The sequence below is a fragment of the Miniopterus natalensis genome, chromosome 4 (assembly GCF_054644295.1).
Source record: "Miniopterus natalensis isolate mMinNat1 chromosome 4, mMinNat1.hap1, whole genome shotgun sequence".
In the NCBI taxonomy this organism is placed as follows: Eukaryota; Metazoa; Chordata; class Mammalia; order Chiroptera; family Miniopteridae; genus Miniopterus; species Miniopterus natalensis.
This window is the reverse complement of record NC_142084.1, coordinates 71,558,135-71,626,677: the sequence shown is the minus strand read 5'-3', so window position 1 is coordinate 71,626,677 and position 68,543 is coordinate 71,558,135. Positions and strand designations below refer to the sequence as shown.

At 51.9% G+C, this 68,543-nt stretch overlaps 4 protein-coding genes and 1 pseudogene across 7 annotated transcripts in view; 3 read left to right on the top strand and 2 right to left on the bottom strand.

Moving 5' to 3' along the window:
- Positions 1–3,702: 3,702 nt before the first annotated feature.
- LOC107535394 (dolichyl-diphosphooligosaccharide--protein glycosyltransferase subunit TMEM258 pseudogene) lies at positions 3,703–3,923 on the top strand (annotated as a pseudogene).
- A 7,536-nt stretch (positions 3,924–11,459) lies between these two features.
- JAK3 (Janus kinase 3) lies at positions 11,460–23,969 on the top strand. The gene is made up of 23 exons (XM_016210814.2): positions 11,460–11,646; positions 12,041–12,164; positions 12,493–12,604; positions 12,771–12,916; positions 13,162–13,456; positions 14,052–14,174; positions 14,253–14,410; positions 14,824–14,935; positions 15,180–15,366; positions 15,930–16,057; positions 16,288–16,419; positions 16,989–17,073; positions 17,782–17,909; positions 18,550–18,682; positions 18,760–18,911; positions 19,031–19,181; positions 19,808–19,947; positions 20,029–20,218; positions 20,599–20,723; positions 20,986–21,158; positions 21,679–21,796; positions 22,040–22,150; positions 23,360–23,969. Exons 1-23 carry the CDS (start codon positions 11,463–11,465, stop codon positions 23,465–23,467), a joined length of 3,315 nt encoding a protein of 1,104 aa, XP_016066300.1. The 5' UTR covers positions 11,460–11,462; the 3' UTR covers positions 23,468–23,969.
- Positions 23,970–26,452: 2,483 nt separating this feature from the next.
- INSL3 (insulin like 3) lies at positions 26,453–27,716 on the top strand. Its single transcript, XM_016210827.2, has 2 exons — positions 26,453–26,642; positions 27,508–27,716. Exons 1-2 carry the CDS (start codon positions 26,453–26,455, stop codon positions 27,714–27,716), a joined length of 399 nt encoding a protein of 132 aa, XP_016066313.1.
- A 1,725-nt stretch (positions 27,717–29,441) lies between these two features.
- B3GNT3 (UDP-GlcNAc:betaGal beta-1,3-N-acetylglucosaminyltransferase 3) lies at positions 29,442–35,146 on the bottom strand. The gene is made up of 3 exons (XM_087816049.1): positions 34,979–35,146; positions 32,574–33,185; positions 29,442–30,688 (listed from the first exon to the last, which is right to left on the bottom strand). The coding sequence occupies exons 1-3, from the start codon at positions 35,003–35,005 to the stop codon at positions 30,137–30,139; spliced, it is 1,191 nt and encodes a 396-aa protein (XP_087672175.1). The 5' UTR covers positions 35,006–35,146; the 3' UTR covers positions 29,442–30,136.
- A 21,649-nt stretch (positions 35,147–56,795) lies between these two features.
- FCHO1 (FCH and mu domain containing endocytic adaptor 1) overlaps positions 56,796–68,543 on the bottom strand; it is a 21,741-nt gene continuing 9,993 nt past the window's right edge. The window contains exons 7-27 of one of the 4 annotated variants that reach the window (XM_087816046.1): positions 68,270–68,368; positions 68,080–68,176; positions 67,217–67,255; positions 67,052–67,117; positions 66,861–66,939; positions 66,073–66,097; positions 65,910–65,967; positions 65,244–65,422; positions 65,127–65,151; positions 64,470–64,521; positions 63,521–63,612; positions 62,852–63,127; positions 61,214–61,326; positions 61,017–61,104; positions 60,763–60,871; positions 59,909–60,064; positions 59,461–59,593; positions 58,887–59,086; positions 58,008–58,063; positions 57,483–57,647; positions 56,796–57,026 (exon numbers count right to left, since the gene is read on the bottom strand). In XM_087816046.1, coding sequence (XP_087672172.1) covers positions 57,004–57,026; positions 57,483–57,647; positions 58,008–58,063; positions 58,887–59,086; positions 59,461–59,593; positions 59,909–60,064; positions 60,763–60,871; positions 61,017–61,104; positions 61,214–61,326; positions 62,852–63,127; positions 63,521–63,612; positions 64,470–64,521; positions 65,127–65,151; positions 65,244–65,422; positions 65,910–65,967; positions 66,073–66,097; positions 66,861–66,939; positions 67,052–67,117; positions 67,217–67,255; positions 68,080–68,176; positions 68,270–68,368 — 2,130 coding nt within the window. In that variant the 3' untranslated portion in view covers positions 56,796–57,003. The remainder of the gene's footprint in view (positions 57,027–57,482; positions 57,648–58,007; positions 58,064–58,886; positions 59,087–59,460; positions 59,594–59,908; positions 60,065–60,762; positions 60,872–61,016; positions 61,105–61,213; positions 61,327–62,851; positions 63,128–63,520; positions 63,613–64,469; positions 64,522–65,126; positions 65,152–65,243; positions 65,423–65,909; positions 65,968–66,072; positions 66,098–66,860; positions 66,940–67,051; positions 67,118–67,216; positions 67,256–68,079; positions 68,177–68,269; positions 68,369–68,543) is intronic. The other 3 variants (XM_016210813.2, XM_087816047.1, XM_087816048.1) reach the window with 3 other exon arrangements.

The window sequence follows — 68,543 nt, the reverse complement described above, 5'->3', positions numbered from 1 at the left end:
CAGTTTTGTACCGTAAACTTTATCTCTTTATCTCCCCACAAAAAAAATCTAGTGGATAAATTTTCTTTGTTCAGAGCTTAGTCTGGCTTCACCCATTATTTCAAATCAGTTAAACCTGAAAAAGAGTGAAAATTAAGTGAGTTATCAGCTGTTAAAGTGTGCATACACTTTGGGGGGACACTTTGAATAATGATAAAGGCAGTGTTTGTACTTCAACTGCGTTTTCAAACTTCCAGCATTTTAGGATGAATTTCCTTTGTTCCAAGCTTAGTTTGGCTGAAAAGAAAGAACCATCAATTGAGCTATCAGCTGTTGACGTGTGTATACATGTCTTTGGGACACCCTGTATTTTTATACAACTGCTTGTTGAATAAGTTAAGAGACAGAAGGAGAAGCAATGAATTTATGCTCTCTTTTATACTTACGGAATTACCTTTATCTGTACTTGCTCTGGTCCCCTCCCTGTGCAGGCGGCCAGGCTACGGAGGATGCCATCAGGGTGACATTGCTGCCAGGATTCACTAGGTAGCAGCAGAGCCCTGTTCTGTCTCTGCCTGGCCTGCCCCGGAGGGCCCTTGGCTGCTATGGGGCAGACACAAGTTAGAATCCCACTGATAGTTCGTGGTGCAAGGAGACTTGGGCCCTCAATCCCCTCACCCCTAAGATGAAGCTAATAATAGTTCCCAGCTGGTAGGGTTGTTGTGAGATTTAAATGGCATAATTGTTAGGACTGGGAGGCAGGAGTCCTGCCGTTGCTGGTTGTGCCCCTCCCTTTGCGTGTGAACTCAGGGCTCTGGGCCTCAGTTTCCCCAGACTATGTGGAGTAAATGGTGGGTGGAAAGAGGTCCTGAAAAACTCAGGGCTGGGCCTGGGGTACAAATTAAGTGCCCCAGGGAAAGCAGGAGAGGAGCCAAAGGAGGGTAAGTAGTGAGGACAGAGAAGTTGAAGGGAGCGGGGAGGAGGAGGGAGGAGGGAGGAGGGCGGGCCCCAGCCTTGGTTCCTGGCACTTCTTTCTCCAAGGCCTTGGTCAGGGTGACTTACCCTGCATTGGAGAGGACTTTTGTGTTCTGCCTACTGTTTGTCTAAAAGCTTTTTTAACTTTTAACTTTTTGGCTCCCTGCTGTGCCCCCTGACTCATGGTCTTGCCCCAGTGCACACCCCTCCCTTCTGACCCACCCAGCCTCCAGCCAGCAAGAATACAAGCCACAGGAATACAAGCTGGTCCTGGACCTCAGCCCACAGTCCAAGCCCTCCCATTCTGCTCACCCACTTTTCCATCTTGGCTTACTGGCACCTCCATCCTTCCAGGGCTCACCTGGCTGGAGTTCTGCTCCAGTCCCTTTGTCCTCAAAACACCCCCAAGCCACCCACTCCCCTGTACCCTGGTTGCCAACCCACCCAGACTCTGGCCTCCTGTCCCCAGTTGTCCCTGCTCCCAACCCTGGGGAATTCATTCATTCATTCATTCATTCATTCATTCATTCATTCACTCACACTGGGGACACAGCCCTGATCAGGACAACCAAAAACTCCAGCCCTCGGGGGAACTGACATACGAATGGGGTAAATGAACAAAAACAAGATAACTAAAAAATATATGTACCTGGGCAGAGTGATACGTGCTAGGGAGAAAAATAAAGTGAAGAAGGGGTTCCTGTGAGCTCCAAGCAGCGTCTTCCCCACCCCAGCTGGGGCCCAGACCGCTTTCTTCTTTGCTCAGCTTGATGCGGGGGGTCTTAGGGCATTGTCAAAAGGGGCAGCAAAGCAAGCTGGAACCTCTCCCTTCCTGTCGCTTTAGCTTCCAGCCTCAATTCCCCCTTTGTAAATGGGGGTCACAGCACACTCCTCTGAGACTGTTTCAGGATTCAACGAGCTGCACGTGCTCAGCTGTGGCGGCTGCCTGGCGGCGCCCCGCCCTGCACTTGATCGGTGTTTGCTGTTGTCATTAACACGGTTGTTTTGGTTCATGGTCAACCCCTGAACAACAGCTCCACCAGTTCCATTTTCTCTCCCATCCCATGTGGTTACATATATTTTCTTTTTTAATGAAACCCCTTTTAAACACTATTAACAAATACAAAATTCGGCAGGCACAAAAGGTAAAAGCTGTAAACTAAGCCTCCCTCTTTGGCTGATCGTGGCTCTCTGGGACCCTCCCGCGAAGCCACCAGGGGAACGAGTTACCCGTGTTTCTATGCAGAGTCTACACGCAGGAGTCTACACCAGCTCCCCTCTTTCTGTACAGACCAACCCTGCCTTCCTTCACGAAGCCTCCCCACGGGTCAGCGCTGCGCCCCCCATTCCTTTGCCCAGCTGCCCACCGTTTCACGCTGAGAATGGCCGCAGTTAGCCGGCAGCTCCTCTGTAGCTGGGCGTTTAGGCCTTTCCAGCTGGTTGCTGGCACAGAGTGCTTAAGGTGAGTAAAAAACCCTGTATAGGTATCTTTGCTGGAAGGCTCACTTGCTTAAAGGAGACTTGCTGGGTCCCAGGGCAACTTCTTCCACTCCTGACAGCAGCAGACGAAAATGTGTTTCTGTGCACCCTTGAGAATACATTGAATTGTCACACTTTTTTCTCTGACAGGTGGATTTCTTCCTCTCCTTCCTACCCATCTTTTCAACTTCATTGAAGTGTAATTGGAATACACTAAATTGCACATTAAAATTTCTTTAAATTTATTTTTCAATTACAGTTGACATACAATATTATATTAGTTTCAGATGTACAACATAGCGATTAGATATTTATATAACTTACGAATTGATCCCCCAGACACCATACAATAGTTATTACGATATTATTGACTATAGTCCCTGTGCTGTGTTTTGCATCTCTGTGACTTCTTAGCCCCTTCACCTTTTTCACCAAGCCTCCAACCCCTCCCATTTGGCGACCATCAATTAGTTCTCTGTATCTGTGAGTTTGTTTCCATTTTGTTTGTTCATTTATTGCTATTTAGAGTCTACATATAATATATTGCACATATTTTAAATCCACACTTTACACCATTTTGACACAGGTATAAATCTAGAAAACCATGACTATAATCGAGATTAATTTTCATGTTAAAAAAAGATTAATTTGCATGTTCCAGAATTTTATATGTAAGCTTTGTGCTCGCTTCATTCGCTCTGCATGGTGGTTCCAAGAATGCTCCATGTTGGCACATGTATCAATAGTTTGTTCCCTTTTATTATTGAGTCTCCGCCAATGTATGGCTGGACCACGGGTTTTTCGTCTATTTACCTGCTGAATATTTGGGTTGTTCTCAGTTTAGAACTATTACAAATGAAACTACTACAAATGTTTATTAGTCATAGGGACAACTGCTGTAATCTCTCTGAATACATATGAGTGGAATGGCTGGGTCATGGGGTAATTCTATGTTTAACTTTAAGAAACTGCCAAACTGGCTCTGACTGGTGTGGCTCAGTTGGTTGGGTGTGGTCCCGTGCACCAAAAGTTTCCTGGTTCCATTCTGGTCAGGGCATGTGCCTGGCTTTGAGGCTCAATCCCCAGTAGGGGTGTGCAGGAGGCAGCTCTCATATCGATGTTTCTCTCTCTTTCCCTCTCCCTCTCTCTCTAAAAATCAATAAAAAATCTTAAAAGCTCTTGTGCCTGAACAGCGCACTGGCTCCTTCTGTGTTTTTCTGGTGGTGGAGCGGCAGATTACCCCGTGCCCAGCAAAATGGAGCGCCAGGCATGAGCAGATACTCCAGCCCAGTGAAGCCAGCCGACTTCCCCCATCTGACTGCGGTGCTGTTGGCGACTGGCACGTTCTTCACCACCTCGATCTTCGTTTCTGTGGTCACTTCCACCAAGTACATGCAGGACATCTCAAAGAGCTCCTCATCTTGGTGGCCTCACTCTTCATGGGCTTTGGGGTCCTCTTCCTGCTGCTTTGAGTTGGCATCCATGTGTGAGCTCCCAAGGGTTCCAACCAGGCAGCTTCACTGAATCCTTGTTTTTGTAAATTAATTTTTTTACTATTGCTGGAAGTGTCCTGACTGCTGCTCACAATAAAGGCAGACGTGTGACAAAAAAAAACACAAAAACAAAAGAAGGAAAGAAAAGAAAGAAGAAAGAAAGAAAGAAAGAAAGAAAGAAAGAAAGAAAGGAAGGAAGGAAGGAAGGAAGGAAGGAAGGAAGGAAGGAAGGAAGGAAGGAAGGAAGGAAGGAAGAAAGAAAGAAAGAAAGAAAGAAAGAAAGGAAAGAAAGAAAGAAAGAAAGAAAGAAAGAAAGAAAGAAAGAAAGAAAGAAAGAAAGAAAGAAAGGAAAGAAAGAAAAGAAAGAAAGAAAAGAAAGAAAAGAAAGAAAGAAAGAGAGATAAGCTGTTTTCCACAATGGCTGCACCATTTTGCATTCCCACCAGCAATACAAACACCAACACATGTTATTGCCTGTCTTTCTCATTTTGTGGGAAAGTATTCTAGTGTGTGTGAGCTAGTATCTCATGGTGGTTTGGATTTGCATTTCCCTGATGGCTAATGATGTTGAGCATCTTTTCATATACTTGTTGGCCATTCATATATCCTCTTTGATGAAGTGTCTGTTCAAATCTTTTGCCCATTTTCTTATTGAGTTTCTTGTCTTTTATCATGGATTTGTAAGAGTTGTTTATATATTCTGGATATAGGTATTTTGCTTATTTAATGTATGCTTTGCAAATATTTTCTCCTGAACTATGTTTTGTCTTTCTGTTTTCTAAGTGGTGTATTTGGAAGAGCAAAATGATGAAGTCTAATTATCAACTTTTTCTTTCTTTTTTATTTATTTATTAACTTTTGGAAAGAGAGAAGAAGGGGAGGGAGAGAAACATCGATTTGTTGTTCCACTTATTTATGCACTCATTGGTTGATTCTTGTATGTGCCCTGACCGGGGATCTAACCTGAAACCTTGGCATATCGGGATGACACTAACCAACTGAGCTACCCAGCCCCGGCTTCAATTTTTCTAACTAAAAAAAAGTTGCCTACTCCAACTCTGTAAAGATTTGCTTTTTTTTTTTTTAATGCAACTGCATTTTTAAAAAAAATATGTGTTTCAAAGAGAGGAAAGGAGAGGTGGAGAGAGATATAGAAACATCAATGATGAGAGAGTCATTGATCGGGTGCCTCCTGAACGCCCCCTACTGGGGATCGAGCCTGAAACCCCAGCATGTGCCCTGACCAGGAATCAAACCATGATCTCCTGGATCCTAGGTTGATGCTCCACCACTGAGCCACACCGGCCAGGTGCTGCTCTTATTTTTTTTTCTAGAAGCTTACAGTTTTAGGTTTTACATTCAGGTCTGTGATCCACTTTGAGTTAATTTTGTGTATGGTGTTAGGTAAGGATAAAAATTAGTTGTTTTCTGTATGATGGCCAGTTGTTCCAAAACCATTGGCTTAAAAGACTTTCCTTTCCTCCATTTAATTGCCTTAGTATCTGTGTCACAAATCAACTGGTTATATTTATATGGGTCTATATCTATTGTTTTTCTGATCTATGTGTCTAAATTTTCACCAATACTAAATTGTCTTAGTTACAATAAACCCTCAATTTTGCAGACCCCAATTTAATGGACAAAATTTCTGGTCCATATGTCATATGTGAAAATTAACACTCTATTAATTTTAAAATGCTTTTAACCAAGATTTCCTTATAATTAAATTAATAGGTTATTTTTTGTTATTAATTCATTGTTATTTTTAACAAATTTTAGCAAACAGGCCATATGTTGGGGAAAAAAACACTGTAGTAATTTTGCCGACATAAATAAATATTACCTATCTACAATTATAGTCTACATATTTATTTTATTTTTGTGTTAACCCTCACCTGAGGATATTTTTCCATTGATATTTATTTATTTATTTATTTATTTATTTATTTATTTATTTATTTATTTATTTATTTATAGAGAGAGTGGAAGAGTGGAAGGGGTGAGACAGAGAGAGAAACATCGATGTGAGAGAGACATTGATTGGTTACCTCCTGCAATCGCCCTGACTGGGCAGGGATCTAGCCTGCAACTGAGCGAGGTCCGTGCCCTTGACTGGAATCGAACCCACCATTCTTCAGTCCGTGGGCCGATGCTCTAACCACTAAGCCAAACTGGCTAGGGCTGGTCTACATATTTAAATCCAAGAGTCACCACTCATAAACAATGTTCTGTGAATGATTAGCATCTGATCACACCGCATCACTGTGCTAATTGGTTCTGTTGTCATATGGCGTGTGTGACCACAAGCGTGACTTTCTGCAGCAGTTTTTTTAATATGTTTTTTATTGATTTCAGAGAGAGGAAGGGAGAGGGAGATAGAAACATCAATGATGAGAGAGAGTCATTGATCGGCAGCCTCCCGCACTCCCCCCACTGGAAACTGAGCCCGAAATCCAAACATGTGCCCTGAAGGGAATCAAACCATGGTCTCCTGGATCATAAGTCGACGCTCAACCACTGAACCACACCTGCCGGGCTCTGCAGCAGTTTTAACACATGCTGGTGGATGTTCAGACTTGAGCTAAGCCACTCCCCAGCCATGTGCATTTGTTTACTCATGGTGACCGGTGAATGCACACATTTACTGGACCTATTCAGTATAAATTTAAAATTACTGTAATACATATAGAAAACTTTTCTGTGAAATAAACTTTTCATACATACTTAATTTTAATTATACAAATGTGTCTACATAAGTAAAAACAGGTAAACTAACTAATTTGTCAATTTTTTAACATACACACTTGGTTGTGCGTTTGATTCCCAGTTGGGGAGCTTTTTACCAATTTCTTTTGTTACTCTTTGACATATTTATGGGCTTTTTTACCAGCAGAAAAATTGGGATGTTTGTATCACTGAAGTTTTTAATTTGCTCTTGGGCAAGTCCTGGGCTTTGCCTCCTCGGAAAGTCCTCATGGAGCCTTCATGAGTCCTTCTCTGGGGCTGAGGGTGCCACCTTTGTCTTGACCCTGTTTCCCTCCTGCTCATTTTAAAATACCACAGTGACCATAATACCAGAGTTGCAGGGGCCTAGAGACTCCCTGTCCTTCCCTGAGGCAGGAGCCTCCATCTCAGGGCAAGGGACGGGAGTGTGTATATGTTTGCATTTCTCTCTGCTGAAGGCACTCAGGAAGTGAAAGAAAAATACTAAGCCCCCACATAGCACTTCCTGCCACAAGCCTGCTGTGGCTCCCACTGTGCTCTGTCTTTCTTCCACCCACGAGGCCCCACTGGTGCTGCTAAACAAGTCTTGGCACATTGTGTCTCTGCCACCCTGCCCTTCTCAGGAGCACTCTGACCTTAGCCAGCCCCCCAGACTTTGCCTGGGCTGTCCCCTCTGCTGGAACTCCCCACACATCCACATCACTCTCTGGCTAAACTTACCTGTCCTTGGATTTTAGTATCAAAGTCGCTTCTTCTAGAAAGACTTCCCAGCCTTTCCTAGTAGCCTGGTCCTAAGGGCCACTGCAACAACTCATGGGTAGAATAGGCTTGTTTACTGTCATTTTCCTCATGAGACTGTCAGCTCACCACTCAGAGGGTGTGTCTGCTGTGTTCCCTGCAGTGTCCTCAGTACCCTGCCCAATAAGTATCTGTGGGTGATTGAATTAAAATCAACAAAATACATACCCAAGCCGTTTTGGGGCTAGAACTTGTAATAGGATTACAGAGATGAAAGAATCCTCTAAAATCTCTCCCCAAATTTCTTTCTGCGGTTCATATCCCATTAAAGACACTGGCCCGGGTCTCACCTGGATGCTGCCCTGGTCTCCAGCTCCCTTCACTCAAGATAGCCTCCTGGGGGGGGCGGGGGGACAGGGGTGTGTGTTAAACAATCAATCACACCCTGCCCTGCTGCCCACCCTTTGTCCCCCTCCCTCCTCACCTCCTCCTTCCTGATGGGCCTCCTCTGCTCCTTAAACTGCTTAACTCATCCCCACCTCAGGGCTTTTGTCCTTGTAGTGCCCTCTGCCAGGAGAGCTCTTTTGTCCTGCCTCAGATCCCACCCGGATGGGTCCTGGCCTTTGCACAGAGTCCCACTAAGCCCTCGCCTGTCCCTGTCCTGTCAGCTGGTTTTCTGTGTTCTCCATAATGATGAATTGCCTCCCTGCCAGAGAGATGATGAGGTGTGCCCTCGGGCAGGCCTAGCTGCCTGGTTTTCACTGTTGCTAGGGCTGGGCATTGGGCACTGTGCACAGAGGGGGGCCAGGAAGGAGAACTTGAGGGTCTCCTGAGAGAAATACATGGAAGGAGAACTTGACCTTTGCCTGGGACAACTTCCTGGCCTCCTTCTTGGGAAGATCCAGCCCAGTTCCCTTCCCTGGGTGTAAAATTAGTTCCTCTGGGTGCCAACCCACACATGCCACGGATGGGTAAACTGAGGCCTAGGGAGACAGGGTATTGCTAGGGCCCCACAGAAAGTGGGTCCAGTACCTGCTGAGATCCCTGTGTGACCTGAGCCCTCCTCTGTGCTGTCATCCCTTGGGTCTGGGGTCCCCAGTGGCCTGTTTGAGCAGGGCTGCTGCTGTGCAGGTTTCCGGTACTTTCTGCCCCTCCCCAGCTGGGCTCTCTCACCTCCCCGCCCCCGTCCCCCACAAGGCCATGACTTTCGGTAAATGACAACCGCTCAGGAAGCAGAGGGGCCCACACAGGAAAGAGCCCAGTGGGACTTTCCTTCCACTGCCACCCAGCCCTGCCCTCCCATCGCTGGCCCCGGGTCCCCACCTGCCAGGTAAGATCTCGTTGGTGCTACAGGGCTCTGGCCAGGCCCAGGGTGGGTGACGGTTGTGTCTGGGTATGTCAGGACAGATGGAGTGTGCTGTGACAGCAAAGGCAAATTTGCCTTCCAGGCCCCCAAGGAAAGCTGCTAGACTGATATGAGCTTGGATGGATGGCTGTGTGGCCTCTGGCAAAGCACTCTGGTCTGTGGGCCTCAGCTTTGTCTGGCATAAAATGAGGCTTCACGTTCTCAGCTTTGGGAACCTGAATGAATCACTGTGCACTTGCCTGCGGGGAGTTCAGCAGCCACCGGGAAACAGTTCCCAGCCCAGACCCACCCAGCCCCCAGGGCCAGAGCCCAGGGTGACTAGCCATTCTAGGATGTGGGAATTTTGGTGTTAAAACAGGGGCATTTTTCTGGGCCCTAAACCCTGGGTTTTCACCTCTGACTTTTCCTTTTTTTTTTTTTACTTTCGATATTTAAACAATCATGTTTTTTAAAGATTTACTTTAAAAAGAAGACATGCTGTGTGATTCCATTTTTATAAAAGTGCAAAGACAGGCAAGATCAGGTTGGCTGTTAGAAATAGGACAGTGGTCCCTCTGTGGGGAACGCAGGGATCCCAGGGCTCCTGAGGCTGTGAAAGTTCCGATTATTTGTCTGGGAGCTGGTGACACTGAGGTGCCCCTAGGGGAAAGTTCTCTTCCTACCACACTCTCCCTCCCTGGCAGTAACCACTAAATCACCTTGCCAGGGGACCTTCCTGTCTGGTTTAGCTGGCATTTGTCGAGTGCTCACTTGCTAAGGATTGGGTCAGTTACTGCATACTAAATGGGTTGATACTTCTGGGTGGGCTCAGGGGACCACTTCACTGAGGTGGGTGGGGAATCAGCCCATTTCACAACTGACAGAGCCCCAGCGGTGGGAGCCCTGCTAGGATCACATAGCCAGGACATGGTGGGGCTGGGATTTGAACCCAGAGCCTGGGGTCTTCACCTACCCCACCCCCAGGCTTATATTCTGGGTGCCTTAAAAATGCATTGATGCTGTCCCCTCACACCCCCATCCCCTACTATTATTTTGTAACAGTTTTTTACCCAACATTCTCTTTGGATCTCCTTCATTCTGGTCAGTTTAAGTGTATCTTGACCACCTCCCCCGCTTTTCCTCATTGGGTTCGAAGGCCAACCCCTCGCCCAGCCCAGGGGCCCTGAGCTCTGGGGTTCCCCAGGGGTGACCCTGAGAGAGAGAGCTGGAGGTTGGCATGTGTCAAACACTGCGAATAAAGGGGGTATTTTCCTCCTGGGCTTCCTGCTCTGGTGCCAGAGATGCTCTGGGGGTCTCAATGATGGGAGTGATAGAGACAGAGATGGTGGTGGTGGTGGGCAGTGGGGGAGACAGACACAGAGACCCCTGTGGGCAGAGTCATCAAACTGAGTCTGTTCTCCAGGGCACAAATCACATCAGATGCAGAAGCTTCCAGCCCAAAGTGCTTGAGTGTCACCTCCACCAAAAGAGAGCGCCCAACACCTTTACTCCTGTAAACCCTATGTGCAAAAGCCAGCAACCATCTGCTTCCTGGTTGGCAAATCTGTACATCGGTTATTAACTGCTCCTGCCTTCCTGAGGCAGGGGCTGGGCTGCGAGGTAAGTCTGGAGGCTGCAGGTTGACTGGAGATGTCTGTCTTGGGCACTAACAAGAGTGCTTGGTGTGAGTTCACACAGTCTGGGTACAGAGTATCTTCCAGCCCCTGCAGAGCCCTCACCTGGGGGCCTATGGCTCCTCACCCATCTTGCATACTCAGAACCCCCTCTCTCCCTCTCTCTGTCTCTTTCCATCTCTTCCTCGTTCTGTGTATCTCTGTCCCTCTCTTCTTTCTCTTTCTCGGGCTGAATCCCTACCTCACCTGGCAGTATCTCTGCCCCCCGTTCCCAATCCAGGAGGTTTGTACAGTAAGCCCGCAATTTTTCGGACCTCAGTTTAACGGATTTCGGATTTAGCAGACAAAATTTCTGGCCTGTATGTGAAAATTAACACCCTATTAATTTTAAAATGCTTTTAACCAAGATTTGCTCATAATTAAATTAACAGGTTATTTTTTTATTATTATTAATTCACTGTTATTTTTAACAAATTTTAACAAATAGGCCATATGTTGGAAATTTTGCCAACATATGTAGTAATTTTGCCAACATAAATAAATGTTATTTATTTACAACTATAATCTACATATTTAAATCCAAGAGTCACTGCTTGTAAGTAATGTTCGGCTAATGATTAGTTCATGATCACACTGCATTGCATAATTGGTTCTGTTGTCTCCTGGAGTGATTTTCTGCAGCAGTTTTAATGTGAGCCACCGATGTTCCCATGTATGCTAAGTCATGCCCCACCTGTGTGCATTTGTTTACTTTTGGTGACTGGTGAATGCACCCATTTACTAGACATATTCAGTATAAATTTAAAGTTCCAGTAATACATATAGAAAACTTTTTTGTGAAATTAAACTTTTCATACATACTTAATTTTAATCACACAAGCTTGTCTACATAAGTAAAAACAGCTAAACTAATTTGTCAATTTTTTAACATACACATTCAAAAAACCCACTTTATTATACAACGAACTTTCTGCTTTAATGGATGCCCCCCCACACACACCTGAATTAGTCCATTATATCAAGGTTTTACTGTAGTCTTGTCCCCTCTGCCTATAACTCAGGGGCTGCCTTTCTCTGTCCAGGCAGGCTGCATTCATGGCACCACCAGGTGAAGAGACACCCCTGATCCCTCAGCGCTCTTGCAGCCTCTCATCTTCAGAGGCTGGTGCCTTGCATGTGCTGCTGCCCTCTCGGGGCCCTGGGCCCCCTCAGCGCCTATCCTTCTCCTTTGGGGACCACTCGGCTGAAGAGCTGTGTGTTCGGGCTGCTAAGGCCAGTGGTGAGTGGGTTTTTAAAATTCTGGGCCAGAGGGATGGGTAGGAATGAGGGCCCAGACTAGGAGCTAGAATAGCTGCCAACCCAAGTTAGCATTAGAGCTGGGGCTTTGAGGGATGAGTAGGAGTTTGGTAAGGGAGGAGGATACAGAGGGAATGGCATGTCAAAGACTCAAATGTTGTGATAGCACGGGAGGGAAAACAGTTGATCATCCCTCCAGGTAAAGCGTACAGTGGAAAGAGGTACTCTGGAGAGAGGGCAATGGGGGCCCTGGAGTATGTGTGAGCAGGGGTGGGACACAGTGTCATAGCTAAAGGTGACAGAGCCCTGTGGAGCTGTGTGGGGGCTGCAGAGGATAGATGGAGACCAGGAGGGAGCTGATGGAGGCATCCCCTCAGGCATCCTGCCTGTGTACCACTCCCTCTTTGCTCTGGCCATGGAGGACCTGTCCTGCTGGTTCCCCCCAAGCCACATCTTCTCCGTGGAGGAAGTGGGCACCCAGGTCCTCGTCTACAGGCTCCGGTAGGAAGCCCTTTCCCCCCTACCCCCTGCAGGTGTGGGTTAGAGGATACCAGAATGGGGTGCCTTTTGCTGAGGGCTTAGGAAATGGGAGTTTAAAATAGTGATCTTACAATGTATCATTTCCCTGCACCTCCCAGTGAGTGCCCCAGGGAGGGTGTGATCATTGCTGGTTTCACAGATAAGGAAACTGAGGCCAGAGAGGGTACGTGGCTTGTCCAAGGTCACACAGCAATTCATTGGCACATCCTGGGCTCTGTGATGTTTTGGCACAATCCTCTACCCCCCCCCCCATACCCCAGACTCCAGGGTTCTTCCCTCCCCTACACAGCTTTTACTTCCCCAACTGGTTTGGGCTAGAGAAGTGTCACCGCTTTGGGCTTCGAAAGGACTTGGCCAGCGCCATCCTTGATCTGCCAGTCCTGGAGCACCTATTCGCTCAGGTAGGGGTCTGTGTGGGGCTCGGCCCAGGGCTGGGTGTCCACAGAGCAACCTCAGGCGTGGCCTTGGCTGAGCTTCCCTGTGGCAACCCAGGGATGGGGTCAGCCCAGCGGTGGGGGTCCGCAGGGCAACCTCAGGGCTCACAATTGGGCTATGACCGGCCCCTAGCACCGCAATGACCTGGTGAGTGGCCGCCTCCCCGTGGGCCTTGGCCTCAAGGAGCAGGGGGAATGTCTCAGCCTAGCTGTGCTGGACCTAGCCCGGATGGCCTGTGAGCAGGCCCAGAGGACAGAGGAGCTGCTGAAGACTGTCAGGTGAGGGCCTCCAGGCTGTGGTGCCCGGCTGCTTCCTGGGAGTGAGCAAACATGGCTCCACCAGGGCATCCCAGAGCCCATGAACCCCATAAGGCTCCCCACCCAGGCACCTCAGCCCAGTTCCACACCTCACTGAGGCTCCAGGGCCCTGCCTCCTGCCCCCAAAGGCCTGCCTATGTCCCTGTATGTCCTGTGGGCCCCAATGACCCTTCCCACACTGAGAGTCCACTCCCCCCCCCCCGCAGCTACAAGACCTGCCTGCCCCCGGGCCTGCGCGACCTGATCCAGGGCCTGAGCTTCGTTACTCGGAGGCGCATCCGGAGAAGGGTGCGCCAGGCCCTGCGCCGCGTGGCCGCCTGCCAGGCTGACAGGCACTCACTCATGGCCAAGTACATAATGGACCTGGAACGACTAGACCTGACCAGGGCCACCGAGACCTTCCCCGTGGGCCTCCCCGGGTCTGCTGGTGGTCAAGATGCGTCGGGGCTGCTCCGCGTGGCTGGCGGTAGCGGCATTGCCTGGAGTCCAGGCGCGCAGGAGGTGCAAGCAAACGCTGGGTGGGACCGACGATGGGGGCGGGGCCTAGGAGGGAGGGGCAGGAAAGGGGGCAGGGCTCTTGGGCGGGGCCGAGAGAGTGAGAGACTGTGGGAGGGCCCAGGTGTAACCCGCTGAGTAAGAGAGGTGGGGCGGAGCGAGGAGGCGGGAATGAAAGTGGGCGGGGCTGAGAGGGAGGGGACTGATTGGGCAGGCAGAGCAAAGGGCGGAGCTCAGGGCAGAGCTAACCGAGGGTACAGGAGGAGGCGGAACTAAGAGAGGGCGGGGCTATCGACTGACTAGGAGAGGCGGGGACATTAAGTGGAGCTAAGTGAGGGAGGGGCGCAGGGAGGGCACCCTCTGAGAGATGGAGGAGGGTTTGGTAGGGGTTGGGTGGGAGAAATTTGGGGATGATCAGGGGAGGGGTGGAGAGAGGTGGGACTACTAGAGGAGGTGGGGCTTGGCAGGGGCGAGGCGGGAAAGGAACGGACTGGGCCAGGCTGAGAGGAGCAGGGCTATCGTTCGAAACCCAGGCTTCGAAGTGGGTTTGGGGGCTCCGAGGAAGCAGACACCCACCTTCAGACCTCTGTCTCCCTTCCAGGTCTTCCAGCCTTTCTGCGACTTTCCAGAAATCGTGGACATCAGCATCAAGCAGGCCCCGCGCGTTGGCCCAGCTGGGGAGCATCGCCTGGTCACGGTCACCAGGACAGACAACCAGATCCTGGTGGGTGTTGGACTCCCCTCCTCTCCCGACTTATCCGAGGGCGGGGACCACAACGGGCGCTAACACGGTCCCTCGCAGGAGGCTGAGTTCCCGGGGCTGCCAGCCGCGTTGTCCTTCGTGGCTCTCGTGGACGGCTACTTCCGGCTGACCACGGACTCTCAGCACTACTTCTGCAAGGAGGTGGCGCCGCCTCGGCTGCTGGAGGAGGTGGCACAACAGTGCCATGGCCCCATCACGTGAGGACAGGCCTCCCATGCTTGCCCTCAGCAGCCAGATCCACCTGGGGCTGAATCCCTGTCACTCCCCTTCTTGGTGCCTCAATGCCCTCACCTCCCAGGAGCCCTGGACAAGGGGTCAAGTGCTTAAGAGCAACTGGTGCATAGTCAGCGCTCAAAGTGGCTGGGGTCTCCTTTCTGCTGCCCAGGGCAACTGTGTCCCTCCCTCTGACTCTTGGGGTGTCAGGGCCATTTCCTCTTATTTAATCTCCTAGGCAGAAACCCATATTTTGGCACATTTTATATGTGGAGGGAATGTTAGCTGGTGAAGATCCCAGGGCTTCAGAGGGACTAGAATTAGAACTCAGGCTTGACTTGGTTTCTCTGCCTCCATCTCTTTCTTGGAATCTTGGTTCCCTTCTATCTTTCCCAAGCCTGGATTTTGCCATCAACAAGCTCAAGACTTGGGGCTCCCTTCCTGGCTCCTATGTTCTCCGCCGCAGCCCCCAAGATTTCGACAGCTTCCTCCTCACTGTCTGTGTCCAGGTTGGTCCACTACTAGAATGCAGGAGGGCAGGGAGGGCTTCCTGGAGGAGGTGAGATTTACTTGAGACATGAAAGATGTGCCGGCATTTGCTTCCTGAAGAAGGGAAGGTAAAAGATATTCCCTGTGGAGGGAAATAGCATATGCAAAGGCTTGGTGATCAAAATGAGCCTGCAGTGCTCAAGGAAGAGGGAGTGGGGAGGAGGGTGCTGCCTACTCCCACTCAGGGACCACTCCTCCTTGCAGACCCCCCTGGGCCCCGATTACAAAGGCTGCCTCATCCGGTGCGACCCCACAGGGACCTTCTCCCTGGCTGGCCTTGGCCGACCCCATAGCAGTCTTCGAGAGCTCCTGGCAGCCTGCTGGGATGGTGGGATGCATGTGGACGGGGCTGCACTGAACCTTACCTTCTGTTGCACCCCTAGACCCAAAGGTGAGCCCGCCTGCTCCCGAGCTGAGCAGTCAGTCTGGGGTTCTGCTATTCTGTTTGTCACAGCTCTCGTGTGGCAAGTGGCAGAAAATGCGGTGTTTTAGGGAAGAAAAGTTGATTTATTGGCTTGTGGGATAGATTACTGCCTTAAGGCATGGCTGAATCCAGAATCTGAATCGAGGGTTGCCAGCAGGACTTAATTTCTCTCTTCATCTTTTACCTTCTCCTCTGTGTGAATTTCACTCTCAAACAAACCCCTGGGGTGGAGCAACTCTGAGGTGTGAGTTCTGAGTCTTCCAGAATCCCTAGCAATACTGAGACCAGATTGCCCATAGTGCTGGTTGCTCATTGACGCCCCCTGCAGAGTTCCTTCCCTCTCTGTCTCACTCCCCCACCCCCACCCAGGGGCTACCTGAAGCCTCCTTTCAAGTGAACCACATGCCGGGGAGTCCTCATCTCTGGGTCGGCTTCCAGGGGAGACCCCAAACTAAGACAGGGAATGAACAAACCTTTGAGGGCCTTTTACCTCTGACCTCTGGTTTTCTCTCCCCACCCCTTCCTCATAGAAAAGTCCAATCTGATTGTGGTCCGGAGAGGTTGCAGTCCACCCACATCATCCCCTGTTCAGCCCCACTCAGGATGCCAGTTGAGTCAGATGACATTTCACAAGATCCCCGCTGACAGCCTGGAGTGGGTAGGGAGCCTCAGAGATTGGGGGTGGATGGGGACCTCAGTTGGAGTCAAGACCTGGTCTATATCCACCTCTGCTGTGTGGCCTCAGGCATGTGATGTAACCTCTCTGTGCTTCTGCTCCATCATCTGTAAAATAGGACCAGGGCTTGTGCCTTGTTCAGGCCAGGGTGGGGGGTGGAATCCCACAGGAGTCCCCTTATTGGCCTCTCCTGTTGTTCCCTCACCCTCCAGCATGAGAACCTGGGTCATGGATCCTTCACCAAGATTTACCGGGGCTGTCGCCATGAGGCTGTGGACGGGGAACCTCGGGAGACGGAGGTGCTGCTGAAAGTGTTGGATGCTAAACATAAGAACTGCATGGAGGTGAGCAGGTGGAGACCAGGCCTTTGGGGTCAGGGCTGGCTGGGAAGAGGGTTATGGAGTCAGGCAGTTAAAAACACAGAAATGTAGCAACAACATCTCCAAATGATGAAGTACAGAAGGGTTTGAGACTACAGATGCAAGTGGAAAGAGTGCACCAGACTGTGGGAATAGCTGGTGCAAAGGTCCTGAGGCAGGACTGAGCACGGCACATTTAAGGAGCAGTGAGGAGACCAGTGGGCTAGAGAGGAGTGTGCAAAGGGTAGGGAGTGATGTAGATGGAGGTATTAGACGGGCCAGGCAGCACAGGGGAAGGCTTGAACCTTGCTCAACCTCCAAATCTCCCATTTATCTGTGAGAGACTCGAGTTAGACTACAGTGGGCACTTCTAGCCACCATCAGAAAAGTATGGTACAGAGTGCTGTGTGCACTCGTGGTGCGATCCAGGGCCAGAGGAAGTTGGGGCCAGGCCTCCTCCTGAGACAGATTTGTGAGCAGCAAGTTTTGGGTCACTGGTCGGACCTTGGAGTGAGCGGAATCCATGCACCTTCTCTCCCTCCTGGCCTCCCCAGTCATTCCTGGAAGCAGCGAGCTTGATGAGCCAAGTGTCGTACCAGCATCTCGTGTTGCTTCATGGCGTGTGCATGGCCGGAGACAGTAAGAGACCCCCTGTGCCCCACCCCTGCTCTGCCTCACCAAGCCTATCAGTGGCAGCGTTAGAAATACACCTACAGGGTCCATCACTGTACACTGTGCCTCAGTCATCACTCCAGGCTCCCACCAATGCCCAGCCCCCAGAACTACCTCAAGCCAGACCTGGGTTCCAATGTCACTTCACTGTGTACCTCTTCTTCTACTTTATAAGGGCCACATTGCCTCTCCAAGCCTCCATTTCATTTGTTTAGTCCAGCCCAGTATGTGCCAGGAGTTGGGTGCACAGCAGAGAACGTGACAGGCTGGCAAGATGATATATAATCGTGTGTGGTGGGGACAGCACAGGGTACCGGGGTGGTCAGAGGCCACTGACACAGCTTGGAGGCCAGGCAATGGTCCTGGGATGGTGAGGATAAGTAGGAATTAGGGAAGAGAAGGAAGAGGGGTGTTCTAGGCAGAAGACACAAAATACACAAAGGGCTGGAAGTGAGATAGAGAGAGAGCTCAGAACCTTCCAGGCATTTCAGGCAGATAGTTCAGAGATGGGAGGTGGGAAGGTGGAGAGGTGAATAGGGTAAGGATGGAGGAGCAGAGGAGGGAACAGTCAGAGCAGAAGCTCAAGTGACTCCTGAGGGTGGAGTGGGGGACAGAGCCTGTTGCACACAATGCAGCCCTTCCTCCCAACCCTGCCCGTCCCTGTGCTGCCACCAGGCATCATGGTGCAGGAATTTGTACACCTGGGAGCACTGGACACATATTTACGCAAGTGTGGTCATCTGGTGCCAGCCAGCTGGAAACTGCAGGTGATCAAACAGCTAGCCTATGCCCTCAACTATCTGGTGAGTGCTTCTCTGCCTGGGCTCTGTAGTATGCACAGCAGTATGGCAAGGGTGCAAGGGGAGGGCATTTTAGACCAAGGAAACAGCATGTGTACAGGCTCAGAGATGTAAGAGCAGAGGAAGGGAACAGGTGGTCATCTTTGGATATCGGGAGTAGTGAGCAATGAGGTTGGGCAGGAAGAAGACTTCCCAAAGAGCTGAGGCCTTGAAGGTTGAGTAGGAGTTCATCATGAGGAGAAAGGAAGGAGGGCATGTCAGGCTAAGAGAACAGCCTGGGCAAAGGCCTTACTGCTGAGAGAGTATATTCCATGTCTGGGGTGCATCAGGCAGTTCACTTGGCAGGAGACTTAGGTGGGGATGTGGAAGAGAGCTCATGGGAAGAATGAACAAGGAATGGATTTCAAAAGGCCTTTAATGCCAGGCTGAGGACCTCTGAACAGTATCTGAGAAGAGGAGGGATATAATCAGGTAATAGGGGGTGGACTAGAGGAGGCCAGACAGGCTGTCAGTAATCTAGGGAAGATTCTAGAGTATGGTCTGAGCAGAGCCAGGTGGGCTTTGAAGGATGTATAGCAGTTCACCAGATAGCATATTCACTCATCAAACCCTCCCTGGCTTCTCTTATGCCTGGCTCACTTAGGAGGATAAAGGCCTCCCCCATGGCAATGTCTCAGCCCGTAAGGTGCTCCTGGCTCGGGAAGGGACTGATGGGAGCCCACCATTCATCAAGCTGAGTGATCCTGGTGTCAGTCCCACTGTGCTAAGCCTGGACAGTAAGTGCAGAAAGCTGGAGGAAGGAGGGGTCTTGTGGGGCAAGGAAGTGATCCCCTGATGCCATCTCTACCCCCAGTGCTCACTGACAGGATCCCTTGGGTGGCCCCCGAATGTCTCCAGGAGGCCCGGACGCTTGGCTTGGAAGCTGACAAATGGGGCTTCGGAGCCACAGTCTGGGAGGTGTTCAGCGGTGTCACAATGCCAATCAGTACCCTGGATCCCGCCAAGGTCAGAGTTCCACTTTGACAGAAGGGGTTGCCTGAAGTCCAGCTTGGGGAGGATGAGTGGGTTTGGGAATGCCTTCTGAGGGTGCACCAGGGGTGGCTAGCTCCTCCTTCCGCCCTCAGAAGCTCCAGTTTTATGAGGAACGGCAGCAGCTGCCTGCCCCCAAGTGGATGGAGCTGGCCCTGCTGATCCAACAGTGCATGGCCTATGAGCCCGGCCACAGACCCTCCTTTCGTGCTGTCATTCGTGACCTGAACAACCTCATTACATCAGGTGTGTCATGGGTCAGGCAGGCTGAGCAGGACCTGGATGTGGTATTGGGCCCAGTGGGAGCAGAGCCCAACCTGTGTGCCTGACACCATTGGAGTGTTGATCACTATAACAGTCAGCTGTAATAGTCTAATAGCAGCTATAACAAACAGGCACCTGAGCTCAAGGTTGAACATGATGGGTGTTTAGCTCTCATTCAACGAGGGTGTTCAGGTCAACAGGCACTCCTCCCTTTGTGACTCCACCCATCCCATGGCCTTAGGTCTCTCTGTTGGACCCTCTGCAGTCAAGAGAAAGAATGTAGAGAGTCCCATGCTAGGTTTCCATGGGCCAGGCCTGAAGGGGTACCCAGTGCTTCTCCCCCATCAGTCTGAGCTCAGTCATGTGACCACAGCTCACAGCAGTGGAGTCTGGGAAAGCCCTTCAGTCTCCACAGCCATGTGTAGTTGCACAGGGTACAACTGCCTAAGGGACCTGCCTTGGCCCAGAGGGCACAGTTTTCAGCCCTCAAAGTACCCTTTGGCTTGCAGTGGCTCTGCCATAATGCAAGAGAGGGTAAGCATGCAGGTCGAGGTCACATAGCAAGTCATCTTAAGACCCAATGCACACTCACTGTCTGTGGCCCCCAGATTATGAGCTCCTCTCAGACCCCACACCTGGTGCTCTGTCGCCCCATGATGGGCTGTGGAATGGCGCCCAACTCTATGCCTGCCAGGATCCTACCATCTTTGAGGAGAGACACCTCAAGTACATTTCACAGCTGGGCAAGGTGAGGTGGGCTGGGCTGGGATGGGGTGGGGTGGGCAGGGTGGCAGCCAGGAACTTGGACACCAGCCCCACTGTCCCTCAGGGCAACTTTGGCAGCGTGGAACTGTGCCGCTATGACCCTCTGGGAGACAACACAGGTGCCCTGGTGGCTGTGAAGCAGCTGCAGCACAGCGGGCCAGACCAGCAGAGGGACTTCCAGCGGGAGATCCAGATCCTCAAAGCCCTGCACAGTGACTTCATTGTCAAATACCGTGGTGTCAGCTATGGCCCAGGTGCACCCCCTTCCAAATGGGTACTCTTAAATCCCATATCCTCATCTTCCCACGGTACCACTTTGGGGTGTTCTGCAAACATCAGTAGGTGCTATCGACACTTATTTATTCTGCTCTATCACTTCAAATTCCAGCTCTGTTCCTTAGGAGCATGATTTCTCTCTAAGTTTCCATGTTCCCACCTGAAAAACGGGTCATTACGAAGCGGCAATGAATCAGTGTATATCATAGAAAGTACTCAAGAGACATCAGCAATTAGTGTTGTTGCCTTCCCATTTTATAGAAAGAACCCAAGGTCCCACTCTGAACTGGAAGAACGGGGAAGGCAGTAGACAGAGTTGGGCCCCAAGGTGACTCCTCCTGCCTCCTCTGCCTCCTAGGCCGCCAGAGCCTGCGGCTGGTCATGGAATACCTGCCCAGTGGCTGTCTGCGTGACTTCCTGCAGCGGCACCGAGCACGCCTCGATGCCAGCCGGCTGCTCCTCTACGCCTCGCAGATCTGCAAGGTGAGGGGAGGAAGCCCCTGGACCTGCGGGGCGAGCTGGCTAGCCTTGGGTAGGAGTCTGAGTGGAGTCATGGAGAAAGCTGAAGGTTGGATGTTTGGGGTCCAGGTCAGGTTGGAGGTGGGGCTGAGTTAGGGTTAAGGTTAGGACTGCAGTGTAGGATGGGGCAGGGGTGGGGTTAGGCTTGGGGTCTGGGTTGGGGTTGGGGTTGGATTCCAGGTCAGGTTCAGGGTCCCCGCTGAGTCATCTGGGCTCTGTACCCCAGGGCATGGAGTACCTGGGCTCCCGCCGCTGTGTGCACCGCGACCTGGCAGCGCGGAACATCCTGGTGGAGAGTGAGACTCACGTCAAGATCGCTGACTTCGGCCTCGCCAAGCTGCTACCACTCGACAAAGACTATTACGTCGTCCGGGAGCCGGGCCAAAGCCCCATCTTCTGGTGGGAACCCGGCCTCGGCCCCGCCCCTCTACCCCACAGCCTTTTCGCCTCACGGCCTACGCCCCTCCTCCCTCTGTACTGGCCCCGCCCCTCGGCACTGGCCGCGCCCCACAGCGGCAGCTGCACCCTGCCTCGCAGCTCGGTACCCTGGCCTCTCCCTTACTCCCACCCCTCTGATCCGGCCCCGCCTCCTCAGTGCCCGGGGCCCGCCCTAGCCCCGCCCCCACCGCTCTGGCCCCCCCCCGACCACGCCCCCTTCCCCGGGTACTGGCTGCGTCCCTCCCCCTCGGCACTGGCCCCTCCCTTCCCCACTGCTGCTTCGTGAGTTGACCCCTCCCAGGTCCCGCCCCGGTTGGCCACAGAATCACCCCCATCCCACAGTCAGGGAAACTGAGACCCCGGAGTTGGAGTCTGACCTTCTCATAGCCCCACCTGCCCTGGACAGCTTCCCTAGCCCAAGGCTGCTCCTTTCCTGTCCTCTGCCGGTGCTCGCACCCCAAGGCCGCCCTGTCCCCTCCAGGTACGCCCCGGAGTCCCTCTCGGACAACATCTTTTCGCGCCAGTCGGATGTCTGGAGCTTTGGGGTTGTCCTGTACGAGCTGTTCACCTACAGCGACAAGAGCTGCAGCCCCTCCGCTGTGAGTCAACGTTCTGCGCCCCTAGCACCCTGGGTCCCTAGCACTTTCCTCCTCCCACCCCTTGGCTATGGCTCACCGTCTCCCCACAGGCAGCCCCTTCCATCACAGAGGACCCCTCCCCCACCACGAATGAGCCCCTTCCTCCCTTCAGGATGGCTTATCCCCCCCTAATCACCTGTTGGCCCCTTCCCCTCCGTCACGGAATGCTCGTCCCCCATCACCGGGCATTCTCTTTGGCCCCAGGAGTTCCTGCGGATGATGGGATGTGAGCGAGATGTCCCCGCTCTCTGCCGCCTCCTGGACCTGCTGGCGGAGGGCCAGAGGCTGCCTGCACCTCCAGCCTGCCCTGTTGAGGTGAGTGCTTGGAAGGACTGACTCAGTCCCATACTCGGGTCTCGGGCAAGCCAGCTGGCCCCTCTGAGTCTCTCCACCACTTTGTCTCTCGGGCGAGAGCTCCTGCTGGGGCATGAGGCTGAACATTCTCAGAGCCACAGTTTACTCATATCCAAAATGGAAATAACAATACCTTATAGGATGAGAACACCCAGCACACAGTGGATGCTCAATAAAATGACAGAGCCTCTTATGGCTTATCATCACATCTTGTTTGTTGTTGTCAGTAGTCCTCACTAGAGGACATTTTTTCCCATGTATTTTTAGAAAGAGTAGAAGGGAGGAAAGGAGGGGGAAAGAGAGAGAGAGAAACATCGATGTGAGAGAGACACATCAATTGGTTGTCTCCCATGTTCCCACCCCAACCCAGGTACACGGCCTTGACTGGGAACTGAACCCACGATCCTTTGGTGCACGAAGCCACAGTGGTCAGGGCTATCATCACAACTTTTGTGGAAGTTTCTGCCACGCAGCTGGTTATTCATAAGTTAATTAGCTTGGGCCACAAACATGGAGCCACAAATGTGTGCTGGTGCTGGGGACTCAGCAGAGTCCTCCTGGTAGCCAGCAGAAGCTAACAAAAAATTCTGGTGGGGCCCTGGCCAGTGTGGCTCAGTTGCTTGGGTGTTGTCCTGTGCACAGAAAGGTTGCTCGTTCAATTCCAGGGTCAGAGCACATGCTCTGGTAGGGGGCGTGCAGGAGACAGCCGACTGATGCTTCACTCTCGCATCAATGTTTCTCCCTCTCCCTTCCTCTCAATCTAAAAAATCAATACAAATATTTTTTTAAAACATTCTGGTGGGAAAGAGATGAACAGGGGGAAGTGATCGGGGAGGGATGGTCAGGGAGCGCTTAGAAGAGGTGATACCTGGAGGAGGAGCCCATCCATGGGGAGAGCTGGCAGACGGCTTTCTCAGTGGAGGATACAGCAGCTGTAAAGGCCCTGAGGAAGGAATGAGTTTGGTGTATTTAAATAATGTTGTGGCTGCATGGAACAAGGGAGAGGTAATGGAGGAGGGAGTGAGACTTTGTTCTAAGACCCATAGGGAGCCATGGGAGGCTTTGGAGCAGGGGAGTGTTGGAGTCTAAGTATATTTTAAAACTGTGAACAAGAGCCATGTCCTTCCTACCACTCCCATCTGACCCTGTTGTCTCCTCCCACACCCTCAGGTTCATGAGCTCATGAAGCTGTGCTGGGCTCCTAGCCCACAAGACCGACCATCCTTCAGCACCCTGGGCCCCCAGCTGGATGCGCTGTGGAGTGGAAGTCGGGGGTAGCATCCAGAGGCATGAGATGCACACCTTTCCTTCTTGTCTGGAGGGAGAATCTCACTCACTGTCATTTTTATATCTCCTGCATCTCTGGGTTCTTGTCTCAGTGGACTGGCTTTGTGAGTCTGGGCAGGAGGCTGCTCCTCTCTAGGCCAGCTACTTCACAGAGATCCCCATGAGTCATCCCTGGCTTGTGCAGCAACAGCAGTTTCTTTGTGACTTTTGGAACTTGTGAAGATTCAAGACAGATGCCTCAATAGGGCCTGCTGAGCCCTGCCCCCAGAAGAGAGGGACCACATTTAAGCTCCTCCTATCTTCCCATCCTCTCAGAGGATGTCTTCCTGTCTGTTTTCAGCAGGAACATTGTGTAGCTTTAAATACATGATCTCAGGCTTCTGTTCACCAATTCTTCTCTCACTGGAGAAAGCCAAGCACAAGAGCAGCTGCTCTGGTTAGAAATTCACTTTTGCCCAGTCGGGCATGGCTCAGCGGTTGAGCATCAACCTAGGATCCAGGAGATCGGGGTTCGATTCCTGGTCAGGGCACATGCCCGGGTTGCGGGTTGCAGCCAATCAATGACTCTCTCATCACTGATGTTTCTCTCTCTCTCCTCCCTCTCCCTTCCTCTCTCTGAAATCAATAAAGATATATTAAAGAAAAAAAAAGAAATTCACTTTTTGGGGGAGCAAGAGTGACTGGGACTGTGTGAGGAGGCCAGGAGAAGCTGGGGACCCAGTTCACCCTAACTGTGCCCCAGGGCTTGTCTCCCTGCCTGTACACCAGGGCCCTTTCTGTCTTCACCAGAGGTTTACACATTGATGACCCTGGAGCCTAACAGGAGCTTTTCAGCAGCTGAGGGAAGAAAAGGCATTCTTGGCAGAGGGAACAGCAAGGTCACAGTGAGAGGGCTGAGAGTACAGTTTGTTGGAACTGATAGTTCTGCCACTTACTTGCTGTGTGACAGAGGGCAAGTTGCTTCCCGTCTTTGGGTCCCAGTTCCATATGCTGGCCCTTCGGCCATGCAGAATCAACTTCTGGAAGCTTGTGCAGGTTAAGCCCCACCAAACCTCACCTGCCTGCAAGGCTTTTCTGCCACTTAGCCTCCATGGAAAACTTGTATTCGTCTCTCAAAACCCCACCTATCAATTACCTCCCTGTAGTCTTTGTTGGTGTGCTCCCACCACTCCATGCAAGCCCTGTACTTCCTTCTGACCCTAGGGGCTGGGGTGCTGACTGTGTCCAGCCTTGTCTCTTCCTACCAGGAGGCTCCATGGGGGCTGGGTGGGGTGGGGTGGGCACAGAGGGGACTCTGGGGTGTTTGTTGAATGAGTAAAGGAGTTCAGTGGAAGGGATGGTTTATTGCTGGACTTGGGCAATGGGAAACCTTGAGAGGAGTGCCATCTGGGGAGAAATGGGGTTAGAGATGGGGGATAGAGGACCCCTGACAGGCACAATGAGGGCCTTAGGATAGGCCCCAGGAAGAGAGACAGCAGGGTATGGCATTCATTGGCTGGGGCCCTGGAGGACGGAAGCCCTTCCCCCAGCCCCAGCTGCTGGCCTCGGCTCTGTCCTGGGGAACTGATTATAGGCTTTTGGTGGGTGGAGGAAACAGGCTGTTCTGCGTGGGTCAGAGGGTAAGGCCTGGTTGGGAGAGCTGGGCTGTGGGGAGGGGTTCGACATCAGAAGGGCCAAACTAGCCCCCTGTGTGCTCCTCAGGATTGCTGGAAAGATATGGAGAGTGACAGAGAGAGAGAGAGTGAGGGAGAGAGAGAGTGAGAGAGCAGGGGAGAGAGACAAAGACAGAGATCTCAGCCCAGGAAAAGCCACTTGCTTTGGTAAAAAGTGCAAAGTCAGAGGGTTGCAGGGCTGCTCTAAGCTAGAGCAAGACCAGTTTTTCAGCTCAGGCTCTCTCTGCCTAAGTTTCTGTTCTTGGTAAAACATGGTCATAAGACCTCCTGGGCACCAAGCTGCCACCCAGTAGGTGCTGAGCAAATGCAGCCACATTTGTCCTGGGCCCTTCAGTCTCTGCCCTGCCCTAGGGGACCCTGATGTGAGAGAGGCAGGAGAAAGCCAGCACCCTAGCTCCAGGGCCTAGCCTCCTGCAGCTTTGGGCAAGTGTGGGTTTTGTTATGTGTACCCTTGTAACAACAAGATTCTAGGTGCCCCTGGTCTCAGCTGGCTGAGTGCCTCCATCCCATGACATTATTTCTCTATTTATCTATTTCACTTCTTTAAAATGGTTTAAAAAAATAGTAATAAAAACTCCTCAGTCAGCAGTCTACCCTAGGGAGATACACCCAAGGCCCAGGGAGAGGGACTCCCGCTGTTCTGGGCCCTTCTCAGCCTATCAATAACCAACATTGTGGCTGGATCAGCCCCTGTGTTTATTATGATTACAAGACACCATCAATAACCATCTGGGGACTTTGAAAAAAATAAAGGTTTATTACTTATAGGACCTGGAAATGACACAACACACTTGGGGCCGCAGCAAAGTGGCAGGCAGAGAGAGAGAACACGCTTAGGTCTGGGGCTCTGCTTTTATTGGCATTGAGGATCAGGAGGCCTTGGGTTTTGAAGACTCATCCTTTATTGGTGAATTTAAAACATGACAGTGCTAATTTAACGAGTGAAAGAGAGAAAGCAAGTGGCCCAAATGGTCAGTTATCAAAATCAACCGAAATCTCTAAAACAGAGGAGCTTCATGGGGAAGGTCACCTGGCACTTCATCTAGGTGCTCCGCGGGCACGTGTGTTTTGGAGATCACCGTCACTAAGGCGGTTGCCCTCATAATTAAAGCTTAATTAAGTCAGGCACTAGCATTACAAAGAAGAAAAACAGTGGCAGGGCTTACACTGAATTCGCCCTGCCCCTGCCCTTGACCCTCTCCCTGGGCCCTCTCACATGCTTCCTCCCTCCAAGGTCCCCAGCTGGGGCAGGCTGGGCGCCTATAAGGGGGGTGCCTCCTGGGCTCGGGCGCCTCCTGCCACTATGGACCCTCGCCCGCTCCCCTGGGCGCTGGTGCTGCTGAGCCCGGCCCTGGTACTGGCTCTGGGCCGCCCGCCCGCCCCGGAGGCGCCAGAGAAGCTGTGTGGCCACCATTTCGTTCGTGCACTGGTGCGAGTGTGTGGGGGTCCGCGCTGGTCCCCCGAGGCCGGGCGGCCAGTGGCTGGCGGTGACCGTAAGTGCGGCGGGCAGGGGCTGTCTCGGGTCTCTAAGTGGGCACGGGGCGCGTGTGGGCGCCGGCTGGGGCGGGTTTGCACCGGCCCCTGGGAGTCCACCTGCCGGCCGTGCGGCGTGTTCCCCGCTTCCCCCGCTGGGCGGACCCCGGGGCGAGGCCCAGGGCGGGAGACAGTCTGGCAAGCGCACAGTCAGGTCCATCTTTACCATTTCACTATTTTGATCTTCATGCATTTTTGTATTAATTTTAATTTTTAAAAATATTGCATTAAAATATGATTGATTTTGATTGTTGTTGTGGCGCTGCCTTAAATTGTGCTCCAGAAGGCCAGTGCTCACTCTCCTCGCCCTAGTCCTGGCCCTGGTGCAGAGAGCATAAAGCAGGTTTGTGTGCACGTGTGCCACACGTGTCCTGCGTTCATATGTCTGTGACACAGGTACAGACAGGTGTGTAGAGGCGCACATGGCAGGTGGGGGCACTGGGAAGGGGTTTGAGGGCATGTACATGTGTGTGCTCATCTAGGGGTGTGTGTGTCCATGTGTACCCACTCTGCACACCCATGTGCATGTGTCACATGTCACTTCTGCTGTCTTCTGCTCTCTAAAGTGTCTGTGGATCCATGTGATAGCTGGCACATGTGAGTGTGCACTGCAAGGGACTCGAGTGTGGGTGTTGGTCAAGCATGCACACGCCTGGATGGGTGATTAAATCTGTGCCCAGTGGACAGTAGGCACAGTGTCACTCACTATTTGTGTGCATGACGAGTGTTTGGTGGGGCACTCAGAGGGATATGACCAGGGGTGTACACACAGAATGGGGGGTCTTCTGGGGTCCCTATCTATGCTGAACTTGACTCTTTCCCCAGGTGAGCTGCTGCAATGGCTGGAAGGACGACATCTCCATGGCCTGATGGCCAATGAGGACCCCATGCTGGTACTCGACCCACAGCCCCTACCCCAGGCCTCTCACCATCACCACCACCACCGCCGCCGGGCAGCTGCCACCAACCCTGCCCGCCACTGCTGCCTCAGTGGCTGCACCTGGCAAGACCTGCTGACCCTCTGTCCCCACTGAGCCTTCCTAGGGCATGACTTTGGGGGAGCCAGAGACCCAGAAGATCTGGTCTGGTGAACTCCTGAAGCCATACAGCACCATAAAGCCACATGTCTGGGGGGACATTGTTGATTACCTCCTGGGACAGGGAACTCACCACCTACCCTAGATCACTTGTCTTCTGTGGGACCAACTGGGGGGAAAAACAGTCTCCACCCTGGCTTGGAGGATCCTTGACTTTACAAAGATGTGAGACACTGAGGATCAAATGTCTTCATATCCGAGGAGCCCCAGGCACCACCCTCTCGGCATTTGACACCCCATCTTGCCATCTCCCCAACAGTAAATAAAACTTCTGCAGAATTCAAAGCAACTTTTTGGATTTGCTCAGGAAAAAAGGATGAGCCTGGGTCACAGTACAAAATGGGGAAACTAAGGCATAGGGGATGGCTGCTTGCCAAGACCAGACAAGGAGGGAAAGGCCAGGTGCAGGATTCAAATCCTGGGAGGACCTTAATGTCATGTAATGCCCATTTAATGGTACGCACACACACACATGAATATCCAAGTGAATCACAGTGTATATTTATTGATTTAACTCTGGTCATTCTTCTCACTTGTATCCTCCCTTCATCCTGAGATGGGAATCATATGATATAATCTCCTTGCTATAAGGTGGGTCTCTATCTGCTGACCCTTCACATGAGGCTGGGAGAAAGAATACTGGGCAAAGTGTGCAACACACAGTAGGTGCACAATAAATACTTAAAGAAGGGAGAGAAGGCAGGATAGAGGACAGTAGAGCCACAGTCCTAGTGGGAGGCGGTGAGCCAGGGAGGAGAGGAAGTTGGGTGGGATTGGGAAGGGGCCTTGCCAGAAGCAGGAAGCTGAGGTGGGCCCAGTGTCCTATGCAGACAGGAGCAGAGTCACCCCCCTGCCTCTCTCTCCTGAGCCTATCATCAAGCTGGCAGTGAGAATCAGTCTTAGGGGGATATAAACTTAGAGCAATTGGGAGCCATGGTGAGTGTGTGAGCAGGGATGGGGTAAAGTCAGATTGGCATGATCAAGACTCCTGCAGCTCCACTCTGTCTGTATATTTTCTACTGGAAATAAGACTTTTACAAATGATGTAGATTGTCTGAGTCAAAACTTGTAAATAACTTTAAAAAAAAAAAAAAGGACCTCCAGGTCTTTGCCAAACATTTTATTTTCTGAGGACCCGTACTCTGCTGCCTGAGATGCCCGGCCACCACCCCAATGCCTGTGAGGCCCAAGTCCCAGACACTTGTCCAAAGCCAGCAAGGTTGGGGTTCACCAATTTGCTTAGATCTCCCTAATTAGGCCCCTGGGATGAGGGGTCAGTCCTGTGTTCCAAGAGCTCAGGGCCACTCAAGGACCTGAACCTCCTCCTTCTCTGGGCACTGGGGTATTTGTGCTGGCCTTGGGGCTAGTGAAGACCCCTCTGGTCCCAATACTGTTCCCTGAGTTCTTGGGGAGCCCAGGTGTGGGGGCTGGGTCCTGCCAGGTACTCCAGGATACTGAGTCTTCATAGCCTCAGAGAGACATCTGCCTCCCTCCTCTGCTCAATATTTCCATCACTACAGCACTTGATATTACAGGCAGGGAGGGTTGGTCCCATTCATGGCCTCTCTGGCTCCTCCTACCATCTGAGGGGTCCAAGACCCAGGAAGGGGTCAGTATCTGAACCCCTTTCCCTGGCTGAAAGAATGCTTCTCCCTCCCTTCAGCTGCATGTGAACCCAGGAATTCCCAATTGGCTTTGAACCACGGCCAGAACTCACCCACGATTAAACCACTGCAGATTCACTACCAAGGAGAGGCTGGCCACTATTTAGGGTTCAGCACATGATCAAGGTCGGGGCTGGGATGTGGGACTTTGACTCAAATAGGATGGAAGTAGCAGCAGCAGCTGGAACCCTGGCAGAAGTGCTGCTGCTACAGAAAGAGATGGTCCTTCCAGTTGAGAGTCTAGGAAGGATGATGAACATGGTCTAAGCAGTACTGGGTGAGTTTTGAAGGATGTGTAGGAATTTACCATAAAACTATTCACTCATCAGCCCTGGCTGGTGTGGCTCAGTTAGTTGAGAATCATCCCAGGCACCAAGAGGTGGCTGGCTCGATTCCTGGTCAGGGTACATGCCAGGTTGCGGGCTCAGTCCCTGGTGAGGGGCACGCAGGAGGCAGCCAATAGATGTTTCTCTCTCATCGATATTTCTCTCTCCCACTCCCTTCTTCTTTCTCTAAAGTCAATGAAAACATATTGAAAAAATAAACAACAAAAAACTATTCACTCATCAAACCCTCCCTGGCACCCGCCTATGCCCTAGGAGGTCAAAAGTCTCAGCTTCTTGAGAGGAAAATGTTCCCCCTTCCTGTGGGGGTGCAGACAGGAGCCTAGAGGCTAGGGGCCCTGACACCACCTCAGAAGATCTGCATTCGCTTGCCACAGATGAGGTTGGGCCGGCTCAGTGCATCCCACATGAGCCACATCTCATACGGCAAGAAGCGGTGCACCAGCAGCAGCTCGCGGTAGAAGCAGGGGTCAAAGGAGGACAAACGCGGTGAGGGGAGCCAAATGCCGGGAGTGCGGATACCACTGTGTGAGGCGGGCTTCAGGCCTTCCTGCTTCAGGCACATGCCCAGGAAGACATCATCGATGGGGAAGAGCTCTAGGGTGGGGGCAGCCCTGCGCAGGGCAGCAGCCGTGAAGCGGGACAGCAGGAAGCCACCACCTCCACAGTAGGGTGGGTAGTGCTCATCCTGTGTCACTATCTTTGGCACATAATATTTGCTTCCGGGGGTCCGGATGGGGCCCACGTATTGGATCAGTTGCCCCACAAAGAGGTGGTGGTCAGGGTTGTGGCCCTGCAGGTAGGAGACCATGTTGTCTGTGTGTGCAAAGACATCATCGTCTCCGTTGAGTATGAAGCTGGCTTTGGTGCACCGAGTCTCCTGCCACCGTAGGAAGAGCACCTGCAGGTGGGTGGACAGGGCATATGGGCTTAAGGGCTGGGACAGTCAGCCTCAGGTCCCTGTTGGCTGCCCCAGCCCATCGAGCCCTGGTGAAGATGTGTCCCCGGTCAACATAGCCTGGGTTCAAGGCCTCCCACCCTGTGACGTGACCTCAGCAACCAACTGCTCCTCTCTGTGCCTCAGTTTCCAACTTTCCATTCAGGCCTCATCTCAGGGCCTGCCTAAAGGATTGCTGGGGATCCAGAGAGATGTTCTGTAAAGCGCCAAGAAAACTGTCACATTTACGTTTATTGCTATTCCTTCAGCCTCTGCCTGGCTGAGTGCTGCTCTTATATAATTACTTGTGTGGTTGTCATTGAACATCTACCTCCCCTACCAGACTCTAGGCTCCCCCTGGGTGGGGGCTGTGTCTCCTACCCGTGCCATGTTCCCAGCACCCACTTTGGGCTCAATGCCTCCCAGGGGCTAGATTCATGTTTGTTAAGTTAATGTTTACCATGTCCTTTGGTGTTTTGTGTTAAGACTATGGCATGTTGAAGGGTCCTGGCCCCCTGCTTGCTTTGGCTTTAGTTTCCTTCATAATAACATTTGCTGCCTGCCAGGTACTATCCTCAGGGCCTACCCTGCTTTGAATCCCTAATGCAAGCACAGGAGGCAGGTGTGGTCTTCAATCCCATTTACAGATGAGGAAATGGAGGTGTCCAGAGACAGTGCCTTGAGCAAGATCACATAACACAGAAGTAGCCCCTTGAGGTCTTGAACCTAGACCTGTCTGTACCTACTAGGAGCAGGAACCTAAACTGGGTCTTACTCAGCTTGCTCCACCCCAAGCCCCCAACCTGGGTTGATCCTTGGAGCCTCCAATTCCTCCTCTGCATGTGGATTCTCTCTACCTGTCATGGGTTCTTGTCCATCAAAAACATCTTTATTGCCTGGCCAGAGTGGTTCAGTTGGTAGAACGTCATCCCGTGTACAAAAAGGTTGCTGGTTTGATTCCCGGTCAGGGCACATACCTGGGTTGTGGGTTTGATCCCCAGTTGGTGAGCGTATGGAAGGTAACTGATCAATGTATCTCTCTCTCTTTCTCTAAGCTTGTCCTCGGGTGAGGATTAAAAAAAAAAAAAAGTAAGTCTTGCCCTGGCCAGTTTGACTCAGTGGTTAGAGCATTGGCCTGGGGACTGAAGGGTCCCAGGTTCGATTCTGGCCAAGGGCACGTACCTTGGTTGCAGGCTCAATCCCTGGCCCCGGTTGGGGCATGTGCGGGAGGCAATCAATCGATGTGTCTCTTTCACATCGATGTTTCTCTCTCTCCCTTCCACTCTCTCTGAAAAGCAATGGAAAAAATATCCTTGGATGAGAAAAAAAGTCTTTATTGAGTACCCACTGCACAGACTGGGCCTCCTGGGGAGACAGAACCAAACCAAATAAACGAGATGTGTTCTGTTCAGTACCTGCCTCCCCCCACCCCATTGCCAATATTATTTGAGAGCCTGGCACTGGTCCAGGTGCCTATTATCTCAGGGCTAATATCAGGGCTGATGTAATCCTTACAGCAGCCCTCAGAGGTGGGTGAGTCCAATTAATATCCCAATTTCCCTGATGAGGAAACTGAGGCACAGAGAGGTGAACCATCATTAAGGGCAGCACGGAGCCTGAATTTCAACCTGGGTCATCAGGCCTCTATAGCCAGGCTTGTGGTCTCTGGCCAGCCTGCACCTTCTCCCTGCCTCCCCTCGAGGAAATGAACTTCAGATGCCATGAAGACAGTAGAGGGGGTAAGGTGGGGGTAGGGGTCTGCTGGTCCCCTTGGGCCCCTGAGAGGAGATGGTGGTGAACTGGGAAGGAAGGACAGGTGGCCTGATCAGGTGACTTCCCGCCAGCCTACCTGCTTGAGCGTGAGGTTGAAGAAGGAGTCGTGGAAGTCCCACTGCAGGATGTCACCATAAACCCTGGCCTCCAGCGCCAGCAGCTGGTTGACCTTGCGAGCCTCGTTCGGTTCTGGGACCGTGCCCACCAGGAAGAGAAGGCGCAACCGGAGGCCCTGCACCATCCGCTCGCGGCCCCAAGTGCGCCGCACCAGCTCCCGGCGCTCGTAATTGCTGGGCGACGACTTGATGACCAGCAGCAGGAAGACTGGCTGCGCGCACTTGCTCAGCGGAGCGTCCTGCAGCAGCTGGAAGTCGCGGCAGTGCTTGTGCAGCAGGAAGTCACGCACGTGCTGTGGCTGCTGGGCGAAGTCCGGCAGCTTGGCCACAGAAAAGTTGGCCTGGCAGGGGGCAGGCGGGGGAAAGGTGGGCGGAGGTCCCCAGGTCAGAGCCGTGGGGGTGCCCAGCGGCTCTTTCAGGTCCCCACAGGAAAGTGGTGACATGTACAGACTGAAGAGGAGGAAGAGGAGAGTGAAGGTGCAGAGGACCACAGTCAGGACCACTTCTGTCTTCAAGGGCCGGAAACACTTCATCGTGGTCTCCGGATTTGGGATTGGTCCAAGGGGACGCACCTGGGGAGAACACTCACTGAAGATCCGGATGGGCCAAACACTTTTGCTGAGCCACCTGGGGACCCCAACACTTGGCTGCAATGTACAGTTGCTCAGGTTAGTAAGCTATTGAAATTTTCCCCCACCTAGTCCCCCTATACCTCATCTCCTCTGGCACCCCAACCCAGGTTGACTCTGACAGTTGCCCAGGCCCTGCTAGGGATTCCATATTTACAAAGAAAACTGAGACACAGGAATGCGGACAGAGCCCCCGAGACTCAGTGTGCCCAGAATCCGCCCCTCCATTTCCAACCTGGTCCTCTTTGTCCTGGCCTCAGAGATGGCCCAGGAGCCTCCCAGAGGGAGAGAAAGCTCCCTTTTTACCAGCTGAGAGCTGCTGGGATCCTTCCTGCTTCCCTGTCACCTGCCCCTCTAGGGAGCGCTGAGCTCTGGGATTCTGATGCGACCATCGCCCATTCTCCTCGACTACAGTAAAACCTTGATTAACGGACTAATTCTAGTGAGGGGGTATCCATGAAGGCCGAAAGTCTGTTATATAAGAAAGTAGTTTTTCCGAATGCGTATGTTGAAAAATTGACAAATTAGTTAGTTTACCTGTTTTTACTTATGTAGACATGTTTGTTTAATTAAAATTATGTATGAAAAGTTTAACTTCACAGAAAAGTTTTATATATGTATTACAGTAATTTTAAATTTATACTGAATAGGTCTAGTAAATGCGTGCATTCACCAGTCCCCGGGAGTAAACAAATTCACATATAAGAACATCAAGTCACATGGCGCACAGCAGAACCAATTACTGCGACATGCTGTGCGATCACGTGCTAGTCATTCCCGGACCGCTGTTTGCTAGCAGTGACTCTTGGATTTAAATATGTAGACTATAGTTGTAGATACGTAATATTTATTTATGTCAGCGAAATTACTACAGTGTTTTTTCCAACATATGGCCTATTCACTAAAATTTGTTAAAAATAACAGTAAATTAATAAAAAAATAACCTGTTAATTTAATTATGAGCAAATCTTGGTTAAAAGCATTTTAAAATTAACAGGGTGTTAATTTTCATATATGACATACAGACTGGAAATTTTGTCGACTAAATCCGAAGTCCATTAAATAGAGGTCCGCAAAATCAAGGATTTACTGTATTTTTAATGATCTTTTGGCCTGAGCGTGGTCCCTTGCTCCTTACAGATCCCTCAGGCCCAACATGTATCAAACAAAGCTACCTTGTTTGGCGAGCTCCTACTCCTCCTTTAAAATTCATCTCAAACAATCCATTTTCTAGGAAGCTCTCTTTGACTCCACAGGAAGAATACTGGTTCCCTGTCTGGTACCTTTAGCCCTGTCTCCTGCTCTGGCTCAGTCCTGGTCCCAGACACATGTCTGTGTCTGGCTTTGCCTTCCCAAGACTGGGGGTCCTGGCATCAGCCAGCATGAGGCAGACGTGTGGGGGAAGCAGGGAGTGTTTGAATGAATAAATTTATGAATAAAGTAAATTCATTAAGCTTCTCTCTGGCAAACTCTTATTCAAACTTCAAAACCCCAGCTCTAATATCTCCTCCTCCTAGAAGCTTTTCCTCCCCATATCTAGGCAGAGCCCTTGGTCTCCCTTCTAGGTCCCTTTCCCACGCTCCCCTAGACTCCTTCAATGTCCTTTTGTTTAGGAAGGTGGTGTTTGTGCTGTTTTCAGCCCTAAATTTGAGGATCTATTTTTCCAGAGCATCATGAAAGTGCTGGGTTAGACCCAAGACAGAACTTACCCATACAGCAAACACTTATTGGCTTACCCCAGGGCAGTGAAGACTCTGGAGCATAACTCCTGGGTTTAACTACCGACTCCATCACTTCCTGGCTGTGTGCCTTCCACATCCTGGACCTCAGTCTCCTCAGCTATAAAGGGGGCATCTGAACAACCCCCAACTCACAGGGCTGTGCAGGTGTGAAGGGAGCTCTCAGCACCAGGCGCCTAAGTGGTCATTCAATGAGTGTTAGTTGAATGAATATGTGAATCTCAGCACTTACCTCAGCTTGCCTCAGGAAGTCCGTGCTGGTCTGAGGTCTCCTCTCTCTCCCCACTGATACCTGGAACAGTGTGGAGCAGTCAGGGGATTCTGGTGGGACCCTCCTGCCCCCAAGCGACCCCACCTAGCTATTGCCCGGGGGGGGGTGGGAGGCAAGCAGGAGAATAGTTTCCTATTTCCATCTACAGCCTCAAATTGGTGCTGCGCTGGGGACAGGTCTACCTCCCCAATGTTCCCATTGCTGTCTCTGCATACCGCCTGACCAAGGCCTCTCCAGCCAGATGTCTCCCAGAAATGAGATTCATTTCCCACCCCACAGGTCCCTCTGTGAGACCTTGAGAAAGAAGCTGGACCTATCTGAGACTCCATGTAAAATGAGGGGAATGAACTCTGTGTAAAAATGTTGGCACAGTTCTGCCTCAGGACCATTGCACAGGCGTTCCCTCTGCCTGGCATGCTTTTCCCCAGATTTGCACACAGCATCCTCATTTCCTTCCTGTTTTTGTTCAGATGTCCCCTTCTCAGGGAGGCCTCCTCGGAACACACCATCTCATTGATCCCCCACTTTCTTCCACAGTACTTTCCACCTCCTAAAATATATAATAAAACTTTTCTAAGTGTATTGTTTCTTATCCATCTCCTCTACCAGAACATAAGCACCATGTGACTTGTCATGGTCACCGTTTTATCCTCAGCTCCCAGGACAGTGCTTGTTATATAATAGGTGCTCAATAAAAGTGTGTGGAGTGAATGATGCAGGAATGAATGCTGTTTATACACTCATTCATTGAAGTAAGTATTTATTGTGTGTCTATATGCCACCTCCTGGTAGCTGGGGACACAATGGTGAACAGGCACAAAGTACCTAAATGTCTCTGCCACTATGGAACCCACACTCTCAAGGGGGACAAACACTAAATAATAACATTGATGAAATGATACAAGGAAGCCCCTAATTTAGGGGAGACAAATCCAGATGGGATCAGGGCTGGGCCAGAAGAAGGTACCAGGATATTGAAGCTGAGGCTTTGAAGGATGAATAGGAGTTCACCAAGGTAGAAGAAAAAGCAAATGCAAAAGCATAGAAAAGAAAGGTATATTCAAGGACCTGCAAACAGTTTATTTTGCTGAAAAGTAGAATTTGGAGTGGGGGTGATTTCTGAGGCTAGGAGATGTGTGGCCAGACCCTGTAAAGACCTTGAATGCCATGCTGAGAAATGGGACTGTCTCCTGGGGGCAGAGAGGGGGAATCATGGAGGGTGTGTGAGCAGGGAGCAGAGAGGTCAGATTCAGATTTATTGTGTGGCCCCTGAGTTGCCCTGAGTTGACCTTGGCAAGTTGTTTCCCCTTGGGAACCTGTTTCCTCATCAGGACATGGGAGTACTAAGACACTCAGAGTCACTTGGAATTGTTCACTAAAGGGTGTGGCTAGAACAGGCCATACTGCTCTGGGTTGTTTGCCCTCAGTGTACTGGTAAGATTTATTTCACCATAAAAAATGGTAGAACCTGCTGGATAGAACCTACTTCCTCCAACACCCACCAAAAAAGCTATGTGTTTTCATTGGCCAAGAACCTCCTGGGGTACATCTGCCAGGTGTGGGTGCTCTTAGGCACCCCTCACTCCTGTCTCCCCCATCACCAGGGACGTCTGCCCCATCTCATTTGGTCCAGCCATACTAACCTCTCCACAGTTCCTTAACCACTCAGGCTCAGCCTTTTGCACTGCCATTTCTTTCACCTGGGAAGCCCTGCCTTCCTGCTCTTGCCCTTGATCTTCAGATTCAGCCCAATGCGACCTTGATAAGGGAAAACTCGGTCTAAAATGGCCAAGAGTCCATGTGGCCCCCTCCCCAGGGCTTCCCCTATTGCCATCCTATGTTCCCGCAGCCCCAAACGGGAAAGGGCCTTTCCCCCGCCCTAAGCAAGGTAGAGCTGCCACGCAGGGGGAAGCATGTGTGTATATAACTCCTTGCCCGACTGTGCTCTGGGCTCAGACGTTGGAGTTGGACTCCTCTGGGCCCCCCAGCGTAAAATAAACCTCCTGAACCCCAAGCCTCCGAGTGCCGCTTGGTCTTTCCATAAGGTGAACGTCTCCAGTTCCGCAACATTTTGGTTCTCTGACCAGGAAGCCCAACCGCGCTGGCCCCTCGCAGCCACCGGTTTGGGTGGGAGCACGGGGCAGCAGACGACAAGGAGGAGTCGCAGGGGAGAAGGCGCCCCTGCCCTGATTTGGCAGTCACCGATCCGGCTGCCTCCACTCGGCCCCGCACCGCGGCCCAGCACCGCGGTTCCTGCCGGACTTGAGGCGGCGAGGCGGGACAGGACCAGGACCAGGGCATCGGACACGGTAAGGCCCGGGGCCCCAACCAAGTCAGGCCTGCCCGAAGGGGTGGAAGGGGAGCCCCATCACCTCCCAAGGACCACTAGTGGTCCCCAGGTAGGGTTAACCAGGGAGGGAATGTCATAACCTCTGAATGACCGAGAGTGTGAATGTGAGTGAATGTGTCTGTGATCCCACGGCACTAGCCGTGGGCCCCAATCCGTATCCATAGTCGCCATAAGGACATAACGGTGACTCAGCTTCGCTGACCGGGCCCGGGGATTATACGGGTGCACCTTAGTCAAGGCGGATCCAAGTTGCCCTGAGGCAGCGGATGGACGGGCATCTGAAAGGCCCCTCCGGGGATCCCCCCCTTGGTCTGTATCCGATACCATACACGGGAACATGGGAGGACGTCAGGGAAAGCCCACCGTGCTAGACTGTATGCTGAAAAACTTTGAGAAGGGATTTTTCGGGGACTATGGCATCAAAATGACTCCTAGCACTCTTCGCACTTTGTGCGAACTTGAATGAACCACCTTCGGGGTCGGTTGGCTCTTGGGGGGGAACCTTGGATGTCCCCACAATCCGCTGGGTCTGGCAAGTTGTCACCGGAAAATCCCGGCCACCCAGACCAGTTTCCTTATATAGATTCCTGGTTAGAAATAGCGCAGACTCTCCCCTCTTGGGTACAGTTCTGCACCAATAGGCAGGGAGAGGCTAAGGTCTTCATTGCTCAGCCTGAAGGAAAACAGATCCCTTGAGTTTTTGCAGGAGACCAAGAAGAAAGTCAGCCTCCTAGCAGCAGCCCTCAGAGAGGAGGGGTCAAGAGGGCAAAAGAAGACTCGCAGGCCAAAGGGGGGAAATCGACGGACCCCACTGGCGGCAGACCAGTGTGTCTATTGCAAGGAGACTGGGCACTGGAAAAATGAGTGTCCCAATAAAGGAAAACCTTGGAAACCTAGCAAATATCAAGGGGAGCCACAATAAGGCAACCTTGTTGGGTTAGCCAGCACAGGCTCTGACTGAAGGGGACCGGCCTCGATATTCCTTGGCCTCCACAAGCCCATGGTCAGGATGGATGTTGGGGGCCAAAATGTGACTTTTATGGTAAACACCAGAGCAGAACACTTGGTAGTCACTATGCCTGTGGCCCCCCAGGGAGGAGGACAGCCACAATACTTGGAGCGACCAGGGACCGGGCTGTCCAGAAATCCTTCTGCCAAGCTCGCTGTGTGAACTCGGGGGCCATCGGGTGCGGCCTGAGTTCCTGCACATGACTGAATGCCCCACCCCTCTCCTAGGCCCAGACCTCCTCTCTAACCTAGGGGCCCAGATCACCTTTGGACCAGGAGGGGCTACCACCCTGCAGCTACACCCCAGTAGCAAAGACTTTGCACCCCTCATTATGGCGGTTGTCACCCCAAGAGAGGAAGAGTGGAGGCTGTTCAGCATACTGGAATGGAGTGAAAACTTCCCCAGGTTCCAGGCGGAATTTCCTCTCGTCTGGGCTGAAGATAACTCTCCAGGACTCGCCCTCAATCGGGCCCCAGTGGTAGTTGAGCTAACACCTGGCGCTTGTCCACAGAGGCAAAGGCAGTAAGTATCCCATCTCCTGAGAGGCACCCTTGGGTATCTGAGACCATCTAGTCAAGCTCAGGGACTCTGGTATCCTGGTCTAATGCGAATAGGCTCGGAACATTTCCCTGCTGCCTGTCAAGAAACCCGGGGGTGGATACCGGCCAGTGCAGGACCTCCGGGCCATCAACAAAGTAACTGTCTCCTTGCATCCAGTGGTTCCAAACCCATACACCCTCCTCAGCCAGGTCCCTGACACCACCTCATGGTTCACCTGCCTAGACCTAAAGGATGCCTTCTTCTGTCTTCGGCTCGTACCCCAGAGCCAGCCCTTATTTGCCTCTGAATGGACAGACCCAGACCCAGGAAGACAGGTGCAACTGACCTGGACCCGGTGACCACAGGGTTTTAAGAACTCACCCACCCTGTTCAGAGAGGCTCTAGCCGCTGACTTAGCCGCTTACCCGCGAGAGGCTGTCCAATGCACCCTTATCCAGTACATGGATGGCCTACTCCTCGCCAGCGAAACCAAGGAAAATTGCATGGCAGGAATGCAGGCCCTCCTCAAATCACTGTCAGAAGCTGGGTGTCATGTCTCATGGAAGAAGGCCCAGATCTGCCAACGCCAAGTCTGGTACCTTGGGTTCCTCCTTTCACAAGGCCGCCGGGCCCTAGGACCCGAGAGAAAGGTGATCACCTCGCTGCCGTGATCTCAGACGAAGAGAAGCCTTCGAGAGTTCCTAGGGGCTGGGGGTTTTGCCGGATCTGGATTCCGGGCTTCTCGGCAACAGTGAGACTGCTTTATGCTGCCTTAGCCGGTCCCGATGGGAGTCCTCTGTGTTGGACAGAGGAGGCAGAGGAGGCATCCGGAGCACCGAATCAGCCCTCGGACAAGCCCCTGCACTGGGATTGCCTGACACTGAGAAACATTCAACCTGTTCATCCACGAAAAGGACAAGGTAGCTCTGGGGCACTCACACAGCCTGTCGGTCCGTGGCAAAGGCCCATTGCATACCTGTCTAAGAAACTGGACTCAGTGGCCGCTGGATGGCTCCCCTGTCTCCGTACCTAGCAGCTACCGTCTCCTCAAGGAAGCTGACAAACTCATCCTCGGACAGGAACTGAATGTCAAAGTACCACACCCGGTTGTGTCGCTCATGAACATCCCAGGGCACAGGTTCCTCTCAAATTCCCACCTAGTTCAATATCAGGGTTTGCTCTGCGAGAACCCCCGCATCACCCTGGAGATTGTGCGCATGTTAAACCCGGCCACCTTCCGCCTCACAGAGGAAGGTGAACCGGATCATGACTGCGTGGAGGGAACTGATGAGGTCTGTGCGAGTCACCCGGACCTGCGGGACCAGGCCATCCAAAACCCGGACCTAACACTGTTTTGTGATGGCAGCAGCTATCTCCAGGAAGGCGTCCGCAAGGCCGGGTATGCAGTAACCACATCTGAAGAGGTCTTAGAAGCAAAGGCCTTGCCCGCTGGGTGGTCAGCACAGAGGGCTGAACTGCAAGCTCTGATCCAGGCCCTAGCCCTTGGCAAGGGCAGGCGGGTTAACATCTAATCTACACTACTCCCACTACGCATTTGCCATGGTCCACATACATGGGGCCATCTAAGAGGAAAGAGGCCTCCTCACAACAGCGGGAAAAACTATTAAGAATAAAGCAGAAATCTTAAAACTACTAGAAGCTGTTTGGCTCCCAAGGGAAGTAGCCATTCTCCACTGGAAAGGACACCAGAAAGGAACTGACCTCATTGCGAAGGGAAAACGCTTAGCAGACAAGGCAGCGAAAGCAGTTGCGCAGCAGGAATCGTCCCATCCAAACCCAACTCCAGTCTTTGCCCAGTAAAAGATTCTCGCCAGCCTAAGTACACCCCTAAGGAGACTAAATGGGCCAAGGAAGAAGGGGGTACCCTCATAGTGCAGGGCTGGTGGTGACTACCGAATGGCCGCAGCACAGTCCTGGTAACCCTCGGGCCTCACCTGGTATCCGAGTACCATCAGCTCACTCATCTTGGAAAAACTGCCCTGGAAACCCTTCTGAAAAAACAGTATTACATCAGCCACCTGCAGGCGCTGTGCCGAGCAGGAGGGGAGCGGTGAGCTACCTGTGCCAGGAACAACGTGCATCCCATGCCTTGGCCCTCTCCTGGGGTCCAGAGAACAGGAAACGCTTTTTGAGGACCTAGAGATAGATTTCACAGAGGTCCTGCCCAATTGCGGGTACAAGTATCTCGGATGATTGGAGAGCCAGCTGGGACCCAGGTGACCCCCTCAAGATCCGGCTAAGGCAGGCAGCTACCTGATGAGCTAGCATTTCCCACTGGGACTGAAAGAAGCAGAGAAGTCGCGAAGGCCCTCCTACGGGAGGTCATCCCTAGGTTCGGCCTACCACTGAGCACCCACAGTGACAACGGACCAGCCTTCATAGCTGAAATCATCCAGACCCTGTCGAAGGCCCTCGGCATATCATGGAAACTCCACACAGCATATCGACCCCAGAGCACAGGGAAAGCAGAGCACATGAACCGTGCCCTTAAGGAAACATTAACTAAATACAGCCAAGAAACCAGTCTCTCCTGGGTAGATCTACTGCCCTTGGCCCTGCTACGTACCCGTTGCATCCCTGGAAAGTTAGGCTTTCCCCCCTTTGAGTTAGTATATGGAAGGCCTCCCCCAAGTTTAGGAAGCATCCCGGGAGACCTACGTCAAGTGGGGGACCGGAGCCTGACAGAACAACTCCAGGCCCTGGGAACTAGCCTGTCAGAACTACAGCAGTACACAGTTGAAAGGGCCCCCATCCCTCTAGGGACCCCAGTCCATCCATTCCGGGCTGGAGACCTAGTATGGGTCAAGGACTGGAAAAAGGAACCCCTCAGGCCACATTGGACAGGACCCCACACTAGTTTTAACCACTGCTCTAAAAGTTACTGGTATCACCCCTGGGTCCATCGTTCCAGAGTCAAGAAAGCCCACGACATTCCTGAGGAGGAGTGCTCGGATGACTGGAGAGCCAGCCCGGACCCAGGTGACCCCCTCAAGATCCGGCTAAGGTGGGCAGCTACCTGCTGAGCACAGGAGACCTCTGGTTCCTGGTTGCAGCTGCGTTCATCACCCTGATCCTTGGACTTGGACCTGCTGCGACAGCCCCTCCTGAGTGGACTTTACTTGCTAGAGTTGTAGCGTTTACTATTTACTGCACCCCGGCATCATGCATTTTCTTAGGAGAGGAATGCTGCTACTTCGCGAGCCAGTCAGGAATAGTTACCAAAGTAAAGGAACTCAGGGAGAGAGTCAAACAACGGAGGGAGCAAGAAACTGCCGGGGATGGTGGGGACAAGGGCAATGATCCTCCCGGTTACACCGCTTGCGGGGCCACTCATCACCATTGCCCTCCGTTGTCACAATAGGTCCTTGCCTCCTCAACCTACTAATGAGGTTCATTGAAAATTCAGTCTCCCCTATGCTTCCATGTCATTGAATCTATTCTGCTCGTCAATTTATTAAGTTCTTTAGATTCCACATATAAGCGAGATCATGTTATATTTTTCTTTTGCTGCCTGGCTTATTTCACTTAGCATAATATTCTCCAGGACCATCCATACTGTCCCAAAGGGTACGAGCTTCTTCTTTTTTACAGCTACATAGTATTCCATGGTGTAAATGTCCCACAGCTTTTTAATCCACTCATCTACTGATGGGCACTTGGGCTGTTTCCAGATCTTAGCTATTGTAAACTGTGCCGCTATGAACATAGGGGTGCATAAATCCTTTCTGATGAATGTTTCAGGATTCTTAGGATACATTCCTAGGAGCGGAATCACTGGGTCAAACGGCAGCTCCATTTTTAATTTTTTGAGGAACCTCCGTACTGTTTTCCATAGTGGCTGCACCAGTCTGCATTCTTGAGACTGACCAAAGGTCAGAGGGATAGAGGGGGCGGGGGGGTGGAAGGGGAGAGAGTAACCAAAGAATTTATGTGCACATATACACAACCCAAGAACACGGACAATGGTGGGGAGAGTGACTGGGGAGGGGGAAGGAACGGGGGGGGGGAATGGGTCATTGGGGAGAAAAAGGGACATTTGTAATGCTTTAAACAAAAATAAAAATTATAAAAAGTTAAAAAAGAAAAAAAAGAAAAAGAAAATTCAGTCTCCCGCCTAACCACAGCCAAGGTCCTAGCTTTACGAGGGTATTGGCTGCTAAATGACTTTAATGATACCCTCTGAGGCTTGCCGCCCCCAGGGCATCAAAGGGGGGAATGATAAGGGAAAACTCAGTCTAAAATGACAGTTGCCCCCCCCCCCCCCCCCCCCGGCCACTTTCCTGCCATGTTCCCGCGTGTGCCAAACCAGAAAGGACTTTTCCCCCGCCCTAAGCAAGGTAGAGCTGCCACGTAGGCGGAAGCGTGTGTGTATATAACTTCTTGCCCGACTGTGCTCTGGGCTCAGACGTTGGAGTTGGACTCCTCTGGGCCCGCCGGCGTAAAATAAACCTCCTGAACCCCGAGCCTCCGAGTGCCGCTTGGTCTTTCCATGAGGTGAACGTCTCCGGTTCCGCAACAACCTCCTTAGAGGGGCTCAACCTCCCAGCTAGTACACCACACTCTGGCTTTGCTTCTTTCTGCGGCTCTCACCACTGTTGGACAAATCTACTCACTTCTCTCCTGTCCATCTCCCCAACCAGCCTGGAGCCCCAGAGGTGGGGTCTGGCGTCTTGTCCAAAAGCTGTGTCCCCACTTGATGCTCACTGGTGTTTTTTGCCAGAGGGAAAAATACTAATGATGACCCACATGTTAGCCATTTCCATGTGCTTCACTTCAGCCTAACTCCACTGAAGGTGACAGCAGCCACTGGGGGGCATAGGGTGCATGGGGGTGGGGTCCTCGGAGAATGCATTGGATTCAGGGGGCAGGAACAAGAGACACTGAATATTCCCCACTCTAAATATTCCTAATGTGCTAACGACCCCCATATTCACGACACTGAGATATTCGTGATGTGTTTAATGAGCAAGTGCTGATCGTTAGTGAAGTGCTGAATATTAATGACCCACCAAGTATGCAGGAGGCACCCAGTATTTACAATACATGACATAGTTGTAAAGCAACAATTAATAGTTGACTTGGAGGCCTCAAGGTGATTCTGCACAAGACACTTCACACAAGACACTCTCAATTTCCAAATGAGGAAACTGAGGCTTGGAAAAGATGAGTCTTGAATCCCTCTCCAGGCCCATCAGACACACGCCCACCCTCATCTCCACCCTAGCTCCATCCAGCTCCAGGGGCCACAGGCCTGAGTGCCTCCAGCTTCCAAATCAGGAAAACAACAGCTTATTCCCCCCTTGTCCAGCAGCTAGGAGGACTGAGATGGCTGATGCCCTTGAAGCAGCCATGGTGTCCCCTGGGGAAGGACATCTTGACCTGGCTATTGGCCATCCTGGGACCCCTGGACTTTGGCATCCTTGCCTGCAAAGTTGGATGGTATCAGCTGCAAACTCATGGTTACCCCTGTCAGTGCGGTCATCATTGCTCCTGCACTTTCACCAACTGTCCCCTGGGATTTGGATGGGGATGTGGAACATTCCTAGGCTATCAAAAGGAGAATTGAAGGGTGGGGGTGACAGAAGCATCTGGAAGAACCCTATTTGTATGCATAATGATCTACGTTCTGGGAAAGGCTGGAGGACCAAGCAGTGGTCCTTTCTATAAGTCATTCATTTATGAAGTGCCAACAATGACAATATTAATATCAGCAGCCGCCATTATGACTTGTACACTAATGACTGCTCTGAGCATTTGGGTCTGTGCCATGTCCTGGTCTAGGTTCTGGGCACACAGACAACTTGACAGAGAAACCCCAGTGCTCGGGGAGCTGATGTGCTAATGGGGGCAGAGAGGTGGGGAACAAGACAATTTTCTGGAGACTCATGAATGGGAATCAGGGTACTTGCAGGAGGGGGTTTAAACCCTTGCCTGTGGATGAGTCCCTGTGGTTCTCACTGGGCCATCCAGGGGGGCCCTAGGTTCCAGTTCCCAGGTGGGTGGGTGAGCTGGGCACAGAGAGGGTACCCACCTACCAGAGGTCAGTCATACAGCCAACCGAGACTGAGGAGTGTTTGTGGGATTTGGACCCTGACCTGCTGAATCTGAGGGTGATCCCTCACCGTTTTGTAGTAGTGATGGCTTGGCCTTGTAGTAGTGATGGTTGGTCCCCTATTTACAGGGAGCATGAGTGGCTTTTGTAAACAGAAAAAGAAGAAAAACCCCCAGTAAAGATAATTCCCTAGAAACGTGTGTTCTGTACTCTGCTTTAGTAAAACCGTGTGTACAGGTAGATTTATGCAAACATACACCTGATAGTCACACTAATGAACACCTGGGTGTGAAAGAAGGGTGGCAGGTGCCCTTTAGAGTTTCATATCTGATGTTTTTAGTCCCAGGGTTTAACATATTGGCTCACTGGATGAGCTGGTCCTCCCCTACCACAGAAGCTGGAAGGAGACCAGGAAGAAATCTGAGGCTGGACTGAAGCTTCTCATTAAATGCCAGCCCTGTCCCAACTGAGCTCAAAGGGCATCGCTGGGCTTATTTCCTAGTTGGGGAAACTGAAGCTTCATGGTTCCTTTCTGTGGGAACCTCCTGAAGGACCCCTACACATCCAGGTTGGTCAGGACCCTCCTCTAGGCCTGTGCTTAGAGCCCAGCAATCTTCACATTTTTTGTCATGCAGAGATCAATGTCACAAATGAGAACACAATGAGCAGCATAATCAGGATTAGAGTTAACACACCAGGTCCTGCATGTGGCCTCTCCACCATGTGCTCATCTATACTCCATATCTACACTGAAAGGTAAGGCCAAGGTAGCCTTGTTTTTATGGATAGGGAAACTGAGGCCAGAGAAGTCAAAAAACTCATTCAAGGAAGGTCAAGTGGGAACCCAATCCCTGTCTTTAACCACTGCCTGGTGGGACTTCCTTTAGTTTGCAATGTTGGTAGTGAGCTCTCCATTATGGGGGGGGGGGGCCATCAAGCCCAGCCAGACTCCCAACAGGGAGGATGACAATGGGCATCCTCTCTGGTTTACAGGGAGGTGAGAGTGGGACATGTCACTGCTCCAACCTGGGCCTCAGAGGCAGTGGCAGGAAGTCACCCAGTGGCATTTATCTCCTGGGGCCAAACTGATTTATCTGGATTCCCCAAAATTCTCACCTGGAGCAGAGAATCTGAGCCCCTTCTTGGTTTCTCCACACCCTTAGGGTCACCACACCCTCGGGATAAGGGAAAAGGAACAGGTGTTAGGCAGGGCTTGGTAAACATCAGCCACTCATAGGCCAGGTGGGAGCCTAGCTCCTTGACACGGAGGCCACACTTCAGCCCGGACAGATGTGGCAGCAGCTGGGGAGGAAGTGATGGCCCCAGGGCTAGCTCCAAATCTGACCAGCTTTCCCTGAGCCCCAAATCCCAGATCTGGACAAGAGGCCCTGGCCTGGGTGGGGTGGGGGATCCTCGGTTTCCCCATCTGAAAAGTGGCCATGAGAAAAAAGTCTAATCCAGAGGCAAAACTGGTTGGGAGCTTAATGATGATTGTAATAATACTAATAATAGTTATTATTCATATAGTCATGGTGATGGCTGAAGTTCCATGGGCACCCAGTGGCATCTTACCTCCTGGAGCCAAGCTGGCTTATCTGAATTCCCCAAGCTCTGGCCTGGAGCAGAGCATCTCTTGAGCCCCTTAAGATAAGATGCCACTTAATAGCTGTATGGCTTATTTATTATTTTCACCTTCACCACTTTCATCCACACCCTCACTTGACATCCTAGGGAAAGTGAGGCTCAGAGACCTAAAGTCACTCACTGGAGGTCCCCCAGTAGTACCCTAATCATCAAAGCTTCTGCCTGCTGAACACCTTGTGCATCCTCATGGGAGCTGGGTGATTGTCCTCTCTCAGAGGCATAGGTCTAGAGGCCAAGAGCAACCTGCTCAAGCTCCACAGCTAGGCACTGGCTGAGCAAGGATCTGAACCCCAGGGGAAGCAGTGAACTGGCAACTGGCATCCTCAGGTCTAAATGTGGCCCAGGGCCTGGCAGGGGGGTAGGCAATGGAAGAGGCTGAAGCTCAGCAGCAGCTCCTTCAAGCAACAGTAATAAGCCCCAGGTGAGGCTCCAGGTGCTATTCCTGCCCAGACCCTCCCAATCGGTGCCCTTAACAATTTCAAGGAGACAACAGTAATAGTAATGGCCAGAGCATACAGTGAGCCCTCCACTCCTGATCCTGCCCTATCCTGGGAGGAGGGCAGGGTGAGGACAGAGGTGCCAGAGTCCCAGGGGGCCTCGGTCTCCCCCCACCGCCAAGCATGGGGGAGACTTCCTTCCCAGCCAGGCCTGAGTCAGCCTTGGAAAAGCCGGGGTTATATTAGGGACGAGTGAGGGCGATGGCGTTTGAGACGGGGTAAGGGGGTGGGCTCCAGGACACCTCCGCAGGTTCACGGTAAATGCGCGCGGAGACCGATTCCAGGCATCTGCCCGAGTTTCCCTAGAGCCCCCACTTCCTCCCTCCCACCACCGGGACCCCCAGGTCGTCGGGAAACCCCAACACTCACCCCCAGACACGGTCCAGTCTCCGACTCCTGCTCCTCTTGGCTGGCGACCCGTAGGAAAAGTTTCACACGCGCTGAGCTCGGGTCCCCGCGGGCGCGCCTTCCTGCCTCCCCGCGGCCCCCGCCCCCCGAGCTGGGCCGAGTTTCCTGACCTCCGGGTCCCGCGGCCCCGGCCGACCCCTCCTTCTTCCCTCCCCGGCCCCGCCCCTTCCCCTCGCCCGCCCGGCTCCCTCCGGAGCCCGTCCGCTTCTGACCTGCCCGGCCTCGGCGGCCCCGGTCCTCCGCGAGCCGAGCCCGGCCGGCGGCGCCCTCCCGGCGGCGCCCGCCCCGCCCAGCGCCCGCCCGACGCGCGTTGGGCCAGGGAAGGAGCGAAAGGGGGCCGGAGGCAGCTGGGACCCAGCGGTTCTTCAGGTCTCTGCAGGGGGTTGGAAAGTTGCTAACCCTAAAAACTGAGAGCCCAGACATCAGAGGCCACGGTCTAGCATTCGGAAAGATCCCGGAATTACAAGTCCGATTTGAAGATTCTTGGGGTTGGGGCTGGTGAAGATTCGAACTCCCTCCCCCCCACCCTGTGCTGTGTCTGTCGGAGTCTAGAAGTTTCTGGTCTTGGCGCGTTGGGGTCAGGAAATCTGGGCCCACAGGGCCCCAGGCGATGGTTCAAGTCACCCCCACCTCCTCCTCCATCTGTGTGTCCTCTGGGGGAGGGGAGCAGTTCCTGGCTATGCCTTAGTTTCCCCGGAGGTGAAACGGAGGAACTGAAGGAATTGAACCCTGGCCCCACTAGTTGGGAGAGATCTGGGGAGCACGCTCAGCAAAGACTAAATGCCTGACCTACAATGCGGGAAGAAGGGAGACACGTGAGATGTGGCTGCATCACATAGAACTTTCCTGCTGGTACTAATTTGCTGCAATAAACGCTTGAACACCAGTCCATGGAGGCCCATTCTCCGTCTCCATGGTTTAAATTCAGAGCCCTCTCCTACCTTATGGGGCCCAGGAGGGAGTTGAGGGAGTGGCCCTGCCTGTCTCCCCACGCCAGACAGGCCCTCTCCTATGGTGTCCCCTAAATGTGCACCACCCTAATCCTTCATTCAGGGTGGAGGAAGTGAGTTCTGTACACAACCAGCCCTGCTGGCCCCAAGAAACTGAGACTTGCCTTGTCAGGGATGGAGGAAAGGAGATCTCCCCTCCCCCACCCCCAGAGTGGTCCAAAGATCCCAGGACAAATTCTGACACCAAAGGCCCCCCCCCCCATTCAAATCTGGACTATTATCATATGACTCAGCAATTACAGTCCTATGTATCCACCCAAAATAATCCCAAACAGGTATTCACACCAACCCTTACACACACATGTTCATAGCAGCACTAGTCATGATCACCAAAGGTAGAAACAACCCAAGTGTCCATCAGCTGATGAAGGATGAATGAAACGTGGCTCAAACACACAGTGGAATATTAGCCAGAAAGAGGGATGAAGTACTGACACATGCTACAACGTGGGTGAACTTCAAAAACATGCTGAGGGGGAGAGAGAGAAGCTAGACACAAGAGGCCACCTGTTGCCCTGGCCAGTGTGGCTCAGTTGGTTGGGCATCATCCTGTGCACCAAAAGGTTGCCAGTTCAGTTCTGGGTCAGGGCACATGCCCAGGTTGTGGGCTCAATGCATGCAGGAGGCAGCTGATTGATGTTTTGGTCTCACATCAATGTATCTTTCTCCTCTCTCCCTTCCTTTCTCTAAAAATCAATAATAATAATAACACACATATGTAGAAACAAGGCCACATGCTGTATGATTCCATTTATATGAAATGTCCAGAACAGTCAAATTGGTAGAGATAGAAAGCTAGATTAGTGGTTGCCAGGGATGGGGAGTTATAGAAATAGTTCAAGGAACCCTTGATGGTAGTCAAAGCCTTTCTGAATATTTACCAGGTCGGGCTGCAATTGATTGGATTTCTATGCTGAAAGATTATATAACAATAGCCGAACAAGCAATTTATGCAGAAGATAGAAATCCACCTCAGATACTCCCATTGTCCACACCAACAGAATTTCTTACTCAACTTTGTTTAGGAAGCCTAGGAGCTCCCAAATTAACCCCAGAATGGCACTTCTGCCCAGCTATTACCCAACGAGAAAAAGAATAGGAGGAACTTATGCAAACGATAGAGGAAGAGGAATCATTTACATAACTCTAACTTCTGTAATACTCTCTGAAATCCCCAATGGTACAACTATTTCTCCTACTACAGCTACTTCTTTTGAAACTTCTTCTGAAACTTCTACTACTACTACTACTATAAAACCAAATACTATAGCAGCAGCTATGACTATGGAACCACCTCTCCATAACATTACCTTAGAACAGCCTCCACAACATTACATCTTTCACCCTCCTTATATCTTCACTAACAATACTCTTTTTCCTCTAACTATAGGACACTTTGATTTCAACACTTCTCTATATTACACTGCTACATATAAACTATGTCCAAGTTATACACAGAAGTATTGTCAGCTACAAGCTTTAAATGAAGATCAGACTACTCTAAGAGCATATCATCACACACGACTTAAAGACTGTGTGCAACTTCAATGGTTTCAGGATGCATTACGTACTAGATCTGTATCAATTGTTGACACTCAACCTCGGGAACCACAGGGAATAACTTACCACGTCTCTAATGATACCCTTTTACAATGGGGAGGATCCATCTTAATGCCTATACAGCCCATAGACCCTTATAGCGCTGAAGAAAACAATACTTGTACACAAAGAGCAACTTTTAATGTAGTGCCCTTCCTGGAACACCGAATGAGGTTTTGGAACACGGGAGAACTAGATGACACAGGTACAGAGGACTATGAGTATAATGACTGTGATGATGAGAACAACACTGTTCCACTCTAGCCGCCTCAACAGAAACAACAGAAACATCCTCAACCGCAGAGGCCACTGCTCCTGAAACCTCACCAACCACCCCAGCTTTCATGAATCCCAAACCCTTTTTCTCACCACCAGTTTCGAATCCCACATTACCAGAAGGCTTCCCTGAAGAACATCCTATTAATCATACAGTAAAAGAAGGTGACATAACATATTATCAATATTATCTTACAGAGTTTCCACATTTTCCAACCTTTGGCAATTTTTGCACTGGAATCGAGTGCACTATGGGCGCCTCTGAAGGCGCTGCATTTGCCTCTCGTATGAGGACACCATTGGATGAGGCAATCACACCGAAGAATACCTAGAGAAGGACAATAATTTTTGGCCTTTCAGACACATACCCCAAGTGCTGACTGACCTAATTTCCCCTGTCACTTATGATGATTTCACCATAGGACCCAAATTATGGGAAGCACCTCGATTTGGTCCCATCTATCAGATCTGTTTTGCGGCAGGCATAGTGAATAACTCTTTTCCATCCAATGATACCGACCCTTTCGATCAAAGCTTTACATTCATAGAAAAGGAAATTTATTGTAGAGACCCTTCTTTCCTACCAAAACCGATAAAGGAACTCTTACAGAAACATACCTATCAAAAAACAATCACATTAGCACCTAAGCTCAGAACGCCATCGGCTCTAGGATTTACTCAAAACACATGGAACTTACCGAAACAGAGGGGCATGCTAAATAGTACTCACTTATGCCGAGGCGAAGGAAATATTATACAAACAACTGTAAGTATTATGATTACCGGCGTAAAAACACCTATAAAAGCTCTTGAATACCCACCACAGGACTGCTCTAACATCAGGACAAGTACAATGACATTTACATCAAAAATAGACCCAACCTTACACAATTGGCTTCAGTCTACTCGTATCTTAATAAGGGAAGAACCCGATAATCTAAATTCCTCACTTATTGGCAATATCACACTCCAATTTTGTCTATCCAATTTCAACAAACAACATTTCCTATATTTTTATTCAAACATTTCCTATATTTTTATTTTAACAAAGGAGAGTCAGACATATCATGACTGTTCCATTCAAAAATTCATGATAATTCATCCTAACCTACCATATGGTGTTATTCCAGTACATTCTATTAACACTAAAGCTGCACCCTTTAAATATCATCCTTACTCTTATGGCCCTTTTCCCATCACAAAGCACAGGAATATATCAGTAAAATTTGATTATACTCGGGGCACTCTTACTAGTGCAGTGCCTCACACTCTGCAGAAATGGTACAAGTTTCCTGAGAATGTTACCCGACCAACACCATTCCCTTTAGACAAAACTCATTGGGATCTTTGTTCTCAGGTATTAGACCCTAGGATTAATCTCACTTACAATGTCTCTTATGGAATGAAACCAACCTCTTGGTTTTCTACCTTTGGTGAGAAGATTAACACTCACAACACCTTTAGAATGGCAGGAAGTTTATCACCAGGTTATCAATCATACATGATAATGTACCTTGAAGGAGGGTGGACAAAAGCCTTCCTACACCATCACTCGCCTATTACTAACCACACAGTATTACCTAATTCTGATTTCTTCCATGTACCAAACCCGAGAGATCAATGCTTCACCAAGACACCTCTGGACCCCTGCATTACCTATAGAGGATGTTATAACAGCACCATCTGTTTAAGGACCTTACCTTTTCCTTCCATCTAGTCATATGGTATTATTAAGCCTGCACCTGCCACTTTAACACCACCTCCTGTCATGACCCACTCTGATAATCCAATTCGAATTATTTACAAAGCACAAGTTCAGCGCACCACTCTGTACTTTTCACCTTCCGACTTTCTCGTCACCTCGCTTATACCTGCATGCGCTTCACAACAACTTAACTTACAATTACCACCCTTTCCCCGACGTCTTCATTCTCATGTTAGGAGACTCCTGCAACTCGATGCAGCCTCATTTGCAGTGGCATCTCTCTCCCTAACTGTATCTATAGCTAATTCTATTAAGACCAACAAACTGACAGGTGTCTTAAATGTCTTCATGTCAGAAACGGCCACCGAACAGGCAAAAATGATGAGTCTCCTTTCGATTCGGCCTACGCACTAGCTGCACAGACCCAACAACAAATCAGATTATTATCTGAAGCAACTAAACAACAGAATGAGGCTGTCCAAAAGCTTCATTGAGGTCCTAGAGGACCTCAATATTAGATTCCAAATGTATCAACTCAAATGGCAATGCATAAAAATTCAAGACCATTTGCCTCAGGCCCACAGAGACATGCTTAATCTAATGCAGTTAGGTTCCTGATTTAATCTCTTATGGAGTGATGCTCCTGCAAGAGTTGACTTCTCTAAACTCTTGTGACATAGCAGACTGCGAAATATCTATTCTAACAACTATTGGCAGAGAAAATCTCCTAGCCTACGCCACTATTGACATCCCTACCAAAATAGGGGAAGATTATGTCTTACCTGTAGGCGATCTTTTGTTCGTTGATCCCTACTTCTTCAAAAAATTATTGAATTCTCGCCCACTGTCTATATTGCTCATAATGCACTTGATGCAGACTCTTTTCCCATTACTTTAATCCCACATCAGCCTAGACCACTTTCTACTCTTTAGGAAGACATAATTGGGTAATTTGTTTCTCTAACTTTTCCTACTTTGACCATAAGACTTTCTTGGATGTCAACATTCAAGGCATGAATAATTGCTCTCTCCTTACTAATGCTATGAACATTTCTATAAATAATGTCACACATTACACTACTTATACAGAATCTTCAACTATCTTTTGGCACCCTTCTATGCCCCTTGTCCCTACTCTAACTACCAAGCATTACACCGCCCCGCCCACCCTTAATGAATCTTTTACTAAGTTAGCACAACTTGAGGGTCTCACTAAGAAGGTGCTTCAACAACTCGAGAAGCCAATAGACGAACTACATCACATCATCTCCGTACCGAATGCTGGGACCATCGTGACCAAGGGGGACGTTAGGAAGCTACACACCGCCTGCCATCTCGGGGACACCCTCCTCTCACTTGGGAGAATCGTACCTTGGGCTCCCAACTGGAACGCGCTGAACCCCGTGACCCTCATTCAACATGGACTTTCTTCTTTACAAAATACTTGGACTCTGATTAAGGAAATTGCTCTTGGTTTTGCTTGTTTCTTTTTGCTTTATCTCTTTCTTACGATGATTTTTGCTCTTGTTCCCTGGAAGGAGAAACCTTTTTAGTCTGATTCCCTTGGACTAAATCCGCGGGAATCACCAGGTGGACTGTTATAGAAATAGATTTGTGTGTGTATTAGCGTCAGGAATATAAGTTTGATGTGTGTATTAGACTTGAAATAAGTAACTCCATTTTGTGTGACTGAGTGTGACTGTGAGGCCTGCGTGCCACGATAAGATTAACACTTTGTAGCCCGAGCTCTGTAGGACCCCGATAAGACACACTGAAGACGCACCGCACTTTCAACTGGACTGTTGTTAAAAGCAGGGGCTTTTCGGCCACACCCTTGGATGCTTGTCTGCCCTCCACAGGCTTCGTCCCCAGCTCCGGGAAAGCTGCCCCTGCCTTGCTCTGCCCCCATCTCTCTGCGGGAGCTTCCAGAGGGCTGCAGTGACCGGCGCCGTCGGGCCGCACCCCCAGACCTCGTGTGTGTTTCAGCGGATCCTCCGGGGGGCCTGCTGGTGCCGAGAGCCATCGGGAACTGGTAAAGAAACCCTGTGTGATTTGCTTTATGTTCGTCTCCGTCTCCCTTCTTGAACTTGAGTTATTGGCGCGGTCTCATTGAATCAAAGTGTCTCTCGACCCTCACGGGGGTATAGCCACGTATTGGGAGTTAGACCACCTGCGTTTACGTCTCCAGAGAAACTGGGACATGGGGGAGGGGGAACAGGGAGCGACTGCTCATGGGAATGGGGTCTTCTTTGAGGGTGATGGAAATATTCTGGAACTAGAGGTTGTCAACTAAAAAATAATATCGATTAGGTGTTTCATCACCAAAGGATTTGGGGGGGGGGGGGGAAGGGTCGCAACCTAGTGCATGTGGGTATGGCAAGGCAAGTTCACACTTTGTGTGTCAAGACTTGAGGAGTGTTTATATAAGGAACATAAGAGAACGTAAGAGAAGGCAAAGTTAGAACCACGGAGCTTTATTTTTAACGCAGAGTTCTTCCTGTAGGGCTGTAGCCTGCAGGGTTCTCATGATTGCGTAGAGTACAAGTACTGCACTTCCATAAGCCGTGGCTTCTCCCACAGAGCCTCAAACTGATTATGTTTGCTTAAAGTTCCAATCAGTCTTTATCAAGGGAGTGGCTGCACAACATTGTGAATGTACCAAATGCTACTGAATTGTTCACTGCAAATGGTAATTGTTATGTAAATTTCACCTTAATTTTTTAAAAAAGTCCCGACTAGGCTACTCACCAACTGGGGTTGCCCCTGGCAAGTGACCTTTGTGCCCCACTGTGAGGTTTTAGGCCTCCCAGGTATGGAGACTGCAGTATCATAAAATGCCAGCCTCCCAACCCTGGGTTTGCAAGTTAAATGGGTGTCCCACCGTCCTTCCTGGCACATGTCACACCAGCTCTGGATGGCCAGGCAGTTAAAAGGTCACACTTGGGAAATGCCTTCTGTTTTAAAAGATACCCAACCTTACTTGTGACCCAAAGAAAGCAAATTAAAGCTACCAGGAGGTGATGACGAAGTGTCCCCTCACAGAGGGGCCTATGACATGGAGATGGCACTCTAGCCACTCAGCCACATAGGACCAGCAAAGGGACCGTTTTGAAGGGACTGAGGCCACTGAGAGTACACACATGCATGCACACACACATGAGTGTGCAAAGATTTGGGATGGAGGGAAAACACCTATAGGACTGGATGTTTGATTCTGGCTTCTTGATGGGGCTGAGGCCTCGCAACGGGGAGAACCCACCTCAACTGGCTCTAAAATCCTGTTCTAGGGAGGAAAGTGTATGTGCTAAAGCAGTCACTGCCTGAAATGCCCCCATTTAATGCAGTGACTGGTGTAACCACCCTCCATACAAGCTGTGTTGACTGCACCGAGCTGAGGATACCTCCCAGACTGCTCCAAACTAGAGGATGTTCTTCCACTTTGCAGATTAGGAAACTGAGGTACAGCCAGAACCCTTCTCTTTTTGGAAGACAGGTGGGAGGATCAGAGACCACAGGCCAAACCCCACTTCCTGCTTACTGAGCTCTATCTGGCCCCAGCTTGCTCCCTGGGATCTGCATAGCCCCAGGGTCAGGCACACAGGGTCCTCACATGTCCATCAGGACCCAGGACTTCCCACTGAGCTCAGATTGGCTCCCACCACAGTATGCTGGTTACCATGCCTGTTCTGGGCCCCAATCAGGCACTTCTTGCCCACCTGCACTGAGGCCCACCCCCACCCTAGCTCCCATCAAAGAAAAGCTACCAGCACTGCTGGGGTGCTTCCTCTGTACTAGGTTCTTGTCAAAGTGTTCAACCTCCCCTCAGCCACCCAGATGAGAAAACTGAAGCCCAGGGAGGTCAAGTCACTTGATCAAAGTCACACAGCCACCAAGCAGGCTCTAAACCTAGGCTTTTGGCTCATAGCCCCATGGCTTCCAAGAGTTTTCTCCTGCTCACAGCTGGGTCCTTACTGCCTAGCATACAGTAGGTACTCAACTGATGTTCATGGACTGACTAAATGCTTTCTCATGGAACTCACAACTCACTATCTCTCTGCCTGGGGTGCCCATCCCCACCTTGCAAACTCCTACTCATACTTCAAAGCCCCATTTAGAATACCCCCTCCTTAGGAAGTCTTCCTGACATGCCCCATCTGGGTTCCTCTAGTCCTCATTCCTTCCATCAGCCCAGATCGAGTCCATGGGACTGGAGGAGTCCATGGAGGTGTCCATGTCTGGCTTTTTATGCCCTAATATCACTGCACAGGCTAGGTGGGAGCAGGTGTGGATGGGGAGGGGATGGGGAACATTAGGAATGTTAGATCTCTAACCCATGCAATTCATTTTCTCTTCCTCTCCTTTCTGGCAATGGAAAGGAAACTTCCAGGAGCAGGAAAATTATTTTATTAGAAAATAAAGTGTTTATCCAAAGAACATTAAAAGCCCAAGGACGTGTGTGGGAGTTGGTATTAGCAGGAGTGAGTCTCAGGCTCAGCCAGGCTGGGCATGGGGCTCCTCTCCACAGTCAGGGCCTCAGAGGGGGCCAGGTTGGGACCCCAGGATCCAGCAGGCAGGAAGCAGTCACCAAGCACCAGGCTCAGGGCAGAGCTGGGGCCAGTGGGCTGGTCAGCTTCCCAGGCTCAGCAACTCACCAGATACATTCCTGTGGAGATGGGGCCGTGAGTGTGTGGAGGGTCAATTGTTCCTACCCTGGGATCCCCCAATCCTCTTCAAAACATCCCTAAACTCACTGCCCCATGGACTCCAGCAGCCCCTTGTGGGGGCAGGAGAACGGGGTGAGGGTGAGGGTGAGGATATTGTTGCAGTGGGGCTTCTGGCTCAGGACCTTGGATCCTTGCAAGGACACCCACCCTCCAGGGGACAATCTACACATATTCACATTCCTTCTTGACCCCTCCCACTGGGACCCTGGCCACCTCCCTCTGCCTGTGACACCCCCCCCCCATACTGGGTCTCCAGATCTGACACCCACCTATCCTTCCCAAACACCCCAAATGCCTCTCCCAACCCCAGCACTCTGGCAGAAACAGGGGGTCAGGCTTGGCCACAGTACAGGCCTGGCTCCCAGGAAGGTAAGGGCGGTAGAGTGGATGCGTACCTGTGGCAAACCTTCTCTTTATCAGCGACATGCGGTAGCCACTGCCCACCAGCTCCAGGTCCACGCCGGACAGAGTGGCCCCTTCGCTGGTGAACTGAGCAGCCACAGGGCTGGGTGTGCTGGGTCCTGAGCACGGCTCCCAGCTGGCAGACAGGCGGCCAGAGCCTGGGGAGGCCTGAGGTCAGCTGTGTCCCTTCCCTGGCCCCAGTCCCACTGTGATCCCAGCTCTTCCTTGGCCCTGCTTTGATATGTGTTCTCTCTGCACCTCTGACCTCCTCTTGTGCCCCTGCAGCCTTTTCCTTTGGACCCAAGAGACCGTGTGTGGCTTGTAAATAAGTCCTGCCTCAGGGCCTTTGCAATCTCTGTGCCCACCCCAATGTGCCTCTCCTCCAGCTTTGCCAAAGCCCTTTGAAGCCTGTCTACATGTCCACACTTCCCTACCCCTGGCACATCCCTGATTCTCCTCAGTTTAAATAAGCCCTCTCACCTGAGACCCCTGAGCCCTGATGTACAACCACAACTCACCCCCTGCCTCGGATACATCTGGAAGCTTCCATAGGAGCTGCTTCTCCTCCAAGTTCCTGGCATCGAGAGAAGCTTGGTCAGGTCAACCGCAGAGAGAACACTTAGAACCAGGGTCCCAACTCAATTGCCTCTCAACTATATGACCTGAGCAAGCCAGGCCCCCTCCTTTGCTTCAATTTCCCCATCTGTGAAACAAGGGCGGGATGTGGAGTAGCTGGTCCCCAAGGGCCCTACAGCCTTGCAGCATTTTCAGATGATGCATTAAGTCTGACTTCTTCGTGGTAGGTTCTATTCTTTACACACCTTGGGGCTGGATTCAAATCCTGATGTGATCTTAGATAAGCAATCTAGCCTCCCTATGCCTCAGTTTCCCCTCTACAAATGGGGATGGTGGCAGTCTATACCCAGAGGGATTGCTAAGAGCCTTAAGCCAATCAGTGCATGCAGAGCCTATGGAAAACACCTGACATAGAGGAAGCTCTCCGGGCCAGATATTATTACTGTTTAATAATAGCACCCTCGCCTGGCCGAGAGTGGCTCAGCAGTTGAGTATTAACCTAGGATCCAGGGGATCAAGGTTCAGTTCTCCGTCAGGGCACATGCCCAAGTTTCAGGCTCGATCCCCAGTGGGGGGCATGCAGGAGGGAGCCAATCAGTGACGACTCCCTCATCATTGATGTTTCTATCTCTCTCTCCCTCTCCCTTTCTTTCTCTGAAATCAATAAAGATATTTTTTTTATTGCACCCCCAGCTGTAAGCAGTGAGAGCTCACAGTGACCAGTCAAGTCCAGGGCAGGCCCTTTAGCTGCTTCATCAAGGGGAGGGTTGGGGGATTCAGGGGCACTGCTGAACCTCTCTTAGCCTTCCACATGACCTCACCAGGTGGCGGCTGGCTGCAGGCGGACATTGGTCACGGGCTCCCCCACAGGCAGCAGGATCTGGACATTGGTGAGTGGCGTGGGCACAGCTGTGGCACCAGGTCGGTAGCCGTATTCCACCGAAACCCGAGTGAGGGTCGCCTCACACTGCCAGTGGGCACTCAGCTGCAGAGGCACAGACTGGGGACCCGGGCGGGAGAACTGGAAAGAGTGAGAACAGGAGAGAGGACATAACTTGGGCCATCCCATCCTGCCACACCGCGCACAATCAACCAGCTTGAGTCTGCACTTCACACACCACCCCAAAGACCCTTTCCTGGAAACTTTGCAGATAGGAGTCTGCATTACACCACACTTCCAGCAGAGGGCATGAGAAGGCCTTATTCTAATAAAGTTCTGTGGACAGTCACCAGGGCAGGGTCCTGGGAGGGGGGCTTGTGATTTGCATAACAATGCCCTCTGTACAGTGGAGGCTGGCCTCCCTACACTGCCTGCCTAACCACCATTTACTCTGTCCCCTGACCCGCCCACCATCCCTTTCCTGCCCCTGTGCCCACCCCATCCACCTAGTCCACCTGGTACCGCAGCAGCACTACATTGTAGTAGGAGGCGGCTGGATTCTGCTCTGCCTGGCGCTGCAGTGCCTCAGTCAGGGCTGTCATGTTGAGCCAGAAGTCTTTGGTCTCAGGGTCGCTCTGGGAGGGGTCACTGCAGAGACCCAGAATAATCACCCCCACCTTTGGAAGAAGCCTTCTCAGGGTCCCCAGCATCCCACCTACCCCAAGGGCTTCCTAAAGATGCTGATTTTCTGGGTCACCTTGGGCCCAGCAAAGCGAGGTTGCGGGGGAAGCAAGGGAGGGCGGGAAAGTAAAGTCCAGAAGTAAAGTCCAGAGAGAGGGTGAGACTTGTCCAGGGACACACAGCAAATTCTGGGAGTTAGAGGAGGGATTTATGGCTAGGGAGCTCCTGGCCCCCGTTAGCCTCTGGGACCCCCTGTTTCTGCCTCCCTCCTCCCAACGGTACCTGAAGAGCAGGTCAGCATTGGGCTGGAAGTGCTCGATGGGGGCTGTGTGCACAAGCCGGAAGCTGAGAACAGGTGGGGGTGGGGTCCCGCTAAACACACGCACAATGCCGGCTGGGAATGTCATGGTCAGCTCCCCAGTTACTCGAGCCAGGCAGCTGAGTGAGAGATGAGGGGGCTGGGCTTTGGCTCAGGGCTCTGCCCACACCTCATCCTCCCCTCCTACCTGGCTCCAGTGTAGCCTGCGGCTCCCTGGGTCTGCAGAAGCAGCAAGGCCCTGACTACCCCAGCATCCTTACCCGCAACCTCCTCCCCTTGTGTCCCTGCCTGAACAGCAATCCAGGCACCAAGAAGAATCCACATTGGGCTGGAGGAGGCGGGAACACCTCTTTCCCTAGTTCTCCTTTCCCCTAGGCCACTAGGAAGCTCACAGCAAAAATTCAGTTTTATAACTGGCCTCAGCCTGGGTCCTCTTTTTGGTTTGACTTGAAGTTCTTTTCTTCTGGGCACCATCCCCAGACTATCCCTGGTCTCTCACTCAATTCACCTTTCACTCACCTTCTCCATGTGCCTGGCCTCTGGTCTTCCTCCCTTCAGGTTGATGCCCACAGCAGCCTCAGAGGAGTTCCTCTAAACTGTGGCTACAGTAATGCCTAGCCCTGTTCCAATGCCCTCTGTCACTCCCACTGTCCTTAAGGAGAGGGGCCTGATTGCTCAGCTCAGAGTTCAAGGCCCTTCCATGGTAAAGCGGGTCATGAAACGCAGCTGAAGGCTGTCCCTGCTGGAACCCAGACACACAGCCCCAGGGAGCCCTGTTTGCCTTTCACTGTCTTCACTGTCCCCCAGCACTGCATACCTAGGGCTGTGGCCACGGAAGTAGGCATGGACATACTCGGTGAAGACAGTGGCCACAGGCAGGGCATCCTGGGAACCCAGGACCACAGGGCTTGGACCCCGGGAGATTCCTGGGGGTGGAGGGGAGAGAATGAGGGGCAGACAAAGAGAGTAAGCACAGGTTTCAGGCTCTAGAACCTGCCCTCTGCCAATAGGGCCTCTATTGTATCACTTGGCTCCCCCACCCAGACCAGAGAAGGTAAAACCCACATATACCGTGTCCTGTCTGGGATGAGAAGCTGGAACGTTCTGCGACAGTGCTGGGGACTGAACTGCCCAGTGGGGAGGAGCTCAGACAATGAGTCTGGAAGGGAAGGAAACAGGCTGGGCTGTGAACACCCAGGGAGCAGTGTCCTGATGCTGACCCCCAAGGCAGCCTCCAGCCCAGCTCCTGCCACGCCCCCTCACCCTACCAGATCCCCGTTGCTGCTCACAAGGGCGCCGGACACCTTCCTGGAGCGGGGTCTCTGGGGTGGAGCAGCCAGGCTCTCCATGGCTGTAAGGTTGGCAGGCACGGGCATCAGGTCTGGGGAGTGAGTGCGAGAAAGACATGGCTGAGATGCTGCCCTAGGCCTCTCGGGCCTCCCCAGGGGAGGAAGTCAGTGAAAAACTAGGAATCAGACTTTTTGTGGGGAGAACCCCTGATGGTCTGAAGTCCTGGGACTACAGAGAAGATGCCAGACAGGACTACAGATGCCAGACAGGACTACAGATGCCATCCACAACCCTGAGCCTCCCAGACACCAGACTGGTGGCCTAAAAAGAGGTGAGCTCCCTGTCACTGGGGGCATACTAGCAAAGACCGGATGCTCAGGAGGCAGGCACGCTACAGGGGGTATTTGGAAGAGGGTTTTTCTCTAACTTTCAGCAATTCCATGACCTTCATCCTTTCTGAGAGTATAAGGGTGTTCTCCTACCCTGGCCCATGTCTGAGTCTCACCCTTCTAAGTTAACTAATCATGGCGTTAATACCCAGATTGCCCTCACTCTCCTGCCTCCCCAGTGTCCCCTACTCTGCTCCATCTACAAACGCTTGCTCACCCACCACCCCTCCCTCCTGCCCCCCAGGCCATGTCCTCTCTCCTCCAGGGTTTCTCAACTGCACTGCTGACATTGCAGGTCATTTTCTGAGGTGGTGCCATCTCTGTACTGTAGGGTGTTGAACAGCATCCCTGGCATTGACCCACCAGATGCTCATTGTATCCATTCCCCCAGTGGTGACATTGCTGAGTGTGCCCTGGGGGGCAGAAGTGGCCTGGTTGAGAATCCCTGTTCTTCAGTGAAGCTCTGACAACTCAACCCGTCAACACTCATGGTCTACACTCATTCGCTTGCGCCCTCCCTTGAAACAGCCCCAACTAGGGTCTTTCTCTAACCATGGACTATGCCAAGCAGCCCGTTACCACTGCTGGGGACCTCATGTGGTCACAGCTCACAGTTTTTCTAAATGCAAAGGGGACTCCACTCTCCTCGTGTGACCTCCAGGAACACACTGCTCAGCCCGGGACCCTCCACCCAGCCCTGCCTCAGCTCAGCCCGGGACCCTCCACCCAGCCCTGCCTCAGCTCAGCCTTGGACCCTCTCCCTTCCTCTCCTGCCCTTGGGCGGCCTCCCTGTGCCCGGTCCCATCTCCCTGCTGGCATCTTCCCTCCTCTCTGTCATCACTCGGTTCTAGCCACACCCATGTCTGAGTCTTCAGTCCTTGTTCCTCAAGGGGCCTGGTTCACTCCCACCCCATTGCCTCTGCGCGGCTGCAACCCTCTGCTGGGAACGCCTTCCCCATGTCACAGAGCTTCATCCTCACCTCCTTCGCATCACAGCTCAGATGTCCCTCCTCAGGGAGGCCCCTACCCTTGAGAGCCCTCATCAGCACCTGCCACCTCCTGCCTTGCTAAATATCCGTTTCATTATTGTCCTTGCAAGAGTGGAAGTTCCTGCCAGCCTAGGTCACAGCCCTGTCCCCAGCACCCCAGGCGCTGATCACAGTAGGTGATCTATCCTCCCCAAGGGGCTCCGATACCAGGATAACAGTTCCCAGCTGCTGGGCTTACCTCCTCCAGCCACAGCCTCCGGCCCCCAGGGGCCTGGGGACGATGCGCAGGGCTGTGGTGAGTCCGATGACAGCAGGGGCTGTGTTCCCCTAGACTCAGGGGGCTGCACCCTACAGGTAGGTGGGCTCTGTGGGGTGCCTGGGCGGAGGACCCAGGAATCTGGGAAGGGGCCAGGTGCCACATGGGACGGTGAGTCCAGGCCGGAGTCCTCCACGTTCTCCGGCGATGAGGAGGAGAAAGGTGAGGGGCTGGAGGTGAAGCCAAGGCTGCTGGAGCCTGGGGGGAAAGAGGGTGGCTGGCTCCAGACCCTGCCCACAAGAGGACCTGGGCCATCTTCCTGCAGGCCACACCCATGTCAAGGAAAGGCCAGCTCCCATTCAAAGCCCTTGCCTACACCCCTACCCCAGGCCATGCCCTCTGCTTCTATCTCCACTGATGCCCCACCCCCACATCCCCACTGCCACCCCCACTACCAAGAGACTTCGCCTTCTCTCTGGCTCTTCCTATGCATGCTGTGGCTCTGCCCACCCTCACACTGCCCTGGCCCCATTGATCTTCCCTTTCACCCACAAAGGACCCCGACATCCTCCCTCCTGACCACCTGAGGCACCTACCATCCATCCTCCCACTGGCCACACCCATGCCCCCTGAAGCCCTTACCCCCATCACCTGTAAAATCTTCGTGTTCAAAGGCTGACTCTAGGGGCGGCCCAAAGAGGTTCTTGGAAACCTGTTCTTCTGATTGCAGCTTCTCTGTACAGCTGGGGACCGAATGGACAAGAGGGGCTGTTCTATTGTTTCCATGCCTCTTTTCACCTCAGGGCCTTTGCATGTTTTGCTTTTGGTTTGGCCTCCATTCTCCTGGTTATTTCTGTAGCCACTCCTGCTTCTCTTCAGGGCTCAGTTCAAAGTTATCCTCGCTGCAACCTCAGAGGCCCTCCACTACCAGCCCAACTGAAGTCACCACTCCTATCTTCCACCACATCTCCTGCTTTAGTTTCTTCAGAACACTTAGAAGTATTAAATAGGCTTTAACTTGTATGTTATTCTTAAAATCTGAGCCACTAGAATGTAATTCTGAGAAGGAGGTCCTATCTTGGTCCAGAATCCAGAATGGAATGAGTACACAGCAGGCACTCAATAAATGTTTACCAAATGAATCACTAAGTGGTCTCTCAAAGAACAGCACAGCCCTGGCAGGTGTGCTAAGTGGTTAGGCCTGCACTTAGCCATTGGCCTCCACACCAAAGGGTAGAGGGTTTGATTCCCAGCCAAGGGCAAGTACCTGGGTTGCCGGTTCGCTCCCAGCCTCCGGTTGGGGCTAGTGCAGGAGGCAGCCAGTCAATGTGTTTCTCTCTCACATCGATGTTTCTCTCTCTCCCCCTCCCTCCCTCCCTTCCACTCTCTCTGAAAAGCAATGGAAAAAATGTCCTCTGGTGAGGATTAACAAAAACAAAAAAAACAAAAGAAAAAACAGCACAGCCTCAACTCCCTGCCTGGATGAGAGAAGGGGAGACACAGACACAGGGAGGCAGCTGGGGAGGTAGAGAGAGATGATGGGGATGGCCTGCACCTGCCAAGTTGTGTTGACCCAATGTCTCACCCCCGTGGAACTCACCTGCTGGCCCTTGGGGCAGATCGAGGCCTCTGTGGTTTCCCAGCAGCGTCCCCTACAAGAGACGGACCTCCCTGAGCCTTCCTGTCCCCCTGCTGACAGTGCTCCCTACTCCACAGACCAGGAGACCAAGGCTCAGGGCTGTATAGCCAGCTGGCCAGAGTGACCAAATCAGGCAAAGAGGGATTTGAACCTGAGCTACGCTGTCTCCAGGTTTTGGCTTCTTTCCCAAATGCCCCTTTTGGGTCTCGTTTAATTCTCATAATGGCCTCATTTCATAGAAGAGGAGACTAAGTGTCAGAGTGGGTAAGCAGCCTGCGCCAAGTCACACAGCAGAGGTAGGATTCAAACCCACACCCATACGCCAGGCCTAGTCTTCGCTCCATGTTCCCCTCCCCAAACCAAAGACCCCTGAACACTGGTCGGTATGGCTCAGTGGATGGAGTGTCATCCCCTGCACCAAGAGGTCACTGGTTGATTCCGGGGCAGGGCACATGCCCCGGATGCAGGCTCAATCCCCAGTAGAGGGCGTGCAGGAGGCAGCTGATCAATGATGACTCTCTCATCATTGATGTTTCTATCTCTCTCTCTCACTCTCTCTCTAAAAAATAAATTTAAAAACATATATTTTTTAAAAAGGCCCATGAACAGGCTACTCACGTGAAGCATGGCGTTTCATGGTGCCCTGTGGACAAAGGGGATGGTGTCAGGTCCGGTGCCTCTAGCCAGCCCCACCAGACCCACCAGCCCACCTGGAGCGCCTCTTCCGCGCCTCACCCCTGGGCCTGGAGGGAGGATGAGGCTGCCAGCCGTGGCCCGCAGCTGTGCAGCAGCTGCCTCTGGGCTGCAGGCTGGGGCTCGGGCTGGGGCAGGCTTGATGTGCACAAAGAACTTGCGAGGCTCCTCGTCATCGAAGTCGGAGTCACTGGATGAGAAGCGGGAGGGCTCAGCTGTGCGTATGCCTTAGTCAAGGGGCCAAACAGATTCCAATGCAGGGCTTTCATCTAGTTAGTCCTCAGCTCTGACCACATTCCTTCCTGTTCAAACCCTCTGAGGCCCTGCAGAATTCTCTCTCACCACTTGTCACCCTTGGCCGTGACACCATGTTTTACCCCCTACCCCTACCCTGATCCAAGCATTTGTACAAGCATGCCCTGTCCTAACTAGTGAACTCCTATTCAACTGTTAAGCCCTAACACTGGTACACTCTCTCCCAGGAAGCCCTCTTGGATCACCCTCTATTGTAACCCAGCCCTTCCTCTCTCCCTCTTGCCCACCCCTGACCCCACAGGGCAGGTGTCTGCATTTGGATTTGCTTTGTCTACACTAGAGACTCCCACAGGGTGTACGCAAAGAAGGTTGCTAATGGTAGAGAAATCACTGCGGGCAGAGCTTTCTCACTGCTATGCCAACAACTGCCCCCAGAGGGTGCCAAGAGGATATTGTTCTGGGTCACATCAGGCCGGACAGTGAAACCTTCTTCATCCACCTCTGGACATGCCTGGAAGGACAAGTGGTGAGTCAGGCCCTTCCTTACTGAACCTTGACTTTCACCCTGCACCCCCACACCTGACTCAAACCTAAAAACAACCCTGATGGCACTCACCACTGAATCAGGCTCCAAAGAATCTCTGTGGATAGAAAAAGAGATACTGGTATCAGCTCCCCCCGCCTCATCTGCCCTGCCCATGCCCCCCTGACACCAGAAATGGCAACTGAGGGGTAGGGGTAGGGGGTAAAACATGGTGTCAGGGCCAAGGGTGACAAGCGGTGAGAGAGAATTCTGCAGGGCCTCAGGGGGTTTGAACAGGAAGGGATCTGGATTGCCTGCGATAATGTCCTGAGCTGGCCCTGCAGGGGTGGAATCCTGGCACTTGCCCGGGGTGGGGGACAGTGAATCTGGAGCTAGCAGAGCAAGGGCTGTTCTCAAACAGCACGGAAGGGGAGTCTGAAGGGTTGGCCTGAGAAGACATGCAATATATGGGCTAGCATTAGAAAAGAGAAGCATCCTGGGCTAGCCTGGGCAAGGATAGCCCAGGGAAGAATTGGGCACTAGTCTGGGCAGAGAGACTCCCAGACTCATCTTGGCAAAGTAAGAATTGCTGGGACAGATTAAGTGGGGAAACAGCAGAACTAACCTTAACAAAGGGAGGAATCCTGCGCCAGCCTGGGCAGGGGTAATCCTGGATGAGTCTGGGGCAGGCAGCCCCTGGTCTACCCTTGGCAGAAGGGAGAATTTTGGACTAGCTTGGGCAGGTAATACTGACCTAGCCTGGGACAGAGGTACTCCCTGTCTAACCTGGCTACCCTGAGCAGGGGACTTCTGGGGTAGCCTGGGCAGGAGGAAGGATCCCGGGCTAGCCTGGGTCAGGGCTGGTCGGGGTACTTCCTCACACAGCTGTAGGTGGCTCCCGCTCCCGCCGGCTCAGTCCTGGGAGGCGAAAGGCCTTGGCTCCTCGCAAACGCTTCATTGCTGAGGATAGATGATGGGTGCAGCTGAGCCCTAGGGGTGCCCCCTTCCCATTCAGCTCTGCCTCCCTTTTCCCCACAGTCCAGCCTGGGCATCCAGGTCCAGACGTACTTGCCTTCCTGCAGGGCAGCTGCGCTGTACGCCTCAAAGTCCAAAGGCCCTGGGGCAGAAGAGATTGAGAAACTCAGCAGAGAGGGCACCTGGGCCTGCGGACGGTAGCAGTACCCCCTTGGCCACACAGGAGCCAAGATGCTGAACCAGTCCCAGAGATGGTCATGACTGGGATGGGCCAAGGGTTCCACTCCCACTTTGGGATGAACTGGGGAAGGGGGGGTGATGCCTGAGTTACTTCTACTTCCCGCTTTTCTGTATGGAACTTGGGCGGGTCAGGGAATGGACCACAAGTTTATGCAGTGGGCTAGGTTGCAAGTGCCAGGTAGAGCTGGGACTCTCCTAAGGGAGACGAGGAGCCATGGAGGATATGTGAGAGGAACAGGGCATGATTGATCTGGGGACCTACACAAGGAGGGGTGGCCTGAGCCAGGGCTGAGCTATGTAGATAGGAGGGAGATAGGACAGACCTTAGTGCTTGACTAGACTCGGGGACAGGCTGTGTACTAGCATTTATTGGATTCCTACTATGTGCCAGGCATATACTTTGCCCATTACCTGCATCAAATTACTGAACATTCACACTGTCAGTCGGGGATTAGTATCATCCTCACTTTACAGATGAAGAAACGGAGGCTTCGAGAAGTCAAGGCCCACATCCAAAGTCTCACAGAGAGCAACGAAGAAAAGACTCAAACCCAGGTCTGACCCTAAAACTTTTGCTCTCAACACTTCCCCAACCCTGCATCTGGGTAGTTTCAAACTGGTCTTTTGTTCAACAATTTGTAATGGCTCCCTTGGGACCTTGGGGCAAAGTTTGAACAGCTGAGTCTGGAATTATGGCCCTCTAATATCTGGTTGTAATAGATTTACACATAACATCAGGGATCAAATCCTCTTTCTCTGTGGTGTGCAGAGTTAGATTTGTCATCAGCCCATTTTTCTGATAAGGAAACTGAGACCCAGGGAATTCTCCTGTCTCTTGAACCCTGTTCTTTCCATGCAGCCTGACCCCCAGGTGCCCCAACTCACCAGGCTTTTCCCGGCCCGTGCCCTTGCTCTCTGCAAACTTTCTCAGCAGCATTTCCACACTGATGTTCTCTATATTTTGCTTAAACTCCTCATGAACCTGGGCAGGGTAGATGAGGTATGTAATTGGACAAGGCCAGGGACCTCTTGTTCAGCACCCCAACCCTCATTCCCCACCCCTGGCCCCACTCACCTGCCCAATCTGCACATGGGTGTTCTCCACGGAGTGGGCATAGGAGCCCAGCAGTGCCTTCATGTGCCGCAGGTGGGTCTCTTCCATGGCTTGGAAGTGCTGAGGCAGGAGGGGGAGGGGCAAATAGAAAGGTGGAGGCAGCGAGGAGTTGCCATGTGACTCAGCCTGATCAATCAGAATGTTTCAACCCCTAGCCTCAGTGATTGGTTTGGGGAAGAGCCAAGGAGAGTCTGCCCTAGGTCTTTCGCTGGAACTATAGGAAAAAGAACACTCT

Coding starts and splice junctions, on each gene's coding strand:
- JAK3 (XM_016210814.2), top strand. CDS start 11,463: ATGGCACCACCAGGTGAAGAGACACCCCTGATCCCTCAGCGCTCTTGC. Junction 11,647..12,040: donor TCGGGCTGCTAAGGCCAGTG/GTGAGTGGGTTT, acceptor GCATCCCCTCAG/GCATCCTGCCTGTGTACCAC. Junction 12,605..12,770: donor TGGAGCACCTATTCGCTCAG/GTAGGGGTCTGT, acceptor ACCGGCCCCTAG/CACCGCAATGACCTGGTGAG.
- INSL3 (XM_016210827.2), top strand. CDS start 26,453: ATGGACCCTCGCCCGCTCCCCTGGGCGCTGGTGCTGCTGAGCCCGGCC. Junction 26,643..27,507: donor GCCAGTGGCTGGCGGTGACC/GTAAGTGCGGCG, acceptor CTCTTTCCCCAG/GTGAGCTGCTGCAATGGCTG.
- B3GNT3 (XM_087816049.1), bottom strand. CDS start 35,005: ATGCTCCAGAGTCTTCACTGCCCTGGG. Junction 33,186..34,978: donor AGAGTCTTCACTGCCCTGGG/GTAAGCCAATAA, acceptor TGTTCTCCCCAG/GTGCGTCCCCTTGGACCAAT. Junction 30,689..32,573: donor TCAACCTCACGCTCAAGCAG/GTAGGCTGGCGG, acceptor ACCCACCTGCAG/GTGCTCTTCCTACGGTGGCA.